At 43.5% G+C, this 72,089-nt stretch overlaps 1 protein-coding gene across 1 annotated transcript; it reads right to left on the reverse strand.

The window, feature by feature from the left end:
• Window positions 1–19,494: 19,494 nt before the first annotated feature.
• Window positions 19,495–51,626, reverse strand: LOC124622873 (protein enabled homolog). Its single transcript, XM_047148667.1, has 2 exons — window positions 51,189–51,626; window positions 19,495–19,593 (listed from the first exon to the last, which is right to left on the reverse strand). The coding sequence occupies exons 1-2, from the start codon at window positions 51,624–51,626 to the stop codon at window positions 19,495–19,497; spliced, it is 537 nt and encodes a 178-aa protein (XP_047004623.1).
• Between the last annotated feature and the right edge of the window lie 20,463 nt (window positions 51,627–72,089).

Genomic DNA, 72,089 nt, shown 5'->3' on the forward strand with positions numbered 1-72,089 from the left:
CTGATTTCTCAGGATCTATGCACCCAAATTGCGTGAAAATGTAAATACATGTCAGTTGTAGTATAACATATTTGTCCAATGAATACCCGTTTATCATCTTCATTTCTTCTTGGTGCAGTAACTTTATTGGCCACAAGTGGAAATCAATGTCCTCTGGCTGCGATTTTAATGGCCAGTAGCGTAAAAAGTATACGAATGAAAGTAGTATCGGTCACGTTACTGAAAAAGCAGTTATTGTGATACTGGTAAACAGAAACAGACTATTCAACGCAAATGGATTATCACTGGGTTGTAACAAGACTGACTATATACAGTTCGGTATTTCACAAGGAACTCTGCAGCCTTTAAGATTCTCGAAGAATGAAACAATAGAAGTAGTCACCTCTCTTGATGAACTGTGGTATCGTGTTGAAGCTGCATGGGCAGCTGTAGCTGTACACGTCATCCAAGCTCTGTTTGACTCAATGCCCAACCGTATCAAGGCCGTTATTACGGCCAGCAGCCATTGACCAGACGTTTTCAATTGGTGACAGATCTGGAGAATGTGCGCGCCAGGGCAGCAGTCGAACATTTTCTGTATCCGGAACGGCCCGTACGGGACCTGCAACATACGGTCGTGCATTATCCTGCTGAAATATAGGGTTTCGCAGGGATCGAATGGAGGGTGGAGCCACGGGTCGTAACACATCTGAAATAAAACGTTCACTGTTCGAAGTGCCGTCAATGCGAACAAGAGGTGACCGAGATGTGTAACCAATGGCTCCCCATACCATCACCCCGGGTGATACGCCAGTATGGCGACGACGATTACACGCTTCCAATGTGCGTTCACCGCGATGACGCCAAACAGTGATGCGGCCATCATAATGCATTAAACAGAACCTGGATTCATCCGAAAAAGTGACATTTTGGCATTCGTGCACCCAGGCTCGTCATTGAGTACACCATCGCAGGCGCTCCTGTCTGTGATGCAGCGTCAAGGGTAACCGCAGCCATGGTCTCCGAGCTGATAGTCCATGCTGCTGCACAGGTCGTCGAACTGTTCGTGCAGATGGTTGTTGTCTTGCAAACGTCCCCATCTAGTGACTCAGGGATGGAGATGTGGCTGCACGATCCGTTACAGCCATCGTGTAAGATGCCTGTCATCTCGACTGCTAGTGATACGAGGCCGTTGGGATCCAGCACTGCGTTCCGTATTGCCCTCCTGAACCCACCGATTCCATATTCTGCTAACAGTCATTGGATCTCGACCAACGCGAGCAGCAATCTCGCAATACAATAAACCGCAATCGCGATAGGCTGCAATCCGACCTTTATCAAAGTCGGAAACGTGATGGTACGCATTTCTCCTCCTCTCACGAAGCATCACAACAACGTTTCACCAGGCAACGCCGGTCAACTGCTGTTTGTGTATGAGACATCGGTTGGAAGCTTTCCTCATGTCAGCACGTTGTAGGTGTCGCCACGGGCGCCATCCTTGTGTGAATGCTCTGAAAAGCTAATCATTTGCATATCACAGCATCATCTTCCTGTCGGCTAAATTTCACGTCTGTAGCACGTTATCTTCGTGGTGTAGCAATTGTAATGGCCAGTAGTGTCTTATTCGCTGGAAGTACAAAATTTGTCCAAGTTGTTGAAACGTCCAAAATTTAAGTAATATTATCAGTCGATGTTCAAAATGGTTCAAATGGCTCTAACACTATGGGACTTAACATCAGAGGTCATCAGTCCCTTAGACGTAGAACTTCTTAAACCAAACTAACCTAAGGGCATCACACACACCCATACCCGAGGCAGGATTCGAACCTGCGACTGTAGCAGCAGCGCGGTTGTGGACTGAAGCACCTAGAACCGCTCGGCCACAGCGGCCCTCAGTCGATGTAGGTGTACCGAAGTGGGCCTGATGGTGTGAAACAATTTGCTTTTATCACTGTAGGCAGCGAAATTACACCGACGAGTGCTGGCTCAGATCAGACCCACTTCATGTGATTTACATCCAACTTACAGATACTCTTCCAGAATGAGATTTTTTCTCTGCAGCGGAGTGTGCGCTAATATGAAACAGTGTGCCATACCGAGACTTGAAATCGGGACCTTTACCTTTCACGGGCAAGTGGTCTACCATCTGAGCTACCCAAGCACGAGTCACGCCCCGTTCCCACAGCTTTACTTCTGCCAGTACCTCGTCTTCTACGTCCAATTTCACAGAAGCGCTCATGCGAATCTTGTAGAATTAGCATTCGTGGAAGAAAGGATATTGCGGAGACATGGCTTAGCCTCGGGGATGGTTCCAGATTGAGATTTTCACTCTGCAGCGGTGTGTGCGCTGATATGAAACTTCCTGGCAGATTAAAACTGTGTGCCAACGGAGACTCGAACTCTGGACCTTTAATCTGTCAGCGATGGATACTGTTTTGTCATTCAGGTAAGATAGAAATCTATAAACATCACTGTCTATAATTCCATAATATCTTACCTTCTGCTTTAGGATCTCATGGTTCATACATTTTAAACCCTCATCTAAGTCACTGATCATTCCGAGCAGTAGTAATTTCTGATTTCTGTTTCCACTACATAATCTGTCAGGGCAAATGTAGCCTCTTCAGTTGAGAGTCCTTTTGGTAAACCTAATTGCCGCTGAGCATGTTTTCCTCTACTCTGTAGAAAATCTTTTGCACGTTATCTTCAGCAGCTGCCAGAGACACAAGCAGCAACAGGGAAGTAACCGATTTAGTGATACTTGACGGTTTACCAATCAGGAGCTTATCATATAGTTTCATCTGTGCGCTTTGGTAGTTTAGTTTTTGGATCTCTGAGTGTCAGTGTAGTATTTAATACACTCACTTCTCGTGTTTTGTTTTGTGTCGGGAAGTAAACAGATTTTGTGATATGTTACAAGTCCCTAATGAAGAGCGAATTATTCAGTCTCACCTATATGCTTTGTTAGTTTAGTTTTGGTATATATGCGTTGAATCTAATTTATTAGACACTCTTCTTGCGATTTCACCAATGCCCGCAGTAGATTTGCGTAGCGCGTGACCGTAGTCATTTGTTTGCCTTCGTAGTGTACTTCTTCACTATCTTCAGTGTGGATAGGGACTGTGGTGGCTATGTGCGAATGGGAGCCGAGTTGGGGAACTTCGCTGTCAGTTTCAGGCTTTGATGGATACGGTTGTACAGCGTGAGGTTGGAAGCGGACGCAACTCACCGTTGTGGATCAGCTGTGGGGATCCAACGGTCGTCAAGCACAACCCACGAGTCAGGCGATAGGTCCGCACTGGTGACCAGTCCAGTAACTGCTCGCACTGAGGTTGACCGTTCATCTGTGGTTGAGCTGGGGTCACCGCGTAGCGCGGCAGGCTGCAAAAGACTTCCCGGGTGGCCGAACGGAAGGTGTTCCTGCTTAATCTTACAAACAGTTCCTGGTGCTATCTGGGGCTGACGCTTTCTCTCAGCCAGATGCGGTCGCTTGTCCTGTTTCAGAAAAAGCCTCCCACCCTGCAAAACCCGGGCAGTAAGACAGGGTGTGATTATTAGTAGCTGTGGAAACGTACTTGAACTCTTGGCAACAAATTATATCGAGCTAACAACGAGCATCAAAACGGATACAGGGATTAGTGAATACAGGGTTGTCATAGCGAGACTGAACAGTGAAACACCAAATTCCTCCAAAAATTAACCAAAAACACGCCTATTCAAAGAAACATACATAAATTCGCTTAACACCTTCTGGTGAGACGATCTCCACGCCTTCCAAATGTAAATAAGGCTAGATGTAGCTTGAATTCAAAGAAATAGTTATTACAGCAACTGAGAGATTAATACCAATTAAATCAACAAACGACAGACGTGATCCCCCTTGGTATACAAAATATTTCAGAGCATTGTTGCAAAACCCAAAACAAAGCAAATTCCCTACGATTGGCTCTCTTTCACACAAGCTCGTAACTTAGCACTAACTTCAATGCGAGATGCTTACAATACAAAACATCAAGTAAGTTTTGCATCACCCTGTTTCCAAGAACTCCTGAAGAAACTCCTGAAGATAGACGTTGACCGTGGATATTTCATAACTGACACAGTCCCTTTGACTATTCAGGAATGTCACTAAACTTGCCAAAAGGTGTAAACAACCGTGCATGAGCAGCACCTAGTACACAGAGGGGGTCCGACAGCCGATGAGTTCCAATTCCATCAGGAAGAAGGTACACGGCTCGTGTTGTGTGTAGTTCAACCATGCATTGTTGCTGTGTGCCAGGAAGGGCTCTCAACAAGGGAAGAGTCCAGGCATCTCGGAGTGAACCAAAGCAATGTTGGTCGGACATGGAGGAGATACAGAGAAACAGAAACTGTCTATGACATGCCTCGCTCAGGCCACACAAGGGTTACTACAGCAGTGGATGACCACTGCCTACGCATTATGGCACGGAGGAACCCTGACAGCAACGCCACCATGTTCAGTAAAGCTTTTCTTGCAGCCACAGGACGTCGTGTTACGACTAAAACTGTGCGCAGTAGGCTGCCTGATGCTCACCCTCACTCCCGACGTCAATGGCCAGGTCCAACTTTGCAACCACAACACACCATGCAGCGTGGTACAGATGGGCCCAACAACATGCCGAATGGACCGCTCAGGATTGGCACCACGTTCTCTTCACTGATGAGTGTCAGATATTGCTTCAACCAGAAAATCATTGGAGACGTGTTTCGAGGCAATCTGGTCAGGCTGTATGACTTAGACACACTGTCCAGCGAGTGCAGCAAGGTGGAGGTTCCCTGATGTTTTGGGGTGGCATTATGTGGGGCCGTCGTACGCCGCTGGTGGTCACGGAAGGCGCCGTAACAGCTACACAATACGCGAATTCCATCCTCCGACCGATAGGGCAACCATATCAGCAGCATATTGGAGAGGCATTGGTCTTCATGGACGACAATTTGTTCCACCATAGTGCACATCTTGTGAATGACTTCCTTGGGGATAACGACATTGCCCGACTAGAGTGGCCAGCATGTTCGCCAGACATGAACGCTGTCGAAGATGCCTGCGATAGATTGAAAAGGGCTGTTAATGGACGACGTGACCCACCAACCGTTCTGATGGATCTACGCCGAATCTCCCTTAAGGGATGGGACAATCTGGACCAGCAGTTCCTTGATGAACTTGTGGGTAGTGTGCCGAGATGAATAAAGGCCGGAGGACGTGCTACTGAGTATGAGTTACCGGTGTTTACAGCAATGTTGACCACCACCTCTGAAGGTATCGCTGTAGGGTGGTACTACATGCAGAGCGTGGTTTTCATGAGCAATATAATGCGCGACTCGTGGTCGTGCCGTTTATTACTTGACATACTGTCTTTGCAGTACTGACTTCTCGTTTCTTTTTCGACTAACTCGTGTCACTAAGTTGTGGACCGGCCTGCCCCCGTCGCTCAACCGCTGGAGACACACATCCACAGCCCGACGGAAGGAAACTTGAGCGGGTACGACCGTTGGTTGCTCGTTTGGTCGGCAGTCTCATCGGGTGACGTGTATTTGGTCTTCCGAGCGCTTATGGACCCCTTCAATTGATCATACTGCGTGACTTTGTTCATTACCTTCCTTGTGCAGAGAAGTCAGGTGGTCAATGGGCCGGTGTTCCCTCTGTGTGGTTGGGTCGCAGCCAGTGTCTCTGGGTCGTCGTGTGTCCGAGTTGCGAATGGACATCAAGGGAGTCGGGATGGAGCTCCAGTGAGGGCCGGGTAGCCATGACTCGCCCGACCGTTCGCGACACGCATGAGTTGAGTGAGAACGACCTTGGTTGGTCGTTCGGTCGGTCGTCTCATCGGACGACGTTTATTTGGTCGCCAACCTCTTCTGGGTCCTCCGTGTGTGTCGACTTGTGATTCGTCCTTGTTGTATCACAGGTACTGGTTCTATTATTGTTCGAGTTGTTTTGTGGAAGTGTTTTCGTGGAAATGTGTGTAACTTGTATGGCTTTGACCGAGTAGCTATTTTAGTCCTGTCTGTGTGCTGCATGTAGTGGGTCAGTTGGGACGGTGAGCAAGCAAGTCTCCACGGCGTGAGGCGAGGCCTTGACTGCTGGCGGTGTACACGCGCTGTCGGATCGTTAGGCGCTAGCTGCGAGAGCGACATGTTAGTTGCCCACCGGACCTGGACGCTGAATTTGAGTGATCAGTTAATCTGTTGTGAAACCACAACTACTGTGATATCTCTTCGTTCATTTGCGGGTGTTGTTCCCTTGGCGATTCCAGGTAGCAGCATCGTATGATGTGTTTGAGTAGGCGAAATCCAGCAGCCCTCTTCCTATGTTGTGATTAATTATTAATTTGGTTGTTACTTATCAGTGAATTGCACCAGCTGTATTCTCTGTCCTGTGGACATTAACGCTCCAGTCATCTGCCCTGGTCGTTCCCGTAATTTGTAGGCAGTGTGCCCTTTCCTCGTCGTGTCGTTGCTGTCCAGCACGGCGTGTACTTCAACAGCCTTTTCATGTTGTTTGGTTCATATTTGCTAAGAGCGATTATTGTTTACCAAACTGTTATTAGACACCTATTTCTGGAGGCGTAATGCTGTTCGTAATCTCATCCTCTTCCGATATTCTACATCACCGTTCCGTTGGTCGGACGGAAGGTCCCTAGTTTTGCTTGCCAACCGATTACCTAACTTCATCTCTTGGCTGCCTGTCTTACCTCTCCTTACGTTTGAGCTACGTTCCCAGGCCGACCCTTGGAACACTTCTGAGCACTACTTGCTCCGTTTGTTTTAAATTGTGATTGTATTTTAGTTGTATTGTGCGAGGCCGTTGGCCATGTATTAATTCATTTTTTTTAATTTTACATAAAGGTCTTCAGCCATGTTGAATTAAAATTTTGAGCATTGGTTGTTTAGAAAAAAATATAAAAAACTTTATTTCTTAGGGATTGTCCTAACTGAAATGGTTGTAATCGAGGCGCTAAGACGTTAGGTTGTTCTATGTGTTATGTGTATCCTTCAGCTGAGCTTTTGCGTGAACCTCTTAATAAGGCCTGCAGTCGTGAGAATTCTCTCACGGAATTTTTTTTTTAATAAGAAGCAAGGGCTTTATTCCAAATTATTTATCTGAATTGTTGTTCAGGCCTTCAGCCGTTGTTTCAAATTTATTTGTGGCCTTCAGCCGTGAAATAGGTTAATCAGTAAGTTCTGTTGTAAGTTCAAAAGGAATTTCTTGGTTAGAAAAATTGCTTATTAATGTGCTTCAATTATATTTGTCCTTCAGACGTGTAGTGTAAGCGTCAGCTGCTAGTTGTTTTCATTGCATGTATTTCTTTTTTTAAGTTCACCTTCCACTTTTAATTGCTTTCGATTTCTAAGCCAGGTCTTCAGCCGTTCTTGTGTTTGCTGTGTGGTTTTGGGTCTTCAGCCCAGGTTTCCTTAACTACGCTTTCAGCCGTATTTTTTAATGAGATCACTTAAGCCAATGTGTAAATGAGTGGTTCTTAGAAAAATAAAGTTGTGTGTTTGATTGTGCAACTCACAGTAACGGCCCCATCCACAACCTCAACCACATCCTGTGCGCTCTCTGACTACTTGCCATTCAGGTTTCTGACGGAAATGGTGTTTATGTTGCTTTCTATTCCAATTTTCCGAATAAGTTTCGGAATTGTCGGAACCTAGGTGATGCAAAACTACTACACTAATGCTCATAAATTAAGGATAATTGCAGGATGTGGTGCCACACAACGTGGCACTACACAAAACTGGAGCTAATAGCATAGGCACATAGGGAAAACACACAACACAGATTTGTAAGTCCACGGTGATAAGTTGAGGAAACCGTACCGAAGCACAAATGCTATAAAACGCCACTGTTTCCTGCGCATGTGCCCTGACATCAGTGTGAGATATCATCACCGTGCACACGTACACAGGCCACAGAAAGGGTTACTCTAGATCACGTGGTCGAGCAGCTGCTGGGGTATAGTCTTCCATTCTTGCACCAGTGCCTGTCGGAGCTCCTGAAGTGTCACAGAGGTTTGAAGACGTGCAGCGATACGTCGACCGAGAGCACCCCAGACGTGCTCGATGGGGTTTAGGTGTGGCTTACAGGCAGGCCACTCCATTCGCCTCATATCTTCTGTTTCAACGTACTGCTCCACGATGGCAGCTCGGTGGGGCCGTGCGTTATCATCCATCACGAGGAAGGTTGGACCCACTGCACCCCTGGAAAGGCGGACATACTGGTGCAAAATGACGTCCCGATACACCAGACCTGTTACAGTTCCTCTGTCGAAGACCCACAGCGGCGTACGTGCACCAATCATAATCGCAGCCCACATCATCAAACCACGACCACCATACACGTCCCTTTTAAGGACATTAAGGGGTTGGTATTTGGTTCCTGGTTCACGCCAGATGAAAACCTGGCGAGGATCACTGTTCATACTATACCTGGACTCGTCCGTGAACATAACCTGCGACCACTGTTCCAATGACCATGTACTGTCTTCGTAACACCAGGCTTTACGGGCTTTCCTGTGACCCGGGGTCGTTGGAATGCACCTTACAGGTCTCCGGGCTAATAAACCATGTCTGTTTGGTCGTCTGTAGACTGTGTGACTGCAAACAACTATTCCAGTGTCGGCGGTAAGGTCTCGAGCAAGGCTACCTGCGCCGGCCGAAGTGGCCGTGCGGTTAAAGGCGCTGCAGTTTGGAACCGCAAGACCGCTACGGTCGCAGGTTCGAATCCTGCCTTGGGCATGGATGTTTGTGATGTCCTTAGGTTAGTTAGGTTTAACTAGTTCTAAGTTCTAGGGGACTAATGACCTCAGCAGTTGAGTCCCATAGTGCTCAGTGCCAAGGCTACCTGCAGTACTCCGTGGCCATCTGTGGATACCGATGGTGAGATATCGGTCTTCTTGTGGTGTTGTACACTGTGGACGTCCCGTACTGTAGCTTCTGAACATGTTTCCTGTCTGCAGGAATCGTTGCCATAATCACACTTTGTGGCACACGGAGGGCCTGCTGTGTTTGACCAGCCTCCAGTCGCCCTAGTATTCTACTCCTCATAAAGTATTCAATACGTGTTGCTTGAGCCATTTTCAACACACAGTCACCATTAGCACGTCTGAAAACGTCTGCACTCGTACTCGCTGCACCGTACTGTGACATACACCAACACAGCTCTGCGTATGTGAACTGCTGGCAGCGCCACCGTGCGACGACCGCAGATCAAATGCACCACATGGTCGTACCCCCAACCGTCAACCAGAGCGTTGTTTCGCTCGAAGAAAGATCCGTGCCCAAAGACTGGAAAGTTACACAGGTCACACGCGTATTCATTATCCTTAATTTATGGCCATGAGTGTATTTTTGATGTGTGTAGTTTCCACAGCGAAACATTATCTCGAAACTTGGCAGAATATCCAAAGACATTCTGGTCGTATGTGAAGTATGCCACTGGCAAGACACAATCAATGCCTTCTCTGCGCTAGAGCAATGGAAATGCTATCAATGACAGTGCTATTAAAGCAGATTTACTAGCGACAGCATTTCGAAATTCCGTCACCAAATATTCCACATTTCTAATCAACAGCAGCTGCCGACATAGAAGTACGAAGTAAACCGTTTACTGAGAAATAGCCAACATAGATTTAGAAAACATTGTTCTTATGAAACGAAACTAGCTCCTTACTCATACGAAGTGTTGAGTGCAATTGACAAGGAATTTTAAATTGATTCCGTGTGTCTAGATCTCCAGAAGGCTTTCGCACCGTACCTCACAAGCGGCTTGTAGTAATGTCGTGTGTGTACTGAATATCGTCTAAGTTATGTGACTGGATTCGTGATTTCCTGTTAGAGAGGTCACAGTTTTTAGTAACTGACGGAAAGTCATTAAGTAAAGCAGAAGTGATTCCTGGCGTTCGCCATGGTAGTGTTACAGGCCCACTGTTGTTCCTTCTGTATATAAACGGCCTAGGAGACAATGTGAGCAGCCGCCTTAAATTGTTTGCAGATGATGCTACCATTTATCGTCTGGGAAAGTCATCAGAAAAATAAAACAGATTGCTAAATGATTTAAATAAGATATCTGAATAGAGAAATATCCGGGCCCAAAGACTGGAAAGTTACACAGGTCACACCCGCAATCAAGAAAGGCAATAGTAGACATACGCTGAATTACAGATTCATATCACTAACGTCTATTTGCAGTAGGATTTTGCCACATATACTGTGCTCGATCATTGTGAATCACCTCGAAGTAAACGGTTTACTGAGAAATAGCGAACACGAATTTAGAAAACATTGTTCTTGTGAAACGAAACTAGCTCCTTACTCATACGAAGTGTTGAGTGCTATTGACATGGAATTTCAAATTGATTCCGTGTGTCTAGATTTCCAAAAGGCTTTCGCACCGTACGTCACAAGCGCCATGTAATAATATCGTGTGCGTATGGAATATCGTCTCATTTATGTAACTGGATTCGTGATTTCCTGTTAGCGAAGTCAGAGGATTTAGTAACTGACGGAAAGCCATCGAGTAAAGCAGAAGTGATTGCTGGCGTTCCCCACGGTAGTGTTTCAGCCCCATTGCTGTTGCTTCTGTATATAAACGACCTAGGAGACAATGTGAACAGCCGCCTTAGGTTGTTTGCAGGTGATGCTGCCATTTATCGTCTAGGAAATTCATAAGAAGAATAAAACAAATTGCAAAATGATTTGAATAAGATATCTGTATGGAGAAAAATCTGGCAATTAACGCTAAATAATGTAAAGTGTGAGGAGATCCACATGAATGCTAGAAGGAATCCGGTAAACTTCGGGTACGCGAAACATCAATGAAGACTAAATGCCGCAAATTCAACTAAATACCTAGGAACTACAATTACGATAGACTTATATTGGATATAATACAAAGATATTGGTGTGGAGAAGGTAAACCAAAGACTGTAATTTATTGGCAGAGTACTTTGAAGATGAGTCAAATCTGCAAAAGAGACTGTCTACACTACGCTTGCTCGTCCTCATTCGGAGTACTGATTATTAGATAGGATTAACGGATTACACCAAGGAAGTTCAAAAAAGAGCAGCACGTTTTGTATTATGGAGAAATAGGGGAAAGTGTGTCAGAGACATGGCACAGGATTTGGGGTGGACATCGTTATAACAAAGGCGTTTCTTGTTGTTGCGCGATCTACTCACGAAAACTCAGTCCATCATCTTTCTACTCCGAATGCCTACATATTTTGTTGATGCCGACTTAACATAGGTAGGAAAAGTCATCATAACAAAATAAGGGGAATCAAGGTTCACACAAAAAGATTAGCTGTACGTTCTTGTCGTGTGCTGTACGAGAGGGAAATAATAGAGACTTACTGTGAAGGTGGCTAGATGAACTTTTTGCAGAGTATCCATGCAGTTGTAGATGTAGAAGTTTTAGACGGTATTAATGAGTAATGAAATGGGTCGTTAAATTTCTGCTAATATTTAGTCCACTTTTTGTAAAGTGACATGACAACAGTATCCTTAACTCTCACTGCGGAAGAACTACTGTGAAAACATGCATTACAAAAGAATCTCAATTTATAGCTTGCGTCAGTTGAATTATATATAATTATTTTACTATTGAGTTCATCATAACCACAAGAACATGCATTTTTAAGAAAATTGATAACATTAAAACTTCTTGAGGAGATGTAAGATGAAGTTAAATTTTATGATACTTTTTATGAGACTTTTATTAGGAACTATAGGTTATTTACCGATAGCGCTTTCCAACCTAGATTATCAGCTACTGACAAAAAATGAAGTTTCTGCAATTGTTGTGCTACCTCTGGCCAGTTTATTATCTACCTTCTCATATTATACTGTGTTTCCAATAGCCTTCATTTTGTTGCTTGGAGAGTTGGAAATACATATGGTTTTTTGCCTGATGACTTTGCTTAGAGTTATAGCTTACAGTTTTCAATGAAATATAATCCTGTCGTTAGCAATGTTCCTTGATGGCAAGTATTCTGTTAGTTTTGCATGATATTGTGATCCTATTTGTAATTCAGGTATTTTGGGTCCATTTTATCTGGTTCCCTCTGTTAAATATGAAACCTCTTGAGAGAAAGACCCTGCCCTAGAAATAAATGGTATTTGACGAGCAATCGGTTTTGCTTGTAAATCTGTAAGTCTGATGGCAACGAGATATTGTTTGGTGTACAGATAGTGCTACGTGGTTTAAAAGCCTATTCGTGTGGCCTATGCCTGCAATACTTTCGCAACTGATTCCGGTGTAATGAAAGTACACACAACGGTTCCCATGGATATGACGAATTTATATTTCTCAGTATATTATAACTTTGTTATGATGCCCCTGAGGGGCGAAACGCATGAATGAAAGTGTTGTTTCCCCTGCTACCAAGACTGTTTTCTTTGGAAATTAGAAATAAGACAGAGACTTTATATCCATTAATCACATATTTTTCACATCAAAAGCTTTTTTACTGTATCTTGCACCACTCATCTTCTTCGTGTCTGAAGCAAAATCAAACGTCTAGTACAGGCGCACTCGAAATAGGTCATAAAGGATCATAAAACCAAGCCACTTCCAACGACAACAGTTCCTTTTTAAACTCCATTGTAATCGTAATGCCTTCCTGTTCTAAGTAATAGAACATTATGGACAAAATAAGTCAAGGCAATGCACAGAATCCCCCGTAAAAATACCGCAGGGTGCGCCGAAAGGGTGCGAAGACTTGTGTGTTCGTGATACGACGCTCTTCACAGCAGCTTTTAGCACTATCTGGCACAGTAATGAAGCTCTTAGCGGTCAAGATGTGTTTTAAGATAGCAGGCATGATGGACGCCGCCAACGATGCGACCGTCAGGGCTATCCACGGCAACGCCGTAATGGGGCCACATGCTGATGTTGGATATTGTGTCGCTCATAACTGCTGATACGATCTCTCCTAATGGCTACGGCGGAGTAGAAAGGCTGCCAATATACTTCCCAACAAGCGAAGGCCACGTACCCAGGAACTACGAATGCAAGGGGAAGGAAAAAAATAGTGTGCCTTGTAGCGAATGTGACTTTTATTCAGATTCGTAATGAGTCAGTTTTTGTGAAGAGTACATTTTTGTGCAGTGTGGTTGTGTAAAGATTAGGAAATACCCATCTACGGATGGCCTATGTTCTTCACTATCACGCACGGATACGGGATATGCTTTTAGGTGTAGCACAGTGTTTCTCTTATCCACCCCCTTCTTCCCCACCGGTCACATCTTCATGAAATACAACTGTCTGTCTTTCCCACTTTTAACGTGCCACAGATGTCTGCGCCTATAATAACAATAATATTAAAATATATAAAAATTTTAATTTAGTAATTTTTTTCCGTCACACGAATGCTTAGCTCATCACTTAAGAAAGAAGAAATTCAGGGGAATATGCCGTTTGAATAGAACGTGCTAAAATTTTAATAGCAGATGTAACAAGCAACAGCAGCAATAAGTTGTCATATTTATGAAGACGTTATAGTTTACAAAACACAAGACTGATGTGTCCACTCGTCAATACGAGCATGGTACATGTGACACTGGAGCACAGTTTGTCAACACTGGATTTTATGCATTTGTATGAATGTAATGTTCTCTTTCTTTGTTGTAAGCGATTAAGATCAAATTATGTATCATTAGTTAAGCTGGCACACTGACGATGTCAGGGATACAGCTTTATTCGATATATTGTCAGAATGATAAAAAGTTGTCTTTGGAACGCGCACGGAGAGCAGCGACCAAAAGTGGCCAGTGGACGTGATTTCCTACGAGTGGACGACGACAAATGTGTGTGTGTGTGTGTGTGTCTCCGGCACAGTGTTAGTACGTGCAGCTGAGCTCTGTGGCTGTGAGAGGCAATGCAATTTCCATTGGCAACTGTACAATGAAGACTTTTGAGGAAGCTGCAAGACGATTATAAAAGAAGGGTACTATATGTCCAAAGCGTACACAGAAGTATCTGCAACAGAGTGATGAAACGTCATTTCTGAAATTGTTGCCGTCGAGCTAATATGTCATGCCTGTAACTTCGTAAAAAGTAAGATTAAACCACTTCAGAAAGTCAATTCTGTAAAAGGTTTACCAGAGTTTTAGAGGTTGCTTTGGACAAAAATATTTCTTGTGTGTACATGAATCTTAATTTTGTACTGATTACTAACCGAAATCATTGTCGCCATAAACAGTGTCTGATATCTCGAGTCACATCATGAGTGAAACAGTTTTTCGTATCAGACGATAATTTTGACAAACACTTGGGGCCTTTAGTTAAATTATCTCTGAAGCGAAAAGTTCATTTATTATAGGTTAATCGTGCTCATAACGAAATTTTTGTATTTCGACTATCATAATTAACGTATTTGAAATGTCTTTTCAAAACTGTGGCAAATTCTGCCTTTATCTCAACTACACAGATTATGTTTTGTTAATGAGTGTATGTGTCAGTATCCAGGCTGTGTATTTACCAGTTTCTGTACTACTCTGTTGTTAGTTATGTGTCATTTCCTTTTAAATATAACATTTTTGAAAGTGAATTATATAAGGAGCGATCAAAAACATCCCATTTGACGGCTTGACTGCAGCGTATACGCAATACAGCGCGACTCCAATGCAGATTTGTAAGCATCGACGTGTAGGCAAGGGATTAGTGTGATATTCGTGTCTATCCGATGAGCTTGCGATAAACGTCGAAACATGAGCTATGGCGACATTTTTAACAAATGCGTACAAAAGGGACGAACAACGGTAGACATCCATCGGAGAGTGAAGAACATGTATGGGGCACCGTGCGTGTCGAAAACCACCATTGAGGAATGATGCGATAAGGGTTACTGCTGCCTCATCACAATGCACGACCCCATATAGCAAATTTCATCACGCAGAAGTTAGGGCAACCCAGTAAGGAGACATACGGCCAGCAGCCGAACTGTTCTGATCTCTCCTCTGCGATTATCACGCCTTCGGTCACTTATGAAAAGCCTTGAAAGGCACACCCATCCTGTAGGACGAGGGATGGCTGTTACAGATTTAATCACGTAGCAGGAGACGGTGTTTTGCCAAACGGTTGTCTTCAAACTGATGCATCGGTTGGATGATAGCCTCAGTGTCCACTGAGATTATGCCTGAGTGACATACCGGTCATGGGCTATACGAGCTTAGAATGAAAAATTTTTGACCATCTCATACAGTTATTAGGAATAACTACATAATCAAAATTAATAACATTGGAAGTTAATCTGTAATTATTACCCTGTAGGTTAATGCAACAATTCTTGATTTCGTCTCATTCTATAACTTCTTTAACTAATTCTACAGTTTTCCGATTTAAGTAACTCATTTTGAGATCACTTCCCACAAATTTAAACTTTTTTCCTGCAACTGGTTTTCTAAATGGGAGGATTTACATAATTTGGGGTGCTGAATACACTGGTGATTTCTCTATGACGTCGTATTTCCTAGATACACAGCAGAATAGAAAATGGTAATAGAGAAAATTGATACAATTATGTCAAACAAAAATACACATTCAAAACATTTGAAATCAATACAGTTCTGTATGTATATATGGGCATGATGCCAATAAAAGGTCCAATTTAATACAGAAGATATATCCACCATTAATCGTCTTTGGTTTTTGAAAAATGCGTCGATGGATCTCTTCTTTTGTTTTCCGTTTCATCACTCTCCCTAATAAGACCTCAGCAGTCGTCACCCATCATCGAAGGGTTCCAGTGGCGTTGGTAAAGGTGTTCCATGGTAAGAATGTCTTGGTGAAAGCATTCACCATCCTCATCGCTTACGGCTCCCAAACTGACTGGGAAGAAATAAAGGTAAGAATGTAAAAAGTGAATTTTAAGTGACCTTCTACACTTCATATTCTTATAGTTGTCCAACAGATCATTCACAATGGCAACAGTTTTTGTCTCTTCTGTTACCCAAAACGCCCTTCCTTAAAAGAAAGCCCAGCAGCTAATAGGATATCTTTGAGTTAGGTATAAAATGTTGGATCTTTCAGCAATTTTCTTATTTGTGGTCCAACAATTATACCCTCTTTCAGCTTTGCATATCTTAATTTGGGAAAATTTTCTTTCAAGTGATTGAAGGCCTTACCTTCCTTATCCAGAGCTTATACAAAGTTCTTGATAAGGCCCAACGTGATATGAAGGTGAGGAAAAATGATTTTGTCGAGCTCAACCAACGGGGTATTGTTCACATTTAAGTTTCCAGGAAAATATGACTCCCTTATAGGCCGTTCCTTACCTGTATAGTGATTCTTGGTGTCACGGCTGTCCCAAAGGCACAAAAAGGAGCAGTATTTCGTGAATCCAGCGTGTAAACCTGGAAGAAGTGCTACAAATTTTAAATCACAGCAAAGGCGCCATTCATGATTCTTACATTTGATTGCCTCCAGCAGGTAACCCATGGTTTCATAAATTTCTTTCATGTCTACTGCGTAAGCCAAAGATACCGATGGAAATGCATTGTCATTATGCAGTAGTAATGTTTTCAAGCTGGTTTTACTGGAGTCAATAAATATTCGCCACTCCTGTGGATTATATTTTACACCTAGCTGCATCATCAGACCATTGACAACTCTACATATACACAATGAATTCTGTATATCAAAATACTGTGCGAAGGAAGCACCTCTTGATCTGAAACAGGAAGTTTTTGTCTCTGGAGCTAGAAGGTTCCGTTGTTGCAGTCTCGACCCCAAGATTTCAGCTTGCTGTTCCGAAATTTTTAGATCGCGAACCAAATCATTGATTCCTTTTGATTAAAGAACTGAGGCGAAGTGTCATGATATTGAGGGCAGTACTCTTCCATATAGTCAGTACTTTCTGATTCACTTGATATGGTGTCTCGTTCCGTGGCTTTCAAGTCACAGACAGGAACAGGCAACCCCCCTCTTCATGGGGCACAAGCAAATGCACTGAAGATACTTTTGGATACATTATTTTATGTCTAGTTTTGCTTGAATGTCCCGAAATATTTGTAAGACAGAAGATACAGTCTGAAAAATGGCGATTAGGCTCACACCACACCATTGGAACAGCGAATGGCATGGCTTGTCGTTTTCCTTTCTGCCACTCGGTTAAGGTTGTAATACAGGGTATGTAGGCAAAATGAGGTGCAAAATTTTTATCTTCATCACCAAGAGAACAATCAAAATACAATTCATATGCCTTCTTAACCAAATCAGTGATTGACTTTCTATGGCCCTTTGGAGTAAATTTCCCACACACATAACAGAAGTCTGGTCGTTTTACACAGCAGCGAGATTGGCTAGTTGGCATTTTTCGTGATGTACGTTATAAACACAAAAGTTTGCACTATCTTTCACAGGAAACACTCACTGAAGATTTCTTTCACACCATCGGATTACCACACCAACTATTTACTGACAATCTGAAGATCTTCTAGCTCTCCTCTGCATATCAAAACCAAACAATGAAACATCAAAACAGAAGAAAAACAAGAAAGGGAAATACTGAATAGGAAAAATAAAATACCTTTAAAAACTCAAAAATGGCACTTGCACGAACATTTTGAAAGGTACATTCGAATTCTTCACACCAAAATACTTTCTAGTTGATGATGAAATCCCAGATGCAAAATGGCTGTTGACTAGTGAAATTAGCTCTTTCGTATGGAATCAACGATGTCGTCCAGACGCATATTGCTGATTATTATGTTCACTCGAATTCAGTAAAAACCAATTGTTTTCCGGAATAGCTTTTCCAGGTTATTAGTGACGACCGTCTTATTTCTGTAGATGATAGTCCAATAAACTACAGTTTCTTTCGTTCATAATAATATTCGAGTAATTATCCAATCGTTGTGATTAGGTTTTTTTACTGTCATTTGTTATTAGGGCAGTGTATCCCATTCTGTTACTAACGAAGGGATTTTCCGTAGTAACAGCACCTTCCACGGGACGCTGAAGCTCTGTGTTACTTCATTACTTCAGTATTGCTGTGAAAGCTTCAGACATTTAGAACCGCACCGTTTAAAAGATTATGCTAATAATTTCGTCGGGAAACATAAGACTCAGAAATGTAGGCAACAATTTAAGGAAACCATTAAATCAGAAGTTCAGTCGATAAAGGGTTGCAGAAACTCATTACCGCCCGAGCCGTCGAACACGAGAGAAACGGAAGTAATTACAGAGCGTAGCTCTACGTGCAGGGAATGGTATGACGGTATCAAAAGACGGCGTGAGGCAAGTGTTGCCCCTCACGCAAGACAAGTTCGCACCAGCAGCATATCATACGCCATTGCTCGCATCACACGATTGCTTCAGCTGTGGCAGCATTCTAAATACGGCACAAAAACTAAAGCTACAAGTGCAATGATTTCCAACGGAACACTTATTATATATCAGGCATCGCTTGAAACACAGCAGCCACCAACTGGTTTCTGTTTTACTTTCTTTAGGTCCCAGAACGTTCCGGAAAACAAATGTGAACTTTCACCAGCCTACTTCTCTTTTCTCTGATGCAAAAATGCAGCTTCGTAGTATTTCTTAGATTTCAGTTCCTTGGGCAAAACACAATGATGTATGTGGTTTTAGTGCCACTAAGTAATAGAAAACTTTATTTTAAAATACCCCAAAGCCGTTGCCATTTGACTCCCTCAATGAATTTCTGTATGCGTTCGAGCCTGATATGGGAAGATGTAAGACACACTTTTCGCGAGGTTTCCTGTTCTCAGAATCTCTTACCATTTTCGTAAGCCATTTCCATATTTCTTCTCTTTTTTACGTTTTGCATTCACAGGAAAATAAAAAATAATTACTGCCTCCAAACGCTATGAGCAAGCAGTGCCAACGACTGTTTGACGGGAATTCAGTGCGATTATTATCGGGTTCCCAAAGGGCATTTAGTAAGTCCTCATGCACGTAATCACTAGCTTAGCAATAGTCCCGAGACATATTCTCCTAGCTCCAATAGGCTTTCCAAATGAGTTACAGACGCTATCAATAGGACCTACATCCACGGTCATGACACCGTCATTCGGTATGATGTCTAAATTATATTGCATGGTATTTTCACTCTATGCGGACTAGTACGTCAGTCCATCCTTAAAAAGGAATTGGTAATTAGCTTAGAACCATGTTCCAATAAAATTAGTGGAATGTGGCCGTATGCAATTAGTATTCTCTGCTCATATTTCGTCCGAGGAGCACCAAACAACTTTCTAAGCAGATTGACGGTGCAGCTATCTTTATTATTATTGTTCTTTAAAAATGTTCGCATATCTTGAATATAAGGAGATTCGCAGTTCGAAAACTGTCTCACTCCTGCCTAGGGATACAGCTCAAGAGAGTTGAGCTCTTGCATAAACCATACTGCCCATTAGAGTTATGAATGAAAAGTGCTAATAATTAAATAAATCAATCACAAAACAAAGTAGAGTAACGTGTCCTTTGGAGTCGGAGTCGTCAAAGAACTCATTCTTCCCCACAACATCAGTGTATCACATTCGAGACTGGTCTCCTTCATCCTGGATGGTGCCCTTCGACTGCTGTTTGCAATACATTATTTTTCCATCAACATCACAGCTTTGTGACTGTGACTGTAACAAAATTGTATGATGTTTCATTAGAAAAGATTATATTAAAATTAGCAGATACACGAAACTTTTTAGTGAATAGTGTTTTTATTACAAAGAAAAACTTACACACATCGTTACTAAACATACGTTGCCCCTGTCTGATGTGTTTTTAAACATTCAGGCCTGCATCGTAATTTGAACACTACCAGCAGATTTCCTTTTGTCGTGTTGATCCCTTCTGTCTCTTGTTGACATCAGGACACGTTTTTCATACGCATGCTGGGTGCGGTTCTTTTTGATACTTTTACTACCACAGTTGTTTTTCGAATGTACATTTAGCCGATACAACATTTCAAACGCTTAACTACATTATAGTCTCTTAAATCTGAGCATTCAGCTACAGAGAAATATGGATCAAAATCAAAGGGCAAAGATACATGGGCGCAATGCACCAGTAATGGATAAGATCCTTGTCTCCGTGTTAAATGTAATCGGTGCACTCGGCCGCCAATCAGTTGTGCAGTGCTGGGGAATTCTTGTTGGACTCATAGTAGCGAGCAGTTCAGGGAAGGAGATTTCATATATGTGAATTTAGTAAAAATTGTCTTGAGTACTTTATTATGCGGATGAAAACCTGCTTATAAAGCTACTTTATTGATGAGGCAGTGTGTTTGAAAAAGAACTCCCTACTTATAACGTGCCCTAGAATCTGTACAAAGTGACATGCATTATACTAGTTTGTGGTGTTTGATTCATCAACTCTCCAAGTTTGGCTCCCCTGCAATTGGCTGGTCTGCTTGACCTTGAGACGGCACCAGTGCTGTTTCTTTCCTCTGTTCCCTCAGTTCAGTCCAGGCATACGTGCAGTGGAGTGCAGAGAAACTCGGCAACAATGTGAACTCCCCAACAGAAAGCGCAGTGTGTTATTTGGCTTGTGAAAACTGAATCAGTTATAACAGTGCAACATAGTTTTAGCCATCAGAATTGTGGTGAACCACCTACAGCAAAAACTATCGTGTGACCGCTCCTTTCATTTCCGTAGGAAAAAAATTGAACGGGGACGTTTATTATGACATAATGACAGAGTACGTCTTTCCCCAAATGGACGATATTTTTTTTTTTCGTCATCAGTCTACTGACTGGTTTGATGCGGCCCGCCACGAATTCCTTTCCTGTGCTAACCTCTTCATCTCAGAGTAGCACTTGCAACCTACGTCCTCAATTATTTGCTTGACGTATTCCAATCTCTGTCTTCCTCTACAGTTTTTGCCCTCTACAGCTCCCTCTAGTACCATGGAAGCCATTCCCTCATGTCTTAGCAGATGTCCTGTCATCCTTTCCCTTCTCCTTATCAGTGTTTTCCACATATTCCTTTCCTCTCCGATTCTGCGCAGAACCTCCTCATTCCTTACCTTATCAGTGCACCTAATTTTCAGCATTATGGACGATACTGAGGCGGAAATTGTCCTTATGTTTTACCAACAAGATGGCGCCGCACGTCGGTACAGTAACTACGTGCGTGCAGCTCTTGACACTCGCTTTCCACGAAGGTGGATTATCAGGGCAGGCCTAATAGCTTGGCCACCACGAAGCCCAGACTTAACCCCACTGGACTTTTTCTTTTGGGGCCACCTAAAAAATCAGTCACATCAATCATTTACGGGAAAGAATCGTCGTGGAGGTAGGGACAGTTACACCTGAAGTGTTGGTGAATACATGGCGAGAAGAGGAATATCGTCTCGACGTGTGCAGAGCAGCAAATGGATCCCACGTTGACGTCTACTAACATTAAACAAAACCCGAAAGAATTCTCTTTCATGATTAGTACTCGTTGATGTAATTTTTCATTAATTTCCCCATTACAATTATACTTACAACTAGGGAGTTCTTTTCCAAACACCCTGTATAGGTACAGAAGAATTTTTTTTTCTTTTTGAGGAATATTTCAAGGTAAACTTACAAGCATGAAATGTCTGTCTGCCAGGACTTACCATTGTAGCAAATTTTTGACCCTTAGATAATATCCATAACGTAACTTAATTTTATCCCTGTTTTCATTATATCGCAAATTATCTGTAAATTTTGCAGTAAGAGAATTATTAGTCTTCTTATGTTCTTCAGTCTATTTTGACATAATCAGAGTTTAATTTTTCGAGAATTCTTTTCTTTGAAAATTAAAACCCTCCTCCATCATTCTTTGTAAAATTTAAAGCTTTTGCCATTGTGTGCACTGCACCTGACCCCACACAATGTTTCTGACAAATAAAGAAATATTTACAGTAGATTATTTTTCTGTAGTTCCTACATTTGCTGATTTCAATTTTCTTTCGAGAACCTCAGTACACTAGGGACAAAGTAGCATCCTGAGAGCGAGACAAATTACTTTTCGTTCAAAGGAGATCTCGATTTGCTTTCTTGTGAGCAAATAGTACGTCGTTAGAATTTTCAGGTGTTGTACTAACTAAGCAGGTTAATTTACAGTGGACAGTAAAGGTAATATTAAGTAGTTTTTTTCTTACCTGTTGAGCAGTATTTTATTTCGTGGGTATTTCAAATCAGGCATTGCACTTCATGTTACGTAGCTTTCGTAATGCACTTCAGTATCGAGTATCAGTTAAATATTTTTCGCTGAGGACGTAATTAGTTTCATTTGACATTTAATTAGCTTCATTTGCATTATTTCACATTCAGCAATTAATTAAGATTTGACTTCTGTTTCACGACTCTATTTACATGGTAACAAAGGGCCAACCAACAATCAAATTTTGCTCAGCACATGAATACGATATCTAAACCACACATTGCACGAAGAGAAAGTTTTTGAATCGAATAATGAGTATTTCGGATTTATATAAATTACAAAGACAACTCACACAGAATTCGAAAACTAAGTGGAAGGGCATTTCGGAGACCACTCTCTATGGGGTGTACATGGCTATCACAAGAGATCAGGAGATGTTGTGTTACCTACGATTTTTAGCACACAAGACGAACAAGACTCGGGCACCGTACTATCTGTTAGATAGTACTTTTTCAGCATCGATGTGGAGGTACGTTGTTAAGGGCTTTCAAGATGTGAACCAGCCGGATTACTTTTCAGTCAGGCCTCGTGAACCAAACACGCACTGTCGAACGACTGCTGCGTTATTATCTGGCAACGACGTCATTGGAGTGAGTGTAGCGTGATAGTGGTGTCATTCAACCGGTGGCAATCCTTAAACGAGACGAATTCTTGGAAGAATTGAACATCCTAGCCTCCTTATAAATTTCGTTGCAGAAGCGGACATTTGTTGTTACTAGCGTCAGTATGATTTCTTAAGAGTTGCAAACTAACTGACACAAATTGATCAGAGATCATCGTCTTCAATGTAACAGTAAATAAGAGCCTGAAACTTAGCACACATTAGTTACATTCAGAACTGTCTTGTTGATCTCCATGCTCCACGTCGGGAAGCGTCTCGCGCGGGGACAAAGTGAGACAGAGAGAGAGAGAGAGAGAGAGAGAGAGAGAAAGAAAATGTGTGTGTGTGTGTGTGTGTGTGTGTGTGTGTGTGTGTGTGCGTGTGTGTGTGATTGTGGGTGAGTGCGTGTTAGAGAGAGATACAGAAAGCCGGCTAGGTGGCCGAGCGGTTCTAGGCGCTTCAGTCGGGCTCCGCGCTGCTGCTACGGTCGCATGTTCGAATCCTGCCTCTGGCATGGTTGTGTGTGATGTCCTTTGGGGTACTTAGGTTCAATAAGTTCTAAGTCTAGGGGACTGATGACCTCAGGTGTTAAGTTCCACAGTGCTTAGAGCCATGTGAACCATTGTAGATACAGAAAAAGTGTGTTTTGGAGGAAGAGAGAAAGACAGAGTGAGATGGAAGTTTGTACATGATGGGATCTGCTTATCTTCAGCTGTAGGACAGGTATGATACGTTACGTGCAAAATAACTAGTCACGTATCTGTGCTGATGGCGTAGCAGGAGAGAGGACCACGGGGCTTCTTTATGTATGACCAGACTGTGGTGGCGGATGTGCAGTCCGAAAGCTCAAGCCTTTGCCTAAAAGTGAGGCTTCCGTAGCTTGCAAGCTAGAGATAGCAAGACGGAGAGCAATCATATTAAAAAGGTTACGTCACTAAGACCAATAATTAGACAAATATAGACGTTCAGACTCGACTGCTTTACACTAGAGTACTGAGAATGAAATAGCAACAGTTCAACCAGAGCATATTAAAAGCGACCACATATTGCCGTAAGGAAATCCCACGAAAGAATAAAATTAGCCAAGTTCGAGTAGGAATCACGCGATGGTGATTCTGTAGAAATCTAATTATGTATATAGACAGTTAATCCATTCTGGGAACAGAGGATGTCGGCGATATTTGCCTGTCATCGGTAATGATACTGGGAAGCTGTCGGTTCCCCGGATTCCAACATATGTTTCAGTTTCAAGTTAGTTGCAGGCCAGTAAATGTCAAAAAATTGTGATACGACATTGCAGTGCCGATGTTGGTAGGAAATACTATGTAATATTCCTTCGTACACGTATGCATGCAAAACCTTTCTTCTTGCAGAATTTCTGAATCCACTTCAAAGTGAAATATCCTATAGGTTTAATGAGGGAATTTGCGAGTATCAAAATATCTGACATAAATAGCGGTATCTTCTGATTGTATTGACTTACGAGCTAACGTTTACCATTGAGCCAAGAGACCATAGACCTCGATATGTGATAGGTTTCAACTTGAGACATCTACCCCCTTCATGCAAAAAAGGTGACTCAACACATGGACGGACAGACAGCATGATAACAAACGACAATTTTTTTTCGTGTGATATAATTTTTTTTAAATCTTATGGGACTTAACTGCTAAGGTCATCAGTCCCTAAGCTTACACACTACTTAACCTAAATTATCCTAAGGTCTAAAACACACACCCATACCCGAGGGAGGACTCTAACCTCCGCCGGGGCCAGCCGCACAGTCCGTGACTGCGGCGCCCTAGACCGCTCGGCTAATCCCGCGCGGCTGTGATATAGTTCAAATTACCAATTTTCTGATTGTTTTGCTTTGGTTTTGTGTTTTATTTTGCTTCTTGGCGAATTTCATGATTATAGGTCAACGAGAAGTACCCTGTAGGTTTTGATGAAACGGTTTGTGAGTATCAAAATATGTGACATAAATGGCTGTATCTCTTCATTGAATTGACTTAGAAGCAAACATTTATCACACCGTCGATGAACCATAGATATCCTCCGTATTTACTGCCTGAGGTAGGAAACCCTAAAAGAGAGCAAACAGAACTGTCACAATGACTGGATATGTCGTCTACTATAATTGTGACAATGTAAAATAAAAAGTGTGTGTCATGTGGAAGATATATGTCAGTTACCTGATACCTGTTTGTCAATATTACCTAAAAATAAGATTTTCATTTCCTTCGACGTCTGTCTGTAGCAGTGAAGTCCTGGGTAGCATTTGTAGCCATGATTTACCCGTCTCTCTTTCCTTCACCGAATGGTTAGAGTAGCTACCGTTTCCTGCAATCTTCTCAAGTACATTTTTAACGAAATTTAGGCTTCGTTGCTTCCGTCTTCCGACGTAAACCCATCGACGTTGCATGTAACCTCGTCAGTGATTGTGGAGAACTTGAAACGTCCCCTTAGAAAAATTATTTAATTACTGTGCTGGTAAATCCCTTACAGTATTTGGTTTTCAAACAGCTGAGCAGAACTGAACGTACTCAGACATTTCGCTCTTTACTTATTCTTATCAACACTAAACTGACACACACTATTTTTAGCGCAACGCAATCTGCCTTTCAATAATCCCTATAATCGAATAGCCCTGACTTACAATAATCTATACCTTTCATTAATCACTTACCTCACAAAATCTTCGTTACTCGAACTACTGCAATACAGCAAGCGCCACTACCTCCAGCTACATAAAAGATTCTAACTACTGAAGGGACTAACTACTGATAGGCATAGTTAGCAAATGAGAGATTTTGATAGAGAACAAACAATGTATTTACCTTAATAGTGTTCAAAAGTCATAAAATATATACCAGTTCATGACATCCAGTCTTACAAATTTACTGTCTCTCATGGACACGCGTCCAGATCATCCGCTCTAACAACTCCGTCATTTCTCTCCCCACATCCACCACTGCTGGCGGCTCACCTCCAACTGCGCAACGCTACGCGCTGTTAACAGCCGACTGCCCAACACTACAGTAGCTACTATTCCAACAATGCCACCCAGCCACAGACTGCACACAGCACAGTCAGTGATTTTCATACAGAGCGCTACGTGGCGTTACCAATAAAAATACCTAATCAGCTTACTTACAAACTGTCCTGCATCGGTGGTGCACAAAGACTGCAATGTAATGCTGTGCGGTAAACAGATAGCAACCAGAACGAAGTATTTAGGTCAGAAGGCGATAGTGAAATTAGGCGGCCACCCGATCGGAACAGTGCGATAGAATTGCCCCGCGTTCAAGACGACTCTGCGTTTGTACACCACAGCCACGTTACTCTACGCCAGTTCTACCTTCCATGTTGCCAAGCATTACATCGAATTTTTGCGTACAAAAGTGTATCACTACTGAACCACAGTCAGGTCCTTCTAAGGAGATTTCATCAGTTTCATTCGCACTACGTTGCCCCAAGTCTCACTCCTCACCAGGTAGTAGAAGTGGATGCGCAGAGCGCTTCAAAATTAGGCCACCATCCACGACAGGCGCTGTAGGTAAGATGAGATGAAAGTGACGCTTACGACTCGTAACGTAGTTGCAGAGATTCGATTTCCTTGAGTGCTGTGTGTGCCTGTAAGACGCATTCATTACACTAAATGCTTAGGTAAAGTCTGCAGAAAAGTGATATGTAACCACTACAGGGCACAATAGTTGTTGCACCAATGGCGATATTGGAAGTGAGAATAACAGCGAAAAAACGTCGATCCATTTCATGCTCAATCACGAGATTCAATTCTTTTGTTGTTCTTATGTAACCTGATAAGAGTATTTTCTCTGTTTTTTGATATAGCCTTTCTCACTGTTTTCAGGAACTACTATCTACTCTGCTCACCATTGATATTGCAAACAACAGGAACGATATCAAATGTAATCATATTTAATGCACATACAAATAGGAGGAAGAATGCATGGTTAAAGTTGAACCTGGTTTGGGGAAGTACAGGGTACGATACTTGGTTCACATTGCTGCCACTTCTATTAAAAACAACAGCTTTAACCTAACTGCGCATTGAGAGCATCAGAGCATGTATGACACATACAGGAGCGCCAATGCCCCATGAGACAGCTCTGGAACAGCTCGGCTCAACACCTGGAAATCGTTGAGAGTGAACGGCTGTTTTCTGAGCATCGGTGCAAAGGACAGAGAAACCGCGAGTGGGCAACAAAGTGGTGGACGTACACGCCTTATCAGAGAAGGTAGACGTAGGAGGCTAGTGCGCTCTGTAAAGTAGGATACGTCGATCTGTGGCAGATACGGGCGATATAGTACAAGGCTGGTGCAGAACCAGTGTTCTTAGCACACTGCTCACCGCATGCTACTGACAGTGTGGCTCTGCAGTAGACGATACGTAAGTGGGCCTATGTTTAAATGGCAAATGGACTGTGAATCGAATGAAACGCATCGCTTGTCGGTTGACGTACGTTTCTTGTTACCCCAGCAGACGATCGTGTCCGAATACGACGTCATCCTGTCAAATGGCTGCTCGGAAGAAGCACTGCGCCACGGGCACATGTCGGTGGAGGTAGTATCATGGTATATGGGATATTTACGGGGCTTCCAAGGGCGCTGTGGCAGTGGTCAACGGCGCAAAGAAAGCTGTAGACTACTTGACCGTTACTGTGCACCAACTGCATCCCTTCGTCCTTGATGTCTTCCTTGACGACAATAGCATCTTCCAGCAAGATAACTGTCCTTGTTACCAAACAGTGTCGTGCTGCTGCAGATGAGAAGCACGATGATGTCACGGCAGCTAAAATCACTTCACCTGAACACAACGGAACATATCTTGGACACTATCTGGCGCCAGTCCGTGCCAGCAATCCACTGCCACATAACGTACGGGAACTAAGTGGCCTGTCTGTAGACATCTTGAGGTATATACCTCTTGAAACCCACCAAAGACTTGTTGAAGCTATGAAATGCAGAACTGTTGCTGAATTTCGTTTCAAAGGTTGGTCCAAACATTGTTAAGTAAGTGGTCATGTTGTTTGGGCTTATAAGTGCATTTTAGTTACGAGACAAGAGGTCTTACATCTCTACCTAAATTAGTATATAGAGACAGGTTGAGGGTAGATTTTGTTACCACAAACCTCGGAAAGTTCTTAGCCTATTTGCTTCAAATTTTTAACGATACTTCAATAAACGTTCATATGGACGTAGTCTACATATATTTTACAGTATATACAGTATGTAAATATATATGTACTACATAAAGGAGAAGGGTTGTTGCTACAAAGTTCGAAAAGTTCATGACAGATTTATTTCTGATTATTACGCGATAGTCCGCAGCTCGTGGTCGTGCGGTAGCGTTCTCGCTTCCCACACCCGTGTTCCCGGGTTCGATTCCCGGCGGGGTCAGGGATTTTCTGTGCCTCGTGATGATTGGGTGTTGTGTGATGTCCTTAGGTTAGTTAGGTTTAAGTAGTTCTAAGTTCTAGGGGACTGCTGACCATCGGTGTTAAGTCCCATAGTGCTCAGAGCCATTTGAACCGTATTACGCGATACTCTGATAAATCTTCGGGTGGACACTGGCTGCACATTTTTAATGTCGTAAATAGTGCAAGCCCTTTTCGTAATTTTTACTAATAACATTTCCCCAATGTAGTTTGCACAAATCTCGAAAAGAACTTGAGCGATTTAGTTCACATTTTAAAACGATACTCTAACAAACGTTCGACCAGCACATGTTGCAAACTTTTCCATTAGTTAACACATACTGAGTACGAACGGGTCATCTGTATTTGCTTTCTTAGGAGAAAAAAATCTTCTTAGCCAAGATCGCAATAAAACACTACATTGAGAATAACAGGTTTCGGTAAACTATGTTACCACCACGAGATCTTCGTACAGATTATTATACACATCTTGTGCCAGATGGACTCTCAATGAAACGATTTGGAGTGTATCTGGCACAAGATCTGATGATAATAACAAAGTTTACCGAAACCGGTTGGTTGTCCACAATACAGTGTTTTATTACGATCTTGGCTAAAAAAAATTTCTCCAAATAAAACATATTTGTAATGTACACTGCTTTTTGGGAAAAGTTAAACAGCTAGAATAAAATTACAGTAAGATTCATTGTACCGGTTAAGGACATGATGCTACACACAGGATTGGCATTATAGACATAGGAGGCCCCTTGCCACAGCTCGCGCGGCTCCCCTCGTAGGAGGTTCGAGTCATTCCTCGGGCATGGGTGTGTGTGCTGTCCTAAGCGAAGCTAGTTTCAGTTAGATTAAGTAGTGTATAAGCCTAGGGACCGATGATCTCAGCAGTTTGGTCCCGTAGCTACCACCACCTGTTTGTGTGATGTGACTGTGGAAATTCAGTCGGGCTCGCACCATCTCCTGCTGTAATCAGACCCGAATATGTTGTCAGGGAGTGCCAGGTGGCTTCTAGGCGCGTCCACAAAGCATCGGCTGTAGCTACAGATGGACCTGAACGAACAAGTTCCCGCTCAAACGTATCCCACCAATATTCTACGGACAACATATCAGGCGAAAGGTAAAACCTGGAAGTAGTGGTATCAGTCCTTCTTCTAATAAGTCTTGCACATTCCACAGCACATTTGCCGAGCGTTGTCCTACTGAAGCATGGCTTGTGAAACGGCCGGTAGGAGTAGCCTTGGGTTGTAGAACCTCTCTGATACAGCGGTAGCTGTTCAAACTGCCATCAAGACATACGAGGTGAGATCGCTTGCTATAGGCAATGGCGCCCCAAACCATCACACTTAGCGTTTGTCCGCCATGCCACTGATTGAAATACGTAAAGAGAAAGAAAGCATGTGATTTACTATTTGAGATAGGGAACTGACCACTTATGTTAATTTTTTTATTTGAATAAGTTCCAATAATGACTAAGGTAAATCATTCACCATTTTCCTAACAGCCCATACAAAAGCGTACTGCAACAACAGAAACACGTTTCCGAATACATTTCTCTTTTTGAAGGAGCACGGATGGAATACTAGATAAGTTAGACATTGTGTTGAAATTATTATTAGATGACAGGAGGTAACCAGTGACGCAAGATACTGGAATTCGTGGAGACTGAGTATCCAATTGTATGGTAGCTAGTCGTGTGGTGTTTACGGAACTAACTCGGCTGCGCTTATGTTACCTGGACTATGAAGTACGAGATAGCCAAGTAGAGTGTTGTAGCAGATGTATCACAAGCAAGTATACTTCGTTAGTTCTAGCCAGCTAGTAATTTTAGTAATTGTCCATGTTTCATTACATCGCATTAGTGGAGGTTCGATAGAACTGGTGGCTGCACACGTTTATTTTACACATCCTGTAGGTATGTGTTCTGAAATTTCTAGAGCATAGAGGAAATCGGGTATTTTGCTACACGTAACGAATATATTTTCATCCCAATCGACGTTCACGCACAAAATTTCATGAAGACATACCACCGTTTTCTAAAACGGTATTAGGACACAGTCTAGATGAATAGAGCTGATAACTCAGAAGTAACTGAACACTGAAAAGGTGCTAAGATTACTTGGGGCGTATTCCAATTTACTTAAAATACTGAATGCTGATGGCCTTTTAGCTGGACGATGACAGCATTGGTAACGTCGTATCGTAGACTTGTTTAAAACTGATGGTCGTTGGTTTTCATCATGATTCTGATGTCATTTTCTGATGTAATTGTCTATCGTTGCTTCAGATAAGCATATCACTGGAAGCCTGGTTGTGTTTACTGTAATGCGGTCACATGGAAATGTATAATTAGGATTCTTTCGACTATAATACATTACTGGCCAGTAAAATTGCTACACCAAGAAGAAATGCAGATGATAAACGCGTATTCACTGGAGAAATATATTATACTAGAACTGGCATGTGATTACATTTTCACGCAATATGGTTGCATAGATCCTGATAAATCAGTAACCAGAACAACCACCTCTGGACGTAATAACGGACTTTATACTCCTGGGCATGGAGTCAAACAAAGATTGGATGGCGTGTACAGGTACAGCTGCCTATGCAGCTTCAACACTTTACCACAGTTCATCTGGAGTAGTGACTGGCGTATTGTGACGAGCCAGTTGCTCGGCCACTATTGACCAGACGTTTGCAATTGCTGAGAGATCTGGAGAATGTGCTGGCCAGGGCAGCAGTCGAACATTTTCTGTATCTATAAGTGCCCGTACAGGAGCTGGAACATGCGATCGTGCATTATCCTGCTGAAATGTAGGGATTCGCAGGGATCGAATGGAGGGTAGAGCCAAGGGTCGTAACACATGTGAAATGTAGCGTCCACTGTTCAAAGTGCCGTCTATGGGAACAATAGGTGACCGAGACGTGTAACCAATGGCACCCCATACCATCATGCAGGGTGATACGCCAGTATGGCGATGACGAGTACGCACCTCCAATGTGCGTTCACCGCGATGTTGCCAAACACGGATGCGACCATCATGATACTGTAACCAGAACCTGGATTCATCCGGAAAAATGACGTTTTGCCATTCGTGCACCCAGGTTCGTCGTTGAGTACACCATCGCAGGCGCTCCTGTCAGTGATGCAGCGTCAAGGGTAACCACAGCCATGGTCTTCGAGTTGATTGTCCATGCTGCTGCAAACGTCGTCGAACTGTTCGTGCAGATGGTTGTTGTGTGGCAAACGTCCCCATCTAGTGACTCAGGGATGGAGACGTGGCTGCACGATCCGTTACAGCCATCGGGTAAGATGCCTGTCATCTCGACTGCTAGTGATACGAGGCCGTTGGGATCCAGCACGGCGTCCGTATTACTCTCCTGAACCCACCGATTCCTTACTCTGCTAACAGTCATTGCACCAACGCGAGCATCAATGTCGCGATACGACAAACCGCATTCGCGATAGGCTACAATCAGACCTGTATCAAAGTCGGAAACGTGATGGTACGCATTGCTCCTCCTTACACGAGGAATCACAACGACGTTTCACCATGCAACGCCGGTCAACTACTGTTTGTGTTTGAGAAATCGATTGGGAACTTTCCTCATGTCTGTAAGTTGTATGTGTCGCCACCGGCGCCAACTTTGTGTGAATGCTCTGAAAAGGTAAGCATTTGCATATAACAGCATCCTCTTCCTGTCTGTTAAATTTCGTGTCTGCAGCGCGTCATATTCGTGGTGTAGAAATTTTAATGGCCAATAGTGTAATTAGCGGCCTGGGTTTGCCCTATGCTGAAATAAGTTCATTCGTTTCACCACCTGAATCTTGGAAAACTGTTTCTAATATTCTGTTTCTCGGATTCCCAAGCTACAGAACTCATTCACAGTATGGCTGGGTACATATTGCTGCAAACAACGTAACATACATGCCTCATCTTATCCGCATGGCTGTAGCGGATCGTGCAGGCCACGTCTCGATCACTGAGTCAACAGATGGGGACGTCTCCAAGACAACAACCATCTGCACGAACAGTTCGACGACGATTGCAGCAGCATGATTTATCCTGTTTCGCAGCCGTACATTTTTTCCTTATAGGACAGAGCTTCTAATTTGGCTCTGAACGCTGTAATAATCACTCCTGATATCAACATTTGACATGGTTCGTTCGTTAGCCCAATAGGTAGGAGTTTTTATTACTGGAACTGAACGTGTAGGAGCTTGTTTCTCTTAGAGAATCCCGAATTTATCTGTAAGTTATTGAATTCTGTCCTCTATTGTTGCATCTCTGATTATTTAATGCACATTTTTTCTGAATGGACAACGTGGACGCAGTGCGTCAAGAATGGCTCAAAATGGCTCTGAGCACTATGGGACTCAACTGCTGAGGTCATTAGTCCCCTAGAACTTAGAACTAGTTAAACCTAACTAACCTAAGGACATCACAAACATCCATGCCCGAGGCAGGATTCGAACCTGCGACCGTAGCGGTCTTGCGGTTCCAGACTGCAGCGCCTTTAACCGCACGGCCACTTCGGCCGGCCTGCGTCAAGAATCTTACGTTCAATAGCCTTATAATTTATATGGAGCTATATGAGCTTAGGAGACAATGATGCGTAGAACAAGAATATTACATCAAGTTCCGAGCAGCTTTGTTACAAACTCTGACTGGTATCTGTCACTTCCTTAAGAGTTTTCATACCAATTCCTTTTAGAAGTGCTTAACTGAAAGCACTGTGGACGTGATCTGTAGTGGAAGAACATATTGATGTAACTAAACAGTCTACTTAGATTTACTTTGGAGTGCTTCTTCATACTGTTTCTCGTAATGAATGAACACATAAACACATTAGCAAACAAATTGTCGTCTGCATGCTACGCTTTTAGAGTGTCCAGTAGTGTAACGGGTAATACCTTAAAGCTGACAGCTAGTTTTATACGCACTCAATCTTTAGATATGGAATCACTTTTAGGGGTGCCGTACAAGAAACATGAACACAGTCACCAAATTATAGAAAAGCATAATTACAATAATTATTAAACATAGTATCCGAAAGCCCTGTGAAGATGTATTTAAACGGATGGGTATTCCAAATTCACCTTGTGGGTTTACCTACCAATCTGTCTTGCACATCAAGCACAGCATCATTGATGATCATGAAACAAGAGACAGACTAAAGTTAGATTTAAGGAAACCAAAAACTTAGCATTATATACAAGGTAATAAACCTGTAGAATGAACTGCCCAGTGAGGTTAAGCAGATTAAAATATATCAAAATAAAATTAGTTAACGTATATTAAAGTGTCAAGCATTATTTAGATAACACAGAACAGGGAATGCTAAAAAAATTTTGCATAATAATAAATAATCGTCATTCTACTGTCAACTGCCACTCTTCGATGATTCTTAGTATACCTTTTTTGTGTAGGTTCTGTGATGGAAAGTTCTAGTTCCAGTTTCTTGAGCTCACCATCTCGTGCTTTGTGGTGAGGTTCTGACTCCTCTTTTTCAAACAGGCCAAGAGAAATCAGGAATAATTCAATGCAATGGCGGAATGAGGTCATAGAACTGCTGGATGTCTGGTGAGGGTCTGAGTGGGTTGCGATTGTATTTATTGTGGGCAGTGAGTACTGATATGATTCAAGTAAACAGCTTTAAAGCATTTTTTGAAAAATTATCATACAGTACATATACAGAACATACACACCTGTCCGTGTGTCATAGCAACAACGACCATACTTCTGCCCTTACGATTTTTTTGTGTTTTCTCATTTGCTATCTGAAAAATTGATTCAGCAACCTTTTACATGTGAAACAGATTATGTGGTTAGCAGATCGGAACGAGGGTAATTTATTAAGAGCTCTACAGTTTAAAATAATTGGTACCTCATGTTTGTGTAGGGAAATGTTGTGGCGGTAGGTCACATAACGTGACAAAAATGATACTGAATAACTTCGCAAATGTACCATGAATAACTTCGCAAATATACCAAAACTGACGTCGTAACGAATCATAAACAGTATCACAGAAAAATAACAAGGACTCTGCAATCAATTAATATTACCTGCGACTGTAATAGCAATCTGTCTCTTTCTTCTTTTTTCTTTTTTGCAAAAAGATCGCTAGCTCGTCCCTTTTGTTTTTTTCGTAGTGTAAGAAGCCATTTTGTGACGAGGCACGAAAACGTGTAAGTTTCATGTTATATTTAGCCTAAATTTAATCAAATATTACTTAAACGTGTTGTAAAATTTTGTATGTATCCACTTCTATATTCATGAAGCTGCATAATTAATGCCTTGATGCAAATTTGATAGGGCAACAATGGACCAGAGGTCAGCGCCGTTGTTATAAACGATAACGGCCGAGTCGTAATAAATATCTTAACATTCGTTACTTTCGACAAGTAATAGTTTAATTTAAACTATATATATCGAATTAAATTTGTTGGTGGTGTCTTTTGTATAAAAACACCGTGTCGCGCAAACTAACCACGAGAAGTACCACAACTGAGTCACTGACGGACATAATTTCCCAATTGTGAAGCAGGCACAAGACACTAACTCCAACTTTTCATAATATATAAAAAAAAATACATAAAAATCACCACGATATTATCATGAAGCGGTCTGTTACATTTTTATTTATAATCTCTTAGCAGATGCTAAGATGATACACATTATTACATTCCGGCTAGAAGAAAGAATATATCTGAACAGCTCTGGATGAAGGGATAAACTGGTGAATAACGTATCAGCAAAGATTTAGAATAAGTCTTTGCTCTGTAATTCAGTTTCCCAACTCGGTAATTTTGCTGGTTGATTAAGTTCATGAAAATAATTTTGCACACCTATTACTAAATCGAGATTTCTGTACAACTCTCTGTCACAGCGGATAGCGATATTCTTATCTGTACCGTGCATTTTTTAACCTCTTCCCGAATAAGTGTGGCTATAGATGATTTTTAGGAACAATTATCTAAAAGAAACCAGATAGTCTCGAAAGCATTTCTGAAAAACTTCTTTCCAACTATCCTATGTAATACGCAAAGTAATTTTAACAACAGTCAACAGTTTATCATACAATTCTGGGGTAAAGTCTGTGTACTGTCTTTTCGTTAACTACATGTTTTTGTTTCTAGAGAACATGTATATACCTCTAGTTCTAAATGACCCCGAAGTCTTTAATTGTGAAATAAATATTGTCTATCAGAGAAAGGATCTGATAGTTATGTTGAATATTATTTTTACCAGCTACTTCAATATTTACTGCGGTGTGTCATACAAATATCACTTTCTGTCTGGTTATCAACTGTATGATTGAGACGCTAAATTCTCGAAGAAAACATTAAACATTAGAGACAGGAGTGAAACATGGTACAGCACACATTTAAAGTAATTTATTAATTAGTTAAGGATGTGTGTGGTTTCTTTTATACTTCACTGGTTTTAAAAATCGGCTGTAGCATTTTTGACCTTTATATTAGTTTATAATCTTTCAGGTGCAATATACGTATTTGTAATTGAGTGGAAATAAATTTAATTTGAAAAAAAGGTATACTGTTGCGAAAACAACAGCAGTAACGGACCTGCCAAAATATCACAGAGTGGTACAACCGAAGTATTTTTGGAGAGTGAAAATATAATTTTTCGAATTGTCATAGTAACACGGTTCATTCCGACCTGGTGTTGTGTCCAAAATCTTAAAGACACATTTACTAGCGATAACATAACTTAACTGTGTCTTATGCGAAATTAGTGATTGTCCAGTGTAACATGTTTATGGAGTCGTTTTAGCACAGCTTTCTGCGCACATCTTGTAAATTAGCGTTAACAGGAGTGTGAATGGCTCATCTATCTACTGTTAAAGCAGCGAATTTTTTGACCTACTTTCTCAGGAACTATGACACGCAGATTAATGAGACTTTCGGAGGTTACTTACACATGCTTCGTTCACTTACTCTTCTAGTTTGGTTGAAGTATATATTCCAGGAGATAGGATACATTTTTTTCCCTCTTGTATTTGTTTTTTAATTATTTTCTTAAATTTTTGTGGATTTTGCTGCCAATATAAGGCGCCATCTACTATCCTAGAGCTTTAGTATCAGAAGGAAATTATAAACGAATTGTAAAAATAATTAAAATTCTGTCTTCTACAGTCTCTGAGAAACAGGACTTTTCGTTTGAAAAAGTTTTTTTTCAGAAATTGTAGCTACAATTTAATCTAAATTCTGATTCAAATTTCAACAGATAAAACGTTTAAAAGCGCAGCGGTACAAGTTGTCTGCATGCTTCCCATGATCTTCCTCCTCTTAAAAAATCTTGTCTTCTTGGACAATTTCTGGGCTTGTATCTCAGCTTTAGCGAATTTTGTAAAGTTCCTCCAATATGATTTTTGTGTTTCAATTCATCTGCGCTAACAGTTCCTCCTAGATTTTCAGTCTACCAGTATTACCGCCATTAATTCTATCACTATACAAACCAAGATTCAATGTGTGGTCTCTTGTGAAAACTGCATTGCCGAATTACTGATTCACATTTTTTGTTTTCCTTATCAGGCATTTGTTCAGTAGACCTAGATTTGCCAAATCTCTACTAACTCCAATATCCTCAGATAAGGGATTATTGCGGCTAAAGCTACAGCTGATTCATCCTTTTTATATTAGGGCAAATCCTCCTAATCGAAGGTTGTGGATGAACTTGTTATCTTCTAATATTTTATGGGAAAAGATTGCCTGCATAGGATTTTTCGTACCATATAGGTTATTTTCATTGCTTCTTACAGCTTGACCGTAGTACTCTGATAGTTTATTGACGGTAGTTTGTAGCTGACATCAGACGGTGATGTATTCAACATCTCTGTTTCCACAACATGGAGAACGTAAACAGGAATCACAAATATTATGCCAGCCCTACCAGCTCTTGCAGGGGTGTGCTGTAGTAAAAGGCAGGTAATATACAGTTCGTACAAGAACCAAGAGGGGACAATAAAAATAGACGACTAAAAATGATGTGATGTGACCGAAAAGGGTGTGAAAGAGGGATGAGCCGCGCAGGATAGCCACATGGTCTAGTGCGCGCCTTTCTACGGTTTTCGCAACTCCCCCTGTCGGAGGTTCGAGTCCACCCTCGGTCATGGGTGTGTGTGTTGTCCTTAGCGAAAGTCAGTTCAAATTAGATTAAGTTGTGCACAAGCCTAGCCTAGGAACTGATGACCTCAGCACTTTGGTCCCATAGGAACTAACCACAAATTACAATTAAAAAGAGGGACCCAATCTTTTCGCTGCTGCTGTTGAGACTACACATAGAAGAATCAATCATAGAAATAAAAGAATGATGATTTACCATTTTCCCTCTACGATATTATTCCGCTTGAAACAGGAAGCACTTCGGGACTAATGATGTCAATGATAAGCTTCGCAGATGACATTACTACTCTCATTAAAAGCGAGGAAGAAATACAGCAATTGTTGGATGGAATACAGTCTAATGGGTACAGAATATGGATTGAGAGTTAATCAAGGAAAGATGAAAATAGTTAGAAGTAACAGCAATGAGAACAGCGGGAAACATAAGATCAAAGTTGGGGACGACGTAGTAGACAAAGTTTAGGTACTGTGCTACCTGGGCACCAAATCAACCCACGAAACAATGAAAACATAAAAAGCTGGATAATACTGGTAAAAAAGGCAGTCCTGGCCAAGAGGATTCTGTTAGTATCAAACATCTAAATTTCTGGAAGACATTTCTGAGAATTTGCTTTTGGAGCACTCTAAGGTGTAGTGGTGAAACGTGGTCTGTGGGGAAACGGAAACAAAAGAGAATCGAAGCCTTTGAGATGTGGTGTTGCTCACGAATGTTGAAAATCAAGTGGACTGACAAAGTAAGGAATGAGGAGGTTCTCCGCAGAATGTATGAGGAAAGAAACATATGGAAAACACTGACGAGATAAAGGTTCAGGATGAAGGGATATTTGTTAAGACATTAGGGAACACTCCCATGTACTGCAGGGGTTTGCGCGGAGCGAAAACTGCAGAGAAACACAGAAATCGGAATGCATCCAGTAAATAGGACGCAGGCTGCAATTGCTTTTCTGGGTTGAAAAAGTAGTCACAGAAGAGGAATTCCTAGCGGTCGCATCAAATCTGTCAGAAGACTGATAACAAAAATATTTAAAAAATATCTATAGGATCCTCCACATACAGTATGCTAATGATCAAACTTTCTCTACTTGAGCCAATGTAGTCCGTAAACTATTTACCGTAAGGGTACCCAGCTTCAAGGAAAGGACTGTGCACTGCAGGTGTCAGTCGTGATCGGAAGTGTGTTCTATATAGTCATGAGTGCATTACGTAGGACATAAGTGAATTCGATGTGGGAAAAATTTGGTACTCGTATGGTGGGTGCATCCGTACCCAAGTATGTTTCAAGAGGCGCTGTATCGAAGAGCTATAACGCGTACAGGGGAACCGAAAAATCAAATTTTGCTAGGTCAAAACGCTTATGCTGTATGTAGTGTGACGGTGGCAGACGGTCATTGAATACGATTGTGATGAAGAATAAGAGGACAGCTACAAATGTCGCTTCAGAACATAATATCGCACTCCCGAACCCTGTCACCACCAAAATAATACAAAGAAAAACTTCAAAGACCGGGAATTGCAGAACGAGATTGAATTCCGAAACCTCACGGCAGTCATGTCTATTCCCGTGACAGTGAACTGTGGTGACGAAGCTACAAAACCTGGACAATGGAGCAATGGAAGAAATATAGTTGGCCGTATGAGTCGGGTTTCATTATGTTCCCAAATTGTTGCCGACTTTACGCCGTCCCAAGCCTACGATGCAGACTGCTGCCAAGAGTGAAGAAAAAATATGCAGGGGTTCGGTGATGACTTCGGCAAACATATGATGGTATTCCATTCGCCCCTGGTTACTCTGCAAGTTCTCATTACTACCACGGATTATGTGGCCATATTGTCGTATCAGGTCCATGTTATTGTACAATATTTGTTCCCAAACGGTGATTCTCTGTTCCAAAACGGCAGGGCCCCTGTTCACAATTTCCCATCGGCTCAGACTGTTTCTGTAAGCACGAGGATGACTTGTCACATAACTTCCGATCATCACAATAGCTAGATCTCAACATTATTGAGCACTTGAGATCTACTTTGGTGAGAGGAACTTAAAATTGTCGGAAGAATGGTGAGGATCTACATTTATCCCCTTCGACACAGATGGAAGCTATTTTGAATGCCAATGGGTTTTCTGCACCGTGTCGGACTGGGTAATGTGTCCTGCTACTTCTGTCAACCCACTGTACTTGCCGTAAATTATACACTTACTCATTTCGATAGATAATTAATGATAAATTAAACTGAGAACTAAGACGATATAGACAAGCACGATGCTAGTTGGCATTAACCGGCAACAAACTGATAGCACCAGTAACGGTTCAGCAAAGCACCACTAGAGCCTAGGATTAGGTACTCGGTGTCCTGTGAACTACGATGCGGTGGCCTAAGTGTCAGACAAAACTGTTACCAACGACAAAGCATACTGGTTTCGGCATGCGCAGAAGCGGGCGTATCGCCTTGTAACGTGTGCGATATGCTGCCGTCCAAACTCTTTGTGGTCGACAGGTGTAGTACAAGGCCCTACAGTAATCTACAACATGTACGTACATACTCGACCAGCTAGCGTTGAGTTGTGGCGGAGGGTACCCTGTAACACTACTAGACATTTCCTTTCCTTTCACACTCACAGACAGAGCCTCCGTATGAGCCCTAATTTCTCTTATCTTATTTTAGTGGTTCTGACGAGAATTGTATATTGGTGTCAGAAAAATCGTTCTACAGTCAGCTTTAAATGCAGAATCTCTAAATTTTCTCAACAGTGCTCCTCGAAAACAACGTTGCCATCCCTCCAATGACATCCATTTGAGTTTTCGAAACATCTCCGCAATACTTCCGTGTTGTTCGAACCTATTGGTAAGAAACGTAGCAATCCGCCTCTAAACTGCTTCGATATCTAATGCGACCTGCTGCCGATGCCGAACACTAGAGCAGTACCCATGAATAGGTTGCTTTAGCCTCCTATTAGCGGTCTCCTTCACAGATGAGCAACAATTTCCCAAAATTCTCCCAATAAACCGAAGTCGACAATTCACCTTCCCTACCACAATCCTCACATGCTCTTTCATTTTCAAATGTCTCTATAAAATTACACCCAGATATTTAACCGAAGTGACTGTATCAAGTTGGACATTACTAATGTTGTATCTGAACATACGGTTTCGTTTTCCCGACTCATACACGTAAGTTACATCTTTCTACGTTTAGAGCTCTGTGTCATTTATAACATCAACTAGAAATTTTGTCAAAGTCATCTTGTACCCTCCAGCAGTCACTCAGCTTCGTTACTTTCACATACACCACAGCATCATCAGCAAACAACCTCACGTTGCTGCATATTGTCCGTCACATAATTAATCTTAGAAAACAATAACGGCCGTATCAGACCTCCCTGTGGCACACCTTTTCATTAATGAACACTCGCTCTCGAGGGCAACAAACTGCGTGCTGGTGCTTAAGAAGTTTTCGAGCCACTCACATCCTAAGAAAGTAGCCACATGATCGCACCTTCGTCAACAGTCGGCACTGGGGGCTGTGTCAAATGCTTTTCGGAAATTTAGAAATATGGAATCTGCCTGTTGCCCTTCATCCGTAGTTCGCAGTATATCATGTGAGAAAACGCATAAAAACCTCGGAGGCATTACTTTTCAGCACACCTTCGTACGGAATTCCGTAGAGTAAAATGTATGATCTGCCGAATAATTGAGACTTGCCCTAGAAGTTGAAAAGGTCACAGTCCCAACACATTGTTTTGGTTACAGTTACTGTCGGCCCATTTACCACGTGGGCATAGGCTTCTTCAATACTGAAGTTTTATTTTTCTTTCAGTATCTTCGCTATGAATTTTTGAAGCAAGAGATCTATAACTCCCACTCATTTGTATACGAGTCCGCAGACAGGAATATGCTTTATCATAAACTCCGAAGACTCTCGAGTTTGTACTAGGCAACTGTAGACAGTCAGTATTTATGAATCTAGAATAAATGTATTTTCTGATGTGAATATGATTGTGCTTCAGCTCGCTACGGTCGCACGTTCGAATCCTGCCTCGGGCACGGATGTGTGTGATGTCCTCAGGTTAGTTAGGTTTAAGCAGTTCTAAGTTCTAGGGGACTTATGACCGCAGATGTTAAGTCCCATAGTTCTCAGAGCCATTTGAACCATGCTTCAGCTGCAAAGTTTATTAGTGAGCGACGTAAATTTGTGCCGGACCAAGGCCCGAAACTGTATTTCCTGCTTTACGCGAGCGGTCGCCACAACAACTTCGGCTATCCTCTCGGCCCAGCTCAACAGTTGCTGTCTTTCCTGCACGGGGAGAGACTTGTTTATTATTGTTACGGCCTGTCTAGGCATGAAATACTATTTGGCAGAGTCAGTATTTAACCGTGTGTCAAACTGAATAGGGCGTTGTAATACATAGACACTGCAAAATAGTATCCGATAATCTTCTTATGATATCACGGTCTTACCTGTCTATTTCCGAAGATCAACTACATCCAGACTCTTATCCTTTGGTCGAGTTAGTTGGTGAAAACGTAGCAGTGGTCCGACTCATTTGTGGCGGCCTTAACGGAGGAGGAAAAGACCTACAATTACCTTCAACAGGATGGAGCAACTGCCCATACATCCGGCCGAACGTTGTAGCACATTTACATAATATTCACGCCTGACAGAGTTGTTAGCAGGGATCAGTCTGGCCGTGGCCCTACCTGACCTCTAAGGTCACCTGATCTGTCAGTGTGTGATAACTTTTTGTGGGGAACCCTCAAGTCGAAGGTGTCCCACAACAACCCTCATTGTCTTCAAGAACTGCAGCGTAGCATTTCGGATGAGACTGCAGCAATCCTGCAGCTGTACTGCTGAGTATAGCTTCGATCCGCCATCAGCAACTGGCTGGCTAGGGCCCAGTAGTGGCAAGAGATGAATGGTGGTTCAACATCTGCTATTGTCATGTTACTACTGTTTTTCCTTTCCTGTGATGTGTTTCTTTGAACCTTGGAACTCTGTTCTCCGGGGCACTTTCATTTGCCCCACCCTGTATCATTAGACTTGCTCAGTCAACTTGTCCACTTAGTCTGTCCTTTCTGTAATGTGTTTCTGCAGTTTATTGACGGTATCTTACTCCTCTAGACAATACGTTAGAGGCAGTTATCTGCCGGCAGTTTTGTTCTTGATGTTCTTGGTAGTATTTGTGTATTGGTACAGACTTGCGCACAGTCGGCCACGTCTCTTTTTTCTTTAATCATCAGTATTCCGACTGATTTGATGCAGCCCACCACGGATTTCTCTCCTGTGCCATCCTCTCTGTATTTTCAACCTACATCCTCAATTATTTTCTGATCGTATTTCAGTCTCTGTCTTCCTCTACAGTTTTTGCCCTCTACAGCTCCCTCTGGTATCATGGAAGTCATTCCCTCATGTCTTAACAAATGTCCTATTTTCCTGTCCCTTCTCCTTATCAGTGTTTCCACAGATGCCTTACCTCTCCAATTCTGCTCAGATTGTTGGTTACTTTGCTGCGTAGGTAGCAGAATTCCTTAACTTCATCTACTTCCTGACCATCAATCTTGATTAAGTTCCTCGCTATCCTCACTTCTGATACTTCTCAATACTTTCGTATTTCTTCGATTTGCTGACAATCAATATTCTGTACTCATTAGACTGTCCATTCCATTCAGCAGATCATGTAATTCTTCTAATGCTTTCACTAAGGATAGCAGTATCATCACCGAATCGTATCATTGATACCGCATCTCCTTGAATTTTAATTACAATCCTAAATCTTTCTTTTATTTCCATCGTTGCTTCTTCGATGTGCAGACGAACATCAGGGACGAAAGACTTCTGTCTTAAACCCTTTTCCATCCGAGCATTTATTCGGGAGGACGACGGTTCAATCCCGTCTCCGGCCATCCTGATTTAGGTTTTCCGTGATTTCCCTAAATCGTTTCAGGCAAATGCCGGGATGGTTCCTTTGAAAGGGCACGGCCGATTTCCTTCTCAATCCTTCCCTAACCCGAGCTTGCGCTCCGTCTCTAATGACCTCGTTGTCGACGGGACGTTAAACACTAACCACCACCACCATCCGAGCATTTGGTTTTTGATCGTCCACTATTACTATTTCCTTTTGATTCTCGCACATAATGTCTATTACACACCCCACCATGTAGCTAAACTCTATTTTGCTCAAAATTTGGAACATTTTGCACCATTATGCATTGTCGAAAGCTTTTTCTAGATCAACGTGATACTATGAACGTGTCATGATTTTTCTTTAGTCTTCCTTCCATTATCAACTGCTACGTCAGAATTGTCTGTGCGGTGCCTTTACCTTTTCTAAAGCCAAACTGATCGTCATCTAACACATCCTCAATTTTCTTTTTCATTCTTCTGTATATTACTGTTTTCAGCTACTTGCGTGCATGAGCTGTTAAGCTGATTGTGCGATAATTCTCGCACTTGTCAGCCCTTGCAGTCTTCGGAATTCTGTGTATGATATTTTTCCAAAAGTCACTTGGTATATTTTTAGACTCATACATTCCAAAGATCAACGTGAATTGTCGTTTTGTTGCAACTTCCCCTAACGATTTTAAAAATTACGATGGAATGTCATCGACACCTACTTCCTCATTTAATCTTAAGTCTCTTTTAAATTCAGATTTTAATACTGGATCCCCTATCTCTTCTGAAACAATTCCGGTTTCTTTTTCTATCACATCAGACAAATTTCCCCATCACAGAGGCCTTCAATGTATTCTTTTCATATATCCGCTCTGTCCTCTGCACTTAAGAATGGAATTCCGGTTGCACTCTTAATGTTACCTCGCTTGCTTTTTAATTTCACTGCAGATTGTTTTGACTCTCCTGAGTCATTTCTTTTGTCGATTTTCTTACATTTTTCGAGAAGCTGTTGCGCCTTAGCTTCCCTGCTCTTCCTATTTATTTCGTTCCTAAGCGATTTGTATTTCTCTATTCCTGAATCTCCCTGATCATATTTACACTTCATTCTTTCTTCGATCATCCGTAGTATTTCTTCTGCTACCCAAGATTTCTTTGCAGTTACCCTACTTGTATCTACGTTGTTCTTTTAAACTTCTGTGATAACCCTTTTTAGATATGCCCATACTTCTTCAATTGTAGTGCAATCTGGACTATTGTTTGTTGCTGTATCTACAGCCTTAGATAACTTCAAGCGTATCTCGTCATTCCTTAGTACTTCCGTATCCAACTTCTTAGCATATTGATTCTTCCTGACTAATATCTTAAACTTCAGCTTATTCTTCATCCTACTACATTGTGATCTGTGTCAATATCTATTCCTCGGTACGCCATACAACCCAGTATCTGATTTCAGAATCTCTGTCTGACCATGATGTAATCTAATTGAAATCTTTCCGTATCACAAAACTCAATTAGTTTTTCTCCTTTCTTATTCCTTGTCCCAAGCCCATATTCTCCTGCAACCTTTCGTTCTACTCCTTACCCTATAACTGCATTTCAGTCCCCCATGACTGTGTGATTTTATCTCCCTTTGTGTGTTGTATTACCCTTTCAATATCCTCATATACTTTCTTTATCTCTTCATCTTGCGACGTCGGTACGTATACCTAAACTATTGTAGTCTGTGTTGGGTTACTGTCGATTCTGGTAAGAATAATCATATCATTGAACTGTTTACAGTGAGCCGTGTTGCTCGATCAGCGATATTCCCGCCGCCGGTAGTGCGCGCAGAACGCGCGCTGGCGCCACCTACTGGGCCGATCCGGGGCGAGCGGTAATCCCTAGCAAGCAGTGTGGAATTTTGCTTTGGGACGCCTAGCAGTAACGTATTCTGCCAAGTCTGGTGGACTGCACAGGTGCCGTGCGAGGAAGCAGGAAGAGCACATCTAACAGTGGCTGTTTACCCGGGTGACGGCACCGTAGCAAATATCGCCGGCGTGGAAGCAGTCACGCTGCTGGGAAGCCGCTGGTGTATTTCGCTTGCTGTATGTCTGCTCACACCGGGATCTTCGGCGGCTGGTTTCGTCGAACAAACAAGAGAGTAAGGGCCTTGCTTGTGCTGTAAATTTTGGCAGCAATCGACTGCTGGGTTCCGTGCTGTTGACTTCACCTTCTTGGCCGGCCGGCCCCTGTGGCCGAGCGGTTCTAGGTGCTTCAGTCTGGAACCGCGTGACCGCTACGATTGCAGCTTCGAATCCTGCCTTGGCCGTGGATCTGTGTGAAGTCCTTAAGTTAGTTACATTTAAGTAGCTCTAAGTTCTAGGGGACTGATGACCTCATATGTTAAGTCCCATAGTGCTCAGAGCTATTTGAACCATTTTTATTGGCCGACCGTTGCTACTCCTACTGATTCTCTCCTCGACTGTGTTTAATTTTAAGAAACTACGCAATGTTCCAGTGAGAGCTGTATGTGATGTGATGATTAACATTTACTAAGGCCGGGAGTGCCGATACATTGTGTTTGGAGGTTGTTACTGTCAGCGCTTAACCGTCATTGAAAACAGTCTGGTTGGTCCTTGTCTACGTGCCGCCTGGTAATTGTATTTATATCACACAACGGAGATATGATGACCAGTTGCTATGGATATACATCGATAAAATTTTTCCTCGATATATTTTGCAGTGAATTGCAATAACGTTATTGTTACGTTTCTATCTGAAGTGATAGTGTGTCTGAGAGACACGTATCTAATTCTAAATAAGAAGTTTCACAAATTTTCACAAGTTATTGAGAGACCAGTTGTTATTGTGTGTATTGAATAGATTGAAACTGATTCTATTAATTTAAGTACAAGAATTCCTTTAATGACAGAATGTGTATATTGTAATTAATTCTTATTTAATCAGAAATTTAAGTGTGACTATTTTCTGTCAGTCGCTTTGTGTTTCGCGTCGGGGGGAGGGGGGGAGGGGGCTCGATATACCGTTAGCCTGCACGCTAGTTACTTGCATTTTGATTTCGTTTTATCTGGACTTCTGCTATTTGTCTTGGCAGCCGGTGCGGGGTCCTGGGTTGTGTCCTGCTTGTGCTGTTGTGTATTTTCCACCCCCTTTGCCCGCGCGTGCCGGCTGGCCGTGTATCTAGTTCGCTCGCGGCTTTAATGTATAATTTGCCTTACGCACACAAGATTATAGATTTGTACTGCCCTGCTGATGTTCATTAATAGGTTGATTAATTCTATAGATGATTTGCTGTAATGAATTATTGTGTTTCTAGTTACATAAGACCGATATCAGTCTGTTGTAGATACTCACTAGTTCTTGGATTTTTCGTGGCTATTCGTGACCGCTGCTGCTCCCGTTTGGGGGTCCATACCGAGACTGTATTCTAAATAACTGAGTTAGCGGGTGTCCGCTTCTGGACGTAGTTTGTTAAATCCCACGAGGTTTGCTTGGTCACAAGAAATTTTATATGTTGTATCCTACGTTGTAGAGTGCCTGCCATGTAAGTAACATTATTGCATGCCATGGTATCTGAATTGTTGTTGCTTGTACTCTGAATTACTTTGGTAATACCAATCACTGGAGTAACGGAAGACTACATTTTCTCGTTAAATTTCAGTAATTTGTTCTTCAGGTTGATCATAGTTTTTGAGTAAATAATTTTTAACTCATTTGGCTAAATGTATAATAGGCCGTAACCACCGTGGTTTATGAATGTTTGAATTCTCATCTAAATGGTAAATTTAAAGATGTTAGTAATTTTAAAAATGTGTTTATGGTTTTATTTGTTATTTGTCTTGTTTAAATGTGCCAAATAAATATTCAGTGCAACGGTCGATGCTGATTGCCTGATGTGTCACTTGGTCCAGTCCCACCACCTAATAGCCTCTTGTGCTGAGCTTGTGTCGTCGTGTAAGAGGCTGAATTACATACTGTGCTGACACATCACACAGTAGCACACTCTCTGCCCTACCTTCCTATTGATAACGAATCTTACTCTAGTTATACCACTTTCTGCTGCTGTTGATATTATCCTGTACTCATCTGACCAAAAATCCTTGTCTTCTTTCCATTTATCTCCCCTGACCCCTACTATATCCATATTTAACATTTGCATTTACCTTTTTAGATATTCTAGCTTCCCTACCACATTCAAGCTTCCGACATTCCACGACCCGACTCGTAGAACGCTACCCTTTCATTGATTATTCAACCTTTTTCTCATGGTCACCTCCACGTTGGCAGCCCCCTCCCGGAGATCCGAATGGGGGACTATTCCGGAAGCTTTTGCCAATGGAGAGATTATCATGAGACTTTTACAGGCCACATGTCCTGTGGATACCGGTTGTGTGTCTTTAATGCAGTGGTTTCCATTGTCTTTTGCGTCCTCACGTCGTTTAACGTTGCTGATTCTTCCGCCTTTAGCGGCAGTTTCCCACCACAAGGACAAGAGAGTGTCCTGAATCTCTGTCTGCTCCTCAGACCTCTTTGACAAGGCATTTGGCAGAATGAGGGTGACTTCTTATGACGGAAGTCATCGGCAGCCTATGCTGATTTATTAATCACAATTTAAGCGGTGGCGGGATTCCAACCCGGGACCGAGGTCGTTTTGATTATGACTCAGGGGCTACCCATACAACACGTCACTAAGAAGCAGTAACGCCACCTTGTAATTCAATGATTGAAAGACTGAAGTGTTGCTAGCTTGAGAGTAAGGAGAGCAAGTAAAGTTGTAAAAGTGCGGAAGGAACAAGTAAGAGGACAAATCTAATAAAGTTTACTGTGGAAACATGTTGCTGCAGTATAAAGATACCAGGATGCGGCTGAGTGGAAGTTAATATACACAAAAAGGGAGTTAATTAAAGGAATAACTCGATAACGGGAGATATCGCGCACAACCGTGTGTCGATCATTTTAAATGGCGCAAGAGCTAGAAGTCGAGATTTAACGGCGACTGTGTACAGGACTCCAAAAACTGCTAATTATAATGATGATCCTCTTCGGTCACTTATCTCACTGAGGAAACAGAACTGCGAGTGACACAGTAACATATAAAAATTTCTTTCAATTTACTGCTCTCGTTTCCATTATGTTTTACAAGATATTTAACTTAACACGTGAATCAGTTACTGTCCACAAACAGTAAAAATAGCAGCAATAATAATAATAGTAATACGAATACTAATAAACACTTTAACATAGCGAAACTAAGTGCTAGAGCGACCTGATGCTGTCCAATAACAGAAAAGCAATTACTTCGGAAGACACACATCAAAAAAGTTTTGCATCATCTCGTTTCCGAGAGTTCCGGAACCTGTACATAAAATAGGAATAGATATCAACATAAATACCACTTCCGTCCTCTTTATTGCTCATGAAAACCGCACGTTGCATGTCGTACCACCATACAATGAGACCTTCAGAGGTGGTGGTCCTGAATGCTGTAGACGCCGGTACCTGTAATGACTAGCAGCACGTCATCTTTCATTGATGCATGCCTGTATTCGTCGAGAAATACTATCCACAAGTTAATCAAGGCACTGCTGGTCCAGACTGTCCCACTCCTCAACGGCGATTCGGCGTAGATCCTTCAGAGTGGTTGTTCGGCATGTCGTCCATCAACAACCGTTTTGAGTCTATCCCAGGCATGTTCGATAGGGTTCATGTCAGGAGAACATGTTGGCCACTTTAGTCGAGCGATGTCGTTATCCAAAAGGAGGTTATTCACAAGATGTGCAGGATGGGGGCGCGAATTGTCGTCCATGAACACGAATGTCTTGCCAATATGCTGCTGATATGATTGCTCTATCGGTCGGAGGATGATATTCACGTATCGTACAGCCGTTACGGCGCCTTCCACGACCACCAGTGGCGTAACTCGGCTACACATAATGCCACCCCGTAAAGCAGGGAACCTCCACCTTGCTGCACTCGCTGGACAGTGTGTCTAAGGCGTTCTGCCTGACCGGGTTGCCTCCAAACACGTCTCCGACGATTGTCTGACTGAAGGCATGTGCGACACCCATCGGTGAAGAGAGCGATCCATTCGGCATGTTGTTGGACACATCTGTACCATGTTGCATGGTGTCGTGGTTGCAAAGATGGAGCTCGCCATGGACGTCGGGAATGAATTTGCGTATCATGCAGCCCATTGCGCACAGTTTGAATCGTAACACGACGTCCTGTGGCTGCACGAAAAGCATCGTTCAATATGGTGGCGCTGCTGTCAGGGTTACCCCAAGCCATAATCCGTAGGTAACGGTCATCCACTGCAGTAGTAGCCCTTGGGCGGTCTGAACAAGGCATGTCATCGATAATTCCTGTTTCTATGTATCTCTTCCATTTCCGCACAACATCGGTCTGGTTCACTCCGAGACGCCTGGATACTTCTCTTCTGAGAGTCATTCCACGCGGACGCGATCGAACCGCGGTATCAACCGTTCAGGCTTGTTTGAACTACAGACAATACGTGCCGTGTACTTCCTTCCTGGTAGAATGACTAGAACTGATCGGCTGTCGGACCCCCGCCGTCTAATACGCGCTTCACATACGTCGTTATTTACATCATTGGGTGGATTTACTGACATCTCTGAACAGTCAAAGGGACAGCGTTCGAAACCTTTGGCTTAACCCACCCAGTACCTCACAGACGAAAGAGAATACCGCATTTTCAGTTGTTGAACGACTTCTGTAACCGAACTGTACCTTTGATACCAAACCGTGTGATATAAAATGATCAGTTATCCTTACATACACAGTTTCTTCAATAACTTTATAAAAAATTGATTGCTTAGAAATAGGTCTAAAATTATCTGCATTATCCTTTTCTCCCTTTTTATAAAGCGGCTTTACTACTGAGTACTTTAATTGTTCGGGAAACTCACCATTCCTAAAGGAAACATTACAAATATGGCTAAATACAGGGCTAACATGTGCAGCACAGTACTTTAATATTCTGCTAGGCACTTCGTCATGTACATGAGAGTCCTTAGCCTTCAGTGATTTAATTATTGACTCAATCTCCCTCTTGTCTGTATCATAGAGGAGTATTTCGGACATTGATCTCAGAAAGGCATTTGCCAAAGAAGTTGTGATACCCTGTAGGAACTAAATTTTTATTTAGTTCACCAGAAATTCTCAGAAAATGATTGTTAAATACTGTACATATATCTGATTTATCAGTTACAGATATATTTTTACTATGAACTGACTTTATATCGTCGGCCTTGTGCTGCTGACCAGACATTTATTTCACAACTGATCATATGTTTTTAATTTTATCCTGTGAGTAGCTATTCTATTTGCATACCACATACTCTTTGCCTTCCTAATAACATTTTTAAGCCCCTTACAGTACTGTTTGTAATGAGCAACTGTAGCTTGATTGTGAGTACTTCTAACCTTTTGATATAATTCTCACTCAGTTCTACATAATATCTTTTGTATCCGGCCTGGTATGCAGCGCGTATATCCGCTCCTGTAAACTGAAAGGTACGCCAAATGCAGGAAGTGAGTAGGAACAGGAAAAGGTGAAATGCTGCAGTACTGTGGGTAGATTTTACAAGATTACTATTCTCAGAATCAGGATTACATTAGGCTTACTTAACTTTCGCTGAGATGAGAACGTAGGTGCAAACCCATGCATCAATCAAATCTACATCGGCTAGAAGATACAAAGGCAAAAGCTGTAGTGGCTCACCCACTATGAAATAGAAACAATGGTGCTTTGTCGTCTACTCAGAATCAAATAGGGAAAATCTGGAGCGGCGCTGTTAGAGCTGCACAGCACCGACTAGAGGGCGCTGTCGTCAGTGTCAGTGTCGTAGTGCCAACCTAAGAACTTGTACCTACGCCGTGGCTTCATAGCTATCGATACCACAACTCTCCCTCCTGAAACGACGCACCGAATAGCGCTTCCGACGACGGGTGGAGGGACCCAGGGGCGGCGGCACTGAGGGAGCGGACAGCGGAACTGCCGGGGCGTGCTGCCCACCCGCGACCCTGAATCCCTCACGAGAGGGCGAGGAAAATGCCCCGTGGAGAAGTTGCCCAGGCTGCGCACCTCTAATGGGTATGCTCGGATGAGGAGGCGGAGCAATGACCTCCATGGGCGACGGCGGCGGCGGCGGCAGCGGCGGCAGCGGCGGCGGCGGCGTGACGGCAGCCACAGGGTCCATCGGTTCCGGCACCACATAGCAACAAAGTGGTGGCGTCGACGGCGGCGGCCGGAGGTGAGTGTGTGGCGGCGGCGAGAGGCGCCCGTCCGGTGCAGGTGACCGGACCGGCGGATGCGGCGGCGGCAGGAGCGCCAGCGGCGTAGGCGCGAGCGATGGAGGCGCCATTGGTGGAGTCGTGGGCTGTGGCGGCTTTTGACAGTGCCAGAGGGACCAGAAATGACAAATAAGGTGCTGCTAAGCTGGCGACGAATGCGCCCCTGATCCCAGCGCTGCCTGCCAGAGAAAACGTGATAGGACACCAAATCAAATGGCGCCAAGCCAGAACGAGGCAAAGCAGCGGGAGCACGTGGCGACGGGTGCAAAAGCTGCAGGAGCGACCGGTGGGCGCGGCCGTGTAGCAATTCCGCTGGGGAAAGAGTGCCACCCGGCTGGGAGCGATGTGAAGCAAGGAAAGTCCAAAGTGCGCGCTCGCGAGATTGTATGGCACACAACTTGTTCATCTGCGACTAAAACGTGCGCAGAAAGCGTTCAGCCCCGCCGTTCCACTGGGGGTGGAACGGGGCTGAGGTCAGATGGCGAATGCCATTAGTAGTAAACAACGCTTCAAACACTCAGGACCACCTATTGGATGCCATTGTCGGCGAATATAACTTTAGGAAGGCCCTCAATACAAAAAATAGACGTCAAAGCCAGAATAGTACTGGCAGATGAAATAGAAGGCAACAAAAGGAAAGTTGCTGTACGGATCAATGACTATCAACCAGATGGTGTCCCAGAAAGGACCCACAAAATCAACATGAACGTGCTGCCAAGGCGCAGTAGGAGCCGGCCACGCAGAAGCACTGGCGGGGAGTAGATTGATGCTCAGTTGAAGAGCGACAAGTAGCAAGCAAATCCCGAATTTCTTTATCAATGCCGACCCAAGTGCAGTGACGACCTGCTAATTGCTTTGTCCGCACTATACTCCTATAACCAGCGTGCAGTTATCGGAGGATTTCGTACTGCAACGAACGAGGTACAACCACACTAGACTGATCATTGTCAGTTCGTAACAAGATAACACTGTGGTGTACAGATAAGTTGTGACGTGCGAAGTAACGTCGAACAAGTGGATCACGAATCTGCATAGCAGATGGAGGCCATTGAATACGAAGATACTGCAAAAGAATCTGCAAAGAAGCTTCAGCGGCTGTCGCGGAAGCAAGGCGACGAAACTCCACCGGAAACTCATAGGCTAGTTCCTTACCTTGCTCATCAATAAACATGCGTGACAATTCCGAAGAATCAAAGTCGTCGTCAGGACCGATGGGTAGACAAGATAAAGCATCGGCATTGCCATGCTGGGCCATAGGCCGAAACAAAATTTCATAATTGTAGTTAGACGAAAACAAAGACCAACGTTGCAACTTTCGTGCAGTACGGGTTGGAACTGGCTTCAACGGGTGAAACAACGACATCAAAGGATTATGGTCGCTGACCAAATAGAACTTGCCAATGTACAAAAAATCATGAAACTTTGTCACTCCATACACAATAGGTGAAGCTTCTTTCTCGATTTGAGAATCGTTTTGCTCCCCAGAATTGAGCTACTTAGACGAAAAATCGATCGGGTGATCGACCGAATTAATGGGGTACGAGATAACCGCTCCGATGCCGTGAGAGAGTGCATCTACAGCGAAAACAAATGGTTTGGAGGGATCGAAATGAATCAAACAGCGATCACTCAACAAAGCAGATTTGAGATTGTGGAAAGCAGCGTCACATTCCGAAGACCAAAAAAAAGGAACGTTCTTACACGGAAGGCGATGCAAAGGCGCTGCAATGTGGGCTGCATTTGGTATAAACCGAATATAATATGTAATTTTGCCCAACACAGACTGAAGATATTTAAAGTTCCTGGGTGGTGGCAAGTCTCTGATGGCACTGAGATGTGACTGCGAGTGGTCGATACCCTGTCCGTTAATTATGTGTCCTAAATACTGAATCTCAGTTTAAAAAAAAATGCGCTTGTCTATGCTGCACTTGAGTCCTGCTTGCAAGAGTACAGTAAATAAGGCACGCAATTTATGAAAAAATATTCGTCAGGGGTGCGACCTGATAGGACAATATCGTCCACACAATTGGAACAACCACGGACAGTGGCATACAACTGCTGCAATAAGACTCTAAAGAAGCAGGAGCCGAAGCACAACCGAAAGACAAGCGGCGAAACTTGAACAATGCAAGGTGAGTGTTGATCACAAAATAGCGCTGCGACTGTTCATCGCACAAGTCAATCGTGGAAAGAATTTTCCCGCACCAAGCTTATCAAAAATGTCTTCAGGACGCGGTGAGGGAAATGTAGCTACCACCGACTGGGGATTTACTGTAGACTTCAAGTCAGCACAAATACGGAGACGACCGATGGGTTTCTTCACACTCACTGTAGGCGGAGCCCATGGCGAAGCAGAAACAAGTTCAATGACACCACTGTCTTGCAAATGGGTAAGTTCAGCAGCTACGGCGTCGCGCGGTGCGTGCAGTACCGGGCGTGCGCGCCGGAAAATAGGCCTGGCGTTGTCTTTAACAACAACATGCGCTGCAAAGTCTGCGACGCAACAAAGACCAGCAGGAAGAAAGTTCAGCAAAATCATCGCATAGTGTGGCGGCACTGTCTGCATGGTCACTGGCGTTGGTGCAAAGTACATTCTCCTGAATTGCGAGCCAATAAAGTTCAAATGCGTCCAAGCCAAAGTGTTCGTAGCATCACTACAGTGGAGGACACGGCAAGACACTGTACTTGTCGCACCATACGTGGCTCGCAAACTATACACGCCACGCACTGAGATTTCCTGTCCAGTAAATGCAGCTAGTGTGGAATGTGAATGACGAAGCGGGGGAGAACGAAGCATGTCATACGTTGATTTGTTCAGTAAATAAACCGACGGACCAGTGTCCAGCGTCATGCGTTCAGAACTTCCACAGATGTTCAATGCCATAAAAAGTTTCCTCGCATCGTGCTGAGTGCGAGAGGAAGTGTCTGGCAAAACTTAGTTCACACGACGAACAGTCGAAGCACGTGAAGCAGAAGACAATAAATGGCATTATCGTCCATAGGCTGATGTGAAATGTGATCGCGGCGGTTTCCGTTGTTGTGACCCCGACGCGAGGTACGGGAACGGGAGATTAGTTGTGAACTAGAGTTTCTCTTACTACACACAGCTTGCACATGTCCTTTCTCATTACAAAAATAACACTAAACTTGATGGGCTGGGCAACTGTCCCGTGGGTGAACACGAAAGCAGATCGGACATGATTTCTGTTTATTAGTGGGTGCCAGGTTGATCTTGTTTACTTGTTCGCGAGCGGCACGGCGTGCTGGGGCCACTCGAAAGGGCACGTGTTGTGCCGCACTAACAGTACACAAACCCGGGGACACGTCGAACGCGGAAGTAGCCGTGTCTAATGTATCTTGTTTGTCTATCAAGTCCACTACTTCCTGCAAAGACGGGTTTTTAAATTTGAGGATTTGTTCGCGGATGCGCAATAGCGTCTCCAGTCATGATATCCGCATATGAGCGTCCACATGAGCAATTAAAATCACAATCAGAAGTTAGACCCGGAAGGTCCGCTAACCAAAACTTATTAGACAAAGCAGGGCCACGACGGAGATAAAAGAATTTGTAATCTGCAGCTTCCACTTTGACACTATCACGGGATTGGGAATTAAAAGTGTTAATCACTTCTTCGTAAGTTTTAGTTTCTGGGCAGGTGGTGGGAAACAATTTTGCGAGCACACGGTATAATAACACCCTCGTTGGCAAAGAAAAAGGTACCTGGTATGTTGTATGCTGCGAAGTGTGCCTCTAGCTTGGTGATGTATTCTGGCCAGCTTTCAACGTCAGGATTGAAGGCACGAAAAGGCAGCGCTGGAGGCTTCGTGGGTGTCGGTACAGGCGGTGGCGTCGGAGGCGCCGAAGTAGCTGCAGTCTGTAGTGTGACCAGTCCATTTATGGCAGCAACCAGCTACATCATTTGCTGAGCCTGAAAACGTACAAGATCGGACAGCGAAGCCTGTTCCTGCGGCGAAGCCATGGTTGATACAAATGAAAGAGCGAAGGGTGGAAGCAGTCACACGGGGATAGCGCGAAAAGGAAGCAGTACCGAGCCAAAAAGGATAAGAGGAGAGGGAGAGAAGCAACATCCTCGTTGGCAATTTTTTTTATCCCGCCTGGAAAGCGGCGAAGGTCTGCTCTTGAAAACTGAAGGTTAGGCCGAATGTAGGAAGTGAGTAGGAGCAGGAAAAGGTGAAATGCTTCGGTATTGCGTGTAGATTTTACAGGTTTATTATAGTCAGAATTAGGATTACATTAGGCTTACTTAACTTTGGCTGAGATCAGCACATAGATGCGTGCGTAGCCGTACATAAATCAAATCTACATTGGGTAGAAGTTACAAAGGCAACATCTATAGTGGCTCGCCCACTATGAAATTGAAACGATGTTGCTTGGTCGTCTACTCAGAATCAAATGGGGAGAATCTCGCGCGGCGCTCGTAGAGCTGCACAGCGCTGGCTAGAGGGCGCTGTCGTCGGTGTCGGTGTCGTAGTGCCAACCTAAGAACTTGTACCTACGCCGTGGCATCGTAGCTATCGATACCGCAATATCCTTATCCCATTAGTCAGCCACCTGGGCTGCCTGTTACAGCTATTACCCTGTTTATAACGTTTTAATGGAAATCACCTTTTAAGGAGCATGAGAAATGTGTTAAGGAAAACATTATATTTATCGTCTATGTTATCATCACTATAAACTTCCTGCCACTCTAGTTCTTTGACAAGTTTTTAAAAACTCTTTGTTGCTGTCGGACTAACTTTGTAATTATATGTGACATTTGTTTGAGTACAAAAGCCTTTTAGTGTTAAAATTTGTGCATCATGGTCTGAAAGGTCATTCACCCTTTTACTAACAGAACGCATATCTAGTAGTGAAGAATGAATAAAAATATTGCCTATGGCTGTGATACTGTTCCACTGCACCCTAGTTTGAAAAACACAGACTGCGTCAAATTATATGAATTTAGGAGATCTACCAACATCATTTTTCTTGAACCATCATACACAACATTTGTATTGAAGTCACCACATATAACTAATTTCTGGTACTTCCTGCAAAGTGAATTAAGAATCCTCTCTAGCTTGAGCAGAAATGTTCTGAAGTCAGAGTTAGGGGGCCTATAAACAACAACAATTAGAAATTTAGTGTCCCTAAATTCAACAGCCCCTGCACAACATTCAAGTATCTGTTCAGTGCAATGCCTTGAGCTATCTATGGACTCAAATGGAATACTGTTTTCTTACGTACATAGCCACTGCCCCACCCTGCAAGGAACTCCTTGAAAATAGCCAGCTAATCTGTATCCTGGTAAACGAAGCCTCTGAATTGTCAAATTATTTAAATGATGCTCTGATATACCAATAATTTCAGAGTCAACGTCTATAAGCGGTTCACTAACTTTATAATACCTCTTATATTTTGATGAAATATGTTAATTCCTTCTCTACAAGGAAACATGACGTCGTTTGAAGGTGAGCCCTTAGTTAGATGGACTTTCTTCAAGCAGGTATACCCATCAGTTGACTTCAAAGTAGAAAAGCAGCAGCTCTAAGCCAACTACTATAGGAATTTTTCCAAGAGTGATCCCACCACCACCCACTTCACATTCACCTATAAGCTTTGCCAGCCTCCCCTTCCTATACCTACTGACATGCAGGTTATGCCTAGTGAAACCGATCTACTGATAGACCTAACTGGCACCACTGAAATGTGATCCATGGCCTGTGCTGTCAGCAGCCCGTCCAGCCCCCTGTTAATGAGCCTAATTGCCTCATTAAGATAAGACCGATCATAACGCTGAAACAGTTGCACAAAATGCACATTAGTGCCACCAATTTGAGTAGCTATCTTTTGTAGGTCATCACCTACATCATATGCCCCGTCCCTATCAAGACTGTTCCCTGCTCCACACACTATCACTACCTGATCCTCCTTCATAAAATTCCTACATAACTCCCCTATGCTGTCAGTCACCTGAGCCAACACTAGACTAGGCTTCACAATGATGGTGACCTGGTATTCACTCCACAACACTTCCTGCAACTGCTGACCCACACTTCCACTATGCAAACTACCTGGCAGCAAAACCTACTTCTTTCTGTTAGGCTTTGCAACTGACCTAGGCCTCCTAACTGCATGTTCCATACACCAACAGCTACAAGAGGCTTGTTTTGACCCTTATTCACATCAGTGTTTTCCAAATGCCGCTTTCGTCGCCAATTCTGAACCTCCTCAATCCTTAACTTACCACTCCACCTAATTTTCCACCTTTCTCTACAGCACCACATCTCAAATACCTCGATTCTCTTCTGTACTGGTTTCCCCATAGTCCAAGTTTCACTACCGTATGTATATGGCCTATGCTTAATGCCAGTAGACTACTCTTGGATGGGAACGCATTCGTCTTTATATCCTCCTTGCACGGTTCATCATTGATTATTTTCCTTCCGAGAGTTAGCAGAATACCTCCACTTTACCTACTTCGTGACCATCTATTTTAGTGTCAAATATCTCGCTATTCTTACTTTCACTGCTTGTCACTACTCTTCTGTTTATCTGCTTTACTCTCAGTCCAATCCCATACTCAATACATTGGTCATTGCATTCAACAGATTCTGTAATTCTTCTACACTGGCACTGAGGATAGAAAATATTTAGGGCAAAGTTCATAATGTGATGTTAAAAATTGTCACGTTAATGTGGATCCATTCACAATATGAGGTTGGAATACAAAATTTCTTATTTACGTGTAGTGAAAACTGATTTGACACTTATGACAATTAATACACAATGTAGATGCAAACAGAAATTGTGCATGGTGCTTGAATATGAAAAGTCGCCGAAATTAGCTAATCGCACAATTCAAACTAATATTATTTACATTACACACTACTGCGGACAACAATATTTTATTTTAGCAATTTGGAGGTGCTGGATCCTCAAAAAAAAAAAAAAAAAAAGAAAAAAAAAATCAGTCTTCATCGATTGTACTTTAACTCTGTAGGCACTGTAGTAGTGCTCCATTTTCAAGAGAGTGATAGTTTTGTGCCATCTCATTGTCGCTGTAGTCTTGTGCCATGGGAAGCAAAGGAGAGGATGTTGTTTGGTGGCCAGTATCCTCTTTCTATACCACAACTACACACATGAATAACAAGGTTCTTTATTCATAAGAACAGAAGTTACTTAAGATAGTCCAGGTGTTGTGTTACAAGCTCTTCTGTATAGTCCACGTTCGCCTCACTTCTGGTGAAGCACAAGTCCCGCTAGGTACATAACTCTGGTCGCTAAGTACTGACTGTGAGCTAGAGGCTGAGATAACTGTGACTGCGACTCCCACTGGTCTGCGACTGATGACGCGATTCACTGATTCACTCAGTGACTGACTGACTGGGCCTCCAGTCTGTGGGGGTGATGTAAAAACTGGCAGTGGAGAGGGCTTTGGTGGAGCATTGCCTGCTTGTCAACTTCTAGACGCTCTCCTAATAGGCACGTTGCTTGCACCTACTATCGATCTTCTTGCAACCTCTTTGCCACCTGCTATGCTGGCTGCAGCTTATTCCAGTACGGATAGCATGTACAAATGTTTTAAGAGTCCCATAGCTTCGGCACTGCTGAAAGTGTAAGGCGTCAGACAAATAACACACATTCCATTGAATTACTGAGACAATTCCCGTTGAATCGATATGTCACATGGCATAGTTTTGTGAAAATGTACAAATTTTATTTACATGCAAATCGAATAAACAAGCCAACATCTCTTGAATATAAACTACGAGCACTCACACTAGGAACTGCAAGCAAAGGGCTTTCCCAGACCTGAGCTACGAGATGAAGTTCTGAGGAAAGGAGAATTTTATGACAGCAACGCCCGTCCCCTGTTCGGCCAAAACCTTCACAGTATGACATTCACCAGACGCAATGCAATGCCGTAGCCACGATGCAGGCCACTGGCAAAAGCCGCCCTTGTCCCAGGTTTTAACGACACCCTTCGTAAAGCCTTTCTGTAGTAACATGGATGGAGATGGCAGATCGACATCCGGAGAAACCCAACTCAAAAATTGGTGACACCCTGAACCCACGTATATTAAAACCCACGTGGAGAAAAGCTGTTTCCCTCAGTATCATGCATCAGAAGTTAAACTCTGCCCTACGAAATAAACGACCGCTTTGATAGGCTACAGAAACTCTAGTGGGTGGAGTTATAACAAGTGCAAACGCTCTGATTGTGCAGAAAGAAAAAGCATGGCCACCGGCTTTGCTATAGGCAAAACGCAGACGGAAAAATTCTCTTTTCCCTTGCAGCAAATCGTAGGGTATTTGAGAAAGGCGACTGACACTGCAATGAGACGACTGCGAGAGTAACTGTGTGAACATTTGTTCGCAGGTCATCTTAACTCTTATGGTGTTAATTTTCAGAGTTTCTTGGTATGGAGAACTGCACCGGGCACTGACAATTAATGCGTGCAAGCGATTTTAGGGCAATGACGTAGGTGCTATTCCAGTAAAATTGCGTATACGATGCCTGTAAACTTAGCTAGAGAATAGCTAGGAGTCTTAGCTTCACTGTAGATGTAGGAAATTTCGGGCTGGTGTTTAATAGTCGAGAGAGGCTTAGAATAGATTCTCAGATTGACACCTCACACTAACAGCAGCCCTGCAGCCTCCAAAGAAAGGTAAACATACGTGCTCCCGCTACACTACCAAGTGATATTCAGTTCACACTCAGAACTGCGCTCGTGTCTGTCCGTCCTACTTTTTTTCTTTTTTGTACACCCGACCATTACCTGCAGTTAAACATATTCACGACTGTTGAGACCAACTGAAAGGGAAACACATGATGTATCACGTCCAACGAAAAGGATTGATCAGCCACTGCAGAGTGGTTTATACTCTGAAGTTATTGAACTGTTTTAATTGTGCAATTATATTTGCAGCGATATTTACGTACCCTGTAGAGACCCATTCATTTTTAGGTACTTTAATTGTGCATTTTAGGTTAATTAATATCTCTGGCTCCAGTTGTACCTAATTTTGAGACCTGGTACCAGGAAAGGCAGGATTAGGTTACGATTGTGGAAGGGGCCATAATCAGTTACTGCTGGTTCGTTTATTTTTCAATCACGTACACTTTATTTGGAAGCAACAACAGATGAAAGGTGTCAAATTAAGAAGTGTTGCACGGCAGAAGGCCATAATGTTAACAGATTCAAAACTATTTCTCGGCTGAGGATCCGTATAGTGATAATTGAATCATTGTTTCACGGCTGAAGGCCTGAATGGCAGTCTTAAGAACCAGTTAAACTACTCCAACCTGCAATTACAGTTATTAAAATATTTTGAAAGAACAATCATTATAATCTCACTGTTAGAATACAATTGTCTAATTAAAATTTGAAGACTAGTAACACTCACGGCTAAAGGCCTTAATTACAACAAATTCAATCTACTTCTCAGCTGAAGGCTCCAGTAGTAATTTAAAAACTGTTTCACGGCTTAAGGCCTGCCTAGTAATCCTTCAAGAACCAGTTAAACATCTTCAAACTGGAAATTACAATTATCAAAATATTAAAAAAAGAAAAAACTCATCAAATCTGAACACCCCAATTGACTGGTGTGGAGCGGGGGGGGGGGGGGGGGGGTGCAGACGTTGCTCCAAGGATCGACCTGGGAAAGTCCCTTAAAACTTTGCAAGCGATGAGACAGGCTGCCGAGAGTAGCATTCACTTCATGAGATGGTAACTCAGACTAGTGGCAGTTTAATAATCGTTTGCCGACTCTACCTAACGTCCGATGACCAATGCAACGATGGAATAACACACCCAAGCCAGAACCGGCGGTCAGCACTACGTCTTCAGACTCCGGTGTTTAGAGCACCGAGAAGCGGAGAGGAATCACTACTGCCATAGTAGGAAAAAAAGAAAACACCACCAAGCCAACAAATCAAACAAGCTGTCGAACTACACACCTTACCCGACAGCAGTGACTCTGTCGTAACATAGACTACACTGTCGTAACATAGACTAAGCTCCAGGGCAGGTAACTGGAGCGTTAGCGGCCACTAGGCAGGAAAAATACCACTCGTTGAACTTCACAGTAATAACATATAGAATGCAACAATTAATAATAAGAAGTGGAGGTAGGCTAATTAGGATCGCCTTCCCCAAACACCCCTCTGGCTGTTCTTCGTCTTGGCAATACTACGAGCAGCAACATGCAAGCAAATGGCGAGATCTCTCAATGGTGGAGGTTTCACTACTTGAATTAAGGTCCACTCAAACTTCCAGGGTCCGGTTGACAACGAGGTTGTACCCTTCACAACTACAGCCTTCCATCTGGCAGTTCTTCCGTGCCGCCAGTGGTCCCGGTGTGTTCCCGCGCTGCGCGGACCTGGCTGCTGGAACGTCCCCAACCGAACTGCCGACTCCCATGACATGGAAACACCACAACGTTGCCACAAAGATAGTACCACCGTTACCAGAGATCGATAACCGCCGCTGCTGCCACTAGCGGACAGACAACACTTGCAAACGGAGTGGCGCCAATGAACACAAGAAGAAAACGACTAGCGTAACTAAGCCAACTAAACGATGCCAATCTAGCAACGGCACCAACGCGAGCCGCAGCACCGCACAAATTTGTTTGTATTTTATTGTCCCCAAAACATGGTCATCTACCATCTTACTAGTAAAGAACATTAGAGTAGTTAGGACCTTCGTTTCACAGATGTGAACACCCAATATCAATATTTCACCATCCTCTCCATAGTATAATTATGATTGCTATGCCATGAAATCATACTGAGAGTAGAAATAAACATTAATAACGAAAATCTAAGATTTAAATTTTTGCAAACATATAGTTACATGTGAACCCATATACTAATTTCTGTTAGTGATAACGTTTACTTTGCAGGGGGTGCAGTGGAGCCGACACTGCGATCATTGTCTGATTACATCACTGCTCATACTACTGCACTCTTCTGGACTCCTCATGGTGTGCTGGTATCTTCCTATCTTGCAGGCTGTAGGTTCAACACAAATTTCTAAAACACTCACAGAGTGCCTTTGCGTAACTGGGGTAGGAAGGTACATCAGATCGACTCTTACACATGTTAGACATGGGTGTGAAGAGACAAGGGATGAGAAGTAGTAAGACACTGCCGTGTACTTGAAGATGGGGCGTACCGAGGAAGATCGCACTGGCGGCCTCTCATCGCCCATTGACATCGTGCAACCCATATGTAATCTCACTGCACTTGAGACCTGAAATGCCTCACCTACATTAATTGACAAGTGCCTGAATTCTATTCTCACACACAGACCGTAAGTGCAGCCCACTTGTCACACGCATGTGTACATATGGACAAGGTAGAGCTATTAACTTGACAAGTAATGGCTCATTCATTTATTGGACAGTCTGGTCGAACGTATAAAATGTATAAGTTATTTTTCCCTTTTCTATTTGTTCATTGACTATCCACAATAAAGCAACAAACTGACTTGTAGTCGTTCAAGGGCACTGCAGTATACCTTTCTAAAAATTATATTTTTTGTAGACTTTTGACTAATGATTCTGGACCAAAGTGTTTGAATGTTAACACTTACATTACCTGCACAAATTACTTTTTGATGTCAGCTGGGATGTGGGTAGCTGCCCAGTTTTGTCTTCGACCATCCAGCTCCTTGAGCCGTGATGCGCCTTTGCTGGCACGCCAGCTATTTGTCAAGACTGTCGATTACCCGTCTGTAATACGATCTTGGCCCCTGTTGCATCCCGGCGGCGGGTATTTACGGTCGGTGAGTTGGTCGTTGGACTGGCTACGTGGCGCTAGGATGTGCATGAGGGGACGAAGGAGCAAGAGACGCGAGATCGGCCAGCAGCGGCGCTGCTGGTCTAACTTGCAGGACGGTCGAGAGTTTGTGGTGCACCTGCCTGATATGTCAACTCAGGGCACTGATCGTCGCATTGCCTTGGTGCCCGTTTTCGAGGACCCATTCCTCAAGACCATCTCGAACAACGCTCTCAATCGAAAGTGTAAGTGGTTTTGGTGCCTTCGTTTCGTGGAACCGTTTGCGTTGTAGCGACTGTAACTCGTTGGTTGGTTGCCCTAATGTACGTGTTGCTGAAGTAAGAGCAGTCGGCAAGGTGTGTGGTCACATGGAGACCAGCAGTCACTACTTCCTGTAAGGAAATCAGCGTCCTCAAAAGATGTAGTAACTGTAAGGTACTGAAGATATTAGTTCATAGTTTAGTTGTAATTTCTGCATACCAGCTTACACAATTGGCAATTACACTGCAGACCTATGCAACGAAATTAAAGTGCACAAAACCTAGTTTTGTTGTGAAGTTGCGCATTTGAATAACGTGATATTGTGTTGGAATTATTTCCATTTCATCTTTGTACATATTGTCGGCCTTAATCATATGTGCAAATATTGCTTGGCAAACTGCGAGAGTGTACAAGTCTGATACTATTTCCCAGTATCTAGAAATACTGGGACAGCGTCATTAGAGAGGCTATCGAAATTCGTACCAGGGACGGAACCATCAACGTAGATTGCGGCTATAGCCTCAGCAAGGCATGGGAACCAGCACTGAGTCTAATTAAAAAGAGGTTCAGCAAAGAAAACGAACGAGCGGCCAGCGTGGACGCGGCAGTTACACCGACGCCACCACAGAAGCCGACGCCAGTCTCTCAGCGACCGCCGAGGCGCGTCCGCGGGCGCGGACCGCGGAGAGAACGCATCGCGGGGGATCGGGATTTAGAACGGGCGCCCGCACTCAGGAACTCAGTTCGTCAGCGCGTCTGACGATGGCGACATGTCTGATCGCCGAAATACTGTGCCCGTTGGACACTATGGACCGGCACTGTGGACTGTTCTAGCAAGAAATACGCCGGGAGAAGTTGAAGAATCACATCATATACCTCTACGGGGAGGAGATATATCGCAGCATGAAGAAATTCGACAAGCTGCGCCACCGAAGGAGCCATTTGCTGAGTGCTCTTGCCTTTCTGAAGAGATGTCGCGCCGATCAGGTTGTACCAAACTTTGCTAAGGTCACACGTCACATCGACTCTGCAGCAGCTGAGAGAATTAAGAAGCGTGCTAGCCTCGCCTTGGTTTGTGAGAGGGTGCACTTTACCCGCCGCAGTCTTGAGTACAACTCCCAGGAACTACTTAAACTACATCTAAAACTAGACAATCATTTCAATTCCGGGACCTGGGACTGGATTGATGGTGTGACATGGGTGACCGCCGATGCTGCACATAAGAAGGCTGTGGTCGTCAGGTATCTAAATTTTCTCGTCTCTCTGACAAACTATTGCTGGAGGCCCCACGCAAGACGGCCATCAATCGCACGGACATTGAGTTTATTGGCGATGCAGTCTCTGTTCTGGAAAAGGGACTTAATTTCGCAACCACACCTAGGTTCACGCCGGTAGCGGACATCGTCAATGCAGTTGAACAGGTTGCTGAGCGACTATCACCTGAAGCAGCTGAAGAAGTGCGCCGGGAAACCTGCCATGCTCTGACGAGAACTAAATCGATCAAGACGAATATTACCAGCAGGGAGAAGGCTGCCATTCGGACCTGAGACAGAGCCCTGAGATTGTCGTCTTACCAGCTGACAAAGGCTATGCTGCAGTTGTCCTTTCCCATAAGGATTACATTGAGAAGATGCAGAGCCTGCTAAGTGACGAATCTTACAGGATGATCAACGCTGACCCCACAAAGAAGGTGGAGAACAAGACTAGGGCTCTTCTCAAGGACGCTGATTTACCAGAGGGTGTCGCCAAGAAATTGGCACCTCAAGGACCTGTACCGCCAAGACTTTATGGACTCCCTAAAAGTCCACAAAGAAGGGGTGCCGTTACGCCCAACTGTCAGCAACATTAGGGCACGTACATATTTGCTGGCCAAATACCTGGCAGAACTACTAAGCCCTTACGTGGGTAAATGCCCTCATCACGTTCAGAATTCTATGGATTTCGTAATACGTCTCGAGAACTTCAAGCTGAAAGACTCAGATATCCTGGTGAGTTTTGATGTTGTCTCGTTATTCACCAGGGTGCCTCTTCGAGAGTCAGTTGAGCTCATTGCACAGAAATTTGACGAGAAGACGACCGATCTTTTCAGGCACGTTCTGACCTCCATGTATTTTCTGTTTAATGGAGAATACTATAAGCAAACAGAAGGAGTCGTAGTGGGGAGCCCACTTTCACCTGTGGTCGCGGATTTCTACATGGAATATTTCGAGGAGGAAGCTCTGGCGTCATTCAAATGGAAACCTACTTGTTTTCTACGTTATGTTGATGACAAGTTCGTGATATGGCGCCATGCAAGGGACAAGCTCCTAGACTTCCTCACACACCTGAACTCCATACATCCGAACATCAAATTCACTATGGAGACCGAAGCAGAAGGAAGTTTACCATTCCTGGATGTCATGGTCAAAAGAAGAGCGGATGGCACCCTGGGCCATAGGGTATACAGGAAGAAAACGCACACCGACCTGTATTTGCATGCATATAGCTGCCACCACCCTTCACAGAGGAATTGTGTACTAAAATCACTGGTGCACAGGGCGCGCATCATCTCGGACGCAGAGAGTCTGCCCCAAGAGCTGGAACACCTCAAAACTGTATTTCGGAAAAACGGGTACTCGGAATGGCAGATCGGACGCGCTCTCCGCCCCACCTCTACAGTACAGCGTGTGGAGATGGACGAAGTCACTGAAGATGAGATAGCCACCGCCTATATACCGTATACTGGCGCAGTGTAGGGGAAAATAGGACGAATATTGAGGAAACACCGAGTAGGAACTGTCTTTTGTCCGCCCAACAAAACAAGAGTACTATTGGGAAGTGTCAAACACGGTCTCGGTTTGCGGAAGGCCGGCATATACCATATTCTCTGTGAGTGTGGGAAGATTTACAGTGGACAGACAGTGCGCACCATCGAAGATCGTTGCCGAGAACATCAGAGGCACACTCGACTTATGTACCCCAACAAGTCGGCAACCGCAGAGCATTGTTTGTCCGAAAATCACGAAATGGACTATCGACATACCAGGGCCCGCATCTCGTGGTCGTGCGGTAGCGTTCTCGCTTCCCACGCCCGGGTTCCCGGGTTCGATTCCCGGCGGGGTCAGGGATTTTCTCTGCCTCGTGATGGCTGGGTGTTGTGTGCTGTCCTTAGGTTAGTTAGGTTTAAGTAGTTCTAAGTTCTAGGGGACTGATGACCATAGCTGTTAAGTCCCATAGTGCTCAGAGCCATTGACATACCAGGGTCTTGGCACAGGCATCTAAATACTGGGACAGCGTCGTTAGAGAGGCTATCGAAATTCGTACTAGGGACGGACTCATCATCAAAGATTGCGGCTATAGCCTCAGCAAGGCATGGGAACCAGCACTGAGTCTAATTATAGAGAAGCTCAGCAAAGAAGCTACCAGGGCGGACGAGGCAGTTACACCGACGCCACCACAGACGTCGACGCTAGCCTCTCAGCGATCGCCGACGCGCGGGCGCGGGCGCGGACGGTGGAGAGAACGCCTCGCGGGGGATCGGGATTTAGGAAGGCCACCCACCCTCAGGAGCTCAGTTCGTCAGCGCGCCTGACGATGGCGACATGTCTGATAGCCGAAATATTGTGCCCGTTGGACACTAGGGACCGGCACTACACTCGTGGATTGTTCGAGCACTAAATACGCCGAGAGAAGTTGAAGAATCACAACGAACAACATGATCTTATACATGTCCATCAAGTAGTTCAAATAGTGACCGAAATGATTACTTGTCTGTATAATACGAATCAACACAGTTCTTATTCGTCAAAATAAAAACGCACTCCGTCTTCAGGCCACAAGTGGCCCATCGGGACTATCCGACCGCCGTGTCATCCTCAGGTGAGGATGCGAATAGGAGGGGCGTGTGGTCAGCACACCGCTCTCCCGGTCGGTATGATGGTTTTCTGTGACCGGAGCCGCTACTATTCGGTCGAGTAGCTCCTCAATTGGCATCGCGATGCTGAGTGCACCCCGAAAAAGGGCAACAGCGCATGGCGGCTGGATAGTCACCAATCCAAGCGCCGGCCACGCCCGACAGCGCTTATCTTCGGTGATCTCACGGGAACCGGCGTATCCACTGCGGCAAGGCGGTTGCCTATTCTTCAAAATGGGTCACTTTTAATAAACATCGGGCAACTAAAGCACCGTCATTGCGGATTACGCAAAGATAACATCGGCTTCTCCTAACGTGCAGTTACCTACCACAGCTAGCACACGAAAACATGAGTCAACGCATGTATCGGTGTCCGGAGAACCGGTAGTCCAGCGTGTAAGGTTATTCCAGTATAGGTTCCAAATAGAGCGCTAAGTGACATTAATGTTTCAAGGTAACTGGCACTGTCACCAATATCACCAAGTAACTGCTCTACAGTGGTACAACGAGCAGCGTCCTGCATGGAGAGCGGCATGACTTCTTGGGATCTCCAGGCCGAAGGCTGAATGCAGAAGGTCGCTCCGCCGATGTGCCCTGTAAGCAGAAAATGCCGCTAGGCGGCTCTAGAGTCACTTGGTTCCCAGGTTACAGAGCAGATAGAAGCACGCATGGGAAATCAACCAGTGCTACTCTTAACGACTTGTGGTCGATACAGTTGCTTCTCATTCAATATTATTATGGTTTCATTTTTCAACAGGATTACGCTCGTCCACACCTTGGGAGGTGTATCTATGAACTGTCAGACTGATGTTGAGATACTCCTCTGGGCCGCTAGATCCCCTAATGTTTCCCCGATAGAACATGTGTGGTACCAAGTTGGAGGGCAACTCCATTTCACAGCCGGTATCCAGCATATCACGGACGAGTTACAACAGTTCTGGGTTGTTTTGTCTCGAGAGAGGATGCAACATCCTCCTTCACTTTTCATGTATTAGACAGATTTCCTGTTACGTTTCTTCTTCGAGGACATTGGTAATTGAGAGCCTCAACCGTCTTTCTGCACCCAAATGGTCCAGGCTTTCCTTCCATTTGTCTCATCTTCCATTATTTTAAGATCCCGTACCTCAGTCTGTAAAAACGGAAGCATTATATGATCACTTCGTTGTCCCTTGGTCTGTCGGTATGTATGTCTGTGTGACTATTAACAACTTTTTTTCTCAGAATGGGACTATATATGAAGCTGAAATTTGTGTCACGTTCAAATCAGTACGGTCCTTTGGTGGTGCAAAAAAATGACGCTTCAAAGTCACTTGCAGCCAAGGGATGCGGGGATCTATGTCACATATTTTGATGTTCGTAAAGTCACTCGTCAAAACATGTAGATTACGTCGCATTGGCGTATACTTAAGAAATTTGGGAACAGACGGGCTTTCACAGTACGAGTAAACAAAAAAATCCAAAAATTCTAAATTGCATCACATGAAAATAATACACTTCTTTTGTCATTTATTATACGCTTTCAAACCAGAAATTGAATCATTCTTGAAAGTCTTAGAACCCCTGGTACCCATATCTTGCTAGTGTCAAAGTCGATAATAGGCCAAAATCGTCAAGATTCTCGAAATGGATTAACTCTCCATATACACGGTTAAGTTTAAACGAAACCCTCAGAGCGAAGTCTACTTGCCTCTGGCTAATTTTTTTTTTCCGTTTGGTTTCTATATTCCTTAAGCTTTCCTTATAACCTCACTTCTCTTTTCTCCCACTCTTCTTAGAAATCTTAATGGTTAAGTTTGTCTTCTACTTTCTTGGTCTTTTCTTGTCACATCCACAAATAAATGCTGATACTACTATGGTTTTGTAAAAATATAGCTGGGTTCCTATCCTGGCATTACTGTGCAAACTCTCACTACCGTTACACATATGATTGCCCCACGTCATGGTTGTATTCACATATTATGTCGCCTCCTAGATATTGAAAATGTTTAACTCGCTCCACGGTTTTATTAATCAAAACTGTTTTTAATCTTACTGGTTGTATGTTCTATTACATCCTTCCAAAACTAATCAGTGCATGCACCTAGGTCAGAGGGAGTACAGTATCATACTAATTACTCAGCTCATATTGGCATGTTCTTTGTAAACCTTACTTAGTTTTTTAATCACTGAAGTAACGTCATATATACTCTCAAGTTATGAAATGTCCTTTGGTCTTCCACTTGCAGATTCTTCACCTTTTCGCATGGCACTAAATTTCGACTAAAAGCCACTGGTATTATTAAATGTGTCGTAGTAACAGTAATATTACACGTCTAAAAGAAAACGTTCATATAATTGCTTCTCTCGATGGGCAATGAATCCACAACCTTCAATGTGGATGCCCATTTACGTTTCACCTCCAGCGGAAATCTAAAATTAGGGAGCAAGGAGGACATGGATGGCGACTGTCGATGGGGGGGGGGGGGGGGGGGAGGGGGGGGGGGAGAGGAGGGAGAGACGCTCCGTGGAAATGTGAGGTGGCTGGGGAGCAAGCCGAGACATTCCGCACATGTGCTCTGAGCACTGTGTCCATGTGGTGCAGCGGTTATCGCAACTGCCTGATAAGTCGGAGATCCTGGATTTGAGTCGCAATCAGGCATACATTTTGACTTATCGCTGCTGATTCCACATAAGTTCTGATGCAGCTAATATGATTTGTTCTTTCCCCTCCTTTTCCTACCTGCACTTGCAGTTTACATAATATGTAATATCAATGTGGAAACCGATTTACTAACTGTTTCTTGGAGATCAGAGACAAAGTTTTGATTCCTCTTTATCTGGACTTTTTACTGCAGTACCGACTATTCCGGACGTATTCGCTTACCAATGCGAGAGCGACCAAAAGAGTGAAGACGGAGAGGCGCTCTGCTAAAGGCTTTGAAAGCTGACCCGCCCGTGCTAGCTGTGTCTCCAGTTTCATACACGGCCCGATGACGTACGTGTGGGGAAGACGGGAGCGTAACGGGACGGGCCGGGCCTGCTACGGATAGGGTTGCTGATGATGCCAATCAGAGGCGGGCCGAGACTAATGAACGTGGAAGCGGGCGGCCAGGAGCGAGGCGGCCGCGCAGCTGTCGTTTCCGGAGCTGCCGCTGTTGTGTGGGAGGGCCGAGGCCTATGTTAAGGGCAAGGGATGGGGGGAAGCGTGGGTGGCAGGGGAGCCGGTTGCTCGCTGATTGGCTTGCTTACCGTGTTAAATTATTTGTGCGCCCCAACTGCAATAAACGGAATTACAGCAGCTTATTCCGCGGCGTCGGGTGTTTTCACCGTCCAGTGCTCACCCTGCAGAGACGGGCATGCCTTCTGGCGAACACGGCATAAGTATAGACACGATAGAATACAACAGCGAAACGACAGTGTAAAACTGTAGTAGAGAGAGCTCTATCGTATAGTTTAAATGAAACGGTCCGAATAATTCGAACCCGAGCATCAAGTATTCTTGCAGGAAAGCTTTGTGCATGCTCATGCTCTGCCCTCTCATAATATGAGAACTTCATAGCAGCAACATCATATCTTTTTACGTCCCGTTAGCTTCCATACTCGCAAACCAACCTCCGATAGCCTGCTTAGGAAGTTTCAAGAAATAATGTTCTGACTGTGGTATTATCTACCTCGTGAACTTGCTCGCAACCTGTGCAAGCGGTGTAGGAGGGGCACTCAGTGAGTAAAGCAACAAATTTTTCTCGGCAAATTTCGACAGAAAATATTCAGATTTTGTTTTGGGATGTAGTGGAATATTTCCGCTTTAGTCCTCATAGTTTCATGAAGTTCCGATAGGTGGCGCTATAACTAGCTTTCATAGTGGCCTCTGTAACGAAGGCACTTACCAAATAGACAGTTGACTTTCACTTTCTTTTAGCGGAAAACAAAAGCATCGCAAATGTTCATGGGCCCTTGCAGAGTGTCTGCAGAGGCATGAAAGTGAACAAAAGCACGGTGGGTCGTTGGGCGACACGTCTGTCATCTTTGCAACAAGGTCTCACAAGCATGTGCGATTTCTCGCTTGCCGGCTGGCCACACACAGTTGTTACTCTTGCAGTGTTGGAATTTGCGGATACTCTCATTAAGTAATGATTATAAAGAATCCGCCTCGATTTCAAATAGAAACCGGTTTTTGACCTAGGTTTCGGCGCTGATAACCACACCTTCGGAACACACTAAAACAACAAACTGCCTCACTCCCATTAAGTCTTCGATTGAGGCGTTAGTGTAACGACAGAGTTCACGACCAGCAGGGACTTAAGACTGTATATCACATTTTCCTTCATTTGGAGAGGTACATGTGGGGCCTGAAGATGGCATAATGAAATGCTGAAACTGGTAACCTTCAAAATAAAATAAAACAACATCTCATATTACAGGCCTGTTGGTGAATTTCATTGACAGAACTCTCATTCGAGGTGATAGACGGATCATAGTCAAACCCCCTCGCACGGCCAAAGGAGGTCTCTGTTGGTAATGCTGCACTCGTCCAACAGATAGGGTAGTCAAAGCCATGTGTCCGCTGAGTTCCTTGCCGCCTAACAGAAGACTGTAAAGAACAACGAAGTGGC

Source organism: Schistocerca americana, chromosome 7 (genome assembly GCF_021461395.2).
Source record: "Schistocerca americana isolate TAMUIC-IGC-003095 chromosome 7, iqSchAmer2.1, whole genome shotgun sequence".
Taxonomy (NCBI): domain Eukaryota; kingdom Metazoa; phylum Arthropoda; class Insecta; order Orthoptera; family Acrididae; genus Schistocerca; species Schistocerca americana.

Bases quoted from the DNA above. Each gene is read 5' to 3' on its own strand.
- LOC124622873 (XM_047148667.1), bottom strand. From the start codon at position 51,626: ATGGCGCCTCCATCGCTCGCGCCTACGCCGCTGGCGCTCCTGCCGCCG. The intron at 19,594-51,188 runs GTGCGTCGTTTC...ATTTTGTTACAG, and splicing joins GTCGTCGGAAGCGCTATTCG to TCACAGTCACAAAGCTGTGA.